Here is a 72,089-nt window from a genome sequence, read left to right as displayed (position 1 = left end):
ATTGGTGTGAGAGGAATAAAGGATAGATTAGCATTAAATGAAGTGACAAGTGTCACTTGAAGATTCATTCTTACCTTTTGACCTTTTGACCACTATTCATGACTTTACCATTTAAACTAAAAATTGACCAAAATTACTTCAATTTTGCAATCTTCTTGGCCGGCTCTTATCAAGCAAAAAGGAAAGAAAAGCTCTCAATTTTCTAGTCCACAATCTTGCCCAATCTTTCAATTCAACCGTTTAATCTTCAAATTTCCCCATAAAACCTCTTAGTTTGGTGATATTAAGGTTGGTTGTGAAGTTGTTTGGAAGGCTAAGGTGGTTGGTTGCTTCCCTTCTTGTATTTTAAGGTGAGTATCTAAGGAACTCCTCTTTTGTTCTTGATGATGTTTAATTAATGGCTTGTGGTAGCCTAAGAGGTGTTTTTGTGGGTTATTTCATGACTTTTAGTTGAGATTGGTGACTTTTATATTTATTCTTGAATTTTTCTGTTTTCATATGTGTAATATGGTGTGGCCATGATTGATGGTTGGTAGTGATCTAGAATGAAACTAGAAGGTGTAAATTGTGGTTAATTGTAGGAAATTTCTGCATTGAAAGGAAATTGTGGAAGTTAGGGTTTCATTTCCCCTCATTCTGCCTGGCACTGTTCCTCATAGTTAGAGGCCGAATTAGCCTTAGGTTAAAACATGAAAGTTGTAGAGAATGCTGTGTTATAGTTTCCTGAAAAAGTTCAGCCAAATCGGAGCAACATAGCCTGTAAAAAGACCGAAATACCTCTGCTGCCCTATTTCTACCCGAACATGCTAATCAGTTTCTGTAATCGGTTGTTTTGACTCGGAATACTACTGATTTGGTTGTTGATGTCTTCTTAAGACTTATAGCCTTGTGTCATATCTTTCAAATGGCTTTGGAATCACCTGAATTGGAGTTGTATATGCTGAGATATGACTGAATGAATCAGGACTGCCACAGTGAATTTCGAACTGGAAAAGCTGGGGTTGTTTTGGTAAATTTGACCTAGATATATTGTAAACTGGACTGAGTGGCATTCTTCAACATTGTAACCCTTTCTTTTAGCTTCTAAATGATGTATATTACACATCCATCCGATAATCGTAACGCCGGTTGTGTCCAATACGCTAAACGACGTCAAAACTATTTTTGGGTTTTAGAGCTTAACTTTCATTTCCGGACTTTTCCGTAGCTTGAATTTGTACTTGTACTACTTGGAGCTTATTGAACGGCTATTGAATGAAATTATTTGGTGTGTGACTTTGGGGATTGATTGAGGAAAAAAGGAAGCCTTGATGGCTGGAAAAGTAAGCAAATTTAGGAGGAATGCTGTCCAATTTTCTAGGTCATTTGGTTCCTTTAAGTTTGAATTGCCTTTTGGTAGAAATGAAGGGCTTTTGGGTTGTTTGAGCCCTAGGTCTTCATGTTACCTTTTCATTCTCAAAAATCATGTTTTGCCTCCTTACATTGGTAATTAGTTGGCGAGGCATACGACTAGTAGTCGAGCCTCACATGTGCATTCTGTTTACTCGATTTTGGAAGTGGAACCTTCAATTGTTTTACTTTGGTTCTTTTAGGGTTTTGTGGCGATTAAAGCCAGTGTGAAGTGAAAACTTTTGAAGTATCCGTACTTGAACCGGTGAGTGTACCACTCCCCTCACTTGTTGTTTAACTCGGTTTCTATACATGCAATCTGTGATATGAACTACTGAACTATCTGTTTATTTTGTGTGAGACAAGGGTGTACTTTATCACACTCGTTCTCTTGTCTGTCCATATGCCAATTTTTGGTGCGAATCTGAATCTGTTATCTGTATCTGTATCTGTATCTGTTCGGACATCGTTTGAAATCTTTTATCCAACGACCTTTCTGTGACCTCTGAGCTCAACACCTGTGGCTAGTTACTCGAGTTGGGCCGACAAGGGCCCGGTTGATTAGATAACGAACCACGGTAGTCTGTTTTGGGATCTTTGGGTATTGAGACCCTTGATTCCAGTATTCTCGAGTATTACCATTTCTGAACTGATTGGAGTTCGGGCCCGGTAGGGGTATGTGAGGTGGAAGGAATCGGAGAAAGTGGAGTCTACGGTATTGGTTACTTCTTTAATGTTGACGGAGTGTCAACTATTATTTCGATCAAGTTTCGGTGAAGTAAATGGGAATTTGGCTCCTGAGAGCCACCCGTATCCTTTCTGTCTATGGTGTTTGTTCACTTCTTTATTTGATTCGCATATGTGATTAATTGAATATGAAGTTCCACGTTTCTTACTTGCTATTATTTTGGTACCTCATTGAGCGTAAGCTCACCCCCCTTCCCGTTATCTTTGTTTTCCTTACAGGAAACCACTTTTGGGGCTAAGATGTTTTGAAGCACGAGTCGAGGTAGTTTTAATATATTTTTGTAAAGCTCCTCGATAGTTGGAAAACCCTAAATGTATTTTGATCTAATTATCTTCTTTTGTTCCGTAAATTACAAACGTATGTGTATAAAACTATTTACCCTGTTCATGTATCCTATTTGGATTGGAAATGCTTTCCCGAGTTATATGGCCATATCTGTATTCGTTTGGCTCCTAGTTGGGTGGTGATGTGGCAACCACTATTCATTGTGGTTTTGATTTTCGTTTTGCCATTTGGCGACTTTGAATCGTTTGAGCACGCTATTAACTTCCTGAACGTTTTCGATTTCATTTAACTACTCGATAGTCCTGGCGAGAGCTGGGCTGGCAGTCCGCTAACCCCTTTGGTATGCCTTAGGGAAAGGTGGGGCTGTCACACTTTAACATTTTAAAGGTAAGTATAAAAATGTAGGCAAAAATAAAATAATGCCTAGAAAATGTGAAAATTTTCGGGTTTTCACACTCTCTCCCCCTTAAGAAATTTCATCCTCAAAATTTTTACCTTCAGATGACTCAGGAGCTTGTTGGTTGTCTAAGGCATATATCTTTGCCGGTACTTTTGTTCGATTCCCTCTTTCATTCACTTGTTTCGGTTTGGTTCCATCCAGTGGTTGAGCACTATTTCCCTTGGGCTGCTTCATCGGGCAACTACTAAATTGGTGATCGCTACTCCCACAAATCAAATATTTTCGCCCTTTCCTCTAACACTCATTCTTAGTATGATTCGCTTTTCCACAATATCCGCAGGCCAGGTGAGAAGCCACTTTTTAGCTTTCTTGAGAAATTTTCCCATGACCTATTTGACTTTTTTTGGTAGATCTTTCATCTAGTGCTCTTAATGTCCATGGTGGGAGAGGTGAAGGGTTCACTTTTTGTACTTTAGAAGGCGCTATCTTTTCGCTAGATTTCTCAGATACATTACCAGATGCACCCTTTTTCCGTGTTTAGAAGGCTTTTACTTGTGCCTTTGCATCCTCAATCCTTTGGGCTTTCTCAAGGGCTTCCATAAAGGTATTAACCTGAATCGCCGCTAAAGCATCCTGGATTTCCAGATTCAATCCTTGTATGAACCGTCTCACTCTTCTCTGCTCCGTGGCTACCAATTCAAAAGCAAACTTGGACAGTTTAGTAAATTTGGTCTTATATTTTGTCACACTCTGGGTTCCCTGACGTAACCTAATAAACTCATGCTCTCTCATTTCTTGGACCAAAGGTGGGAGATACTTCTCGTTAAATTTCCTTATCAAGTTCGTCCATGTCCATGCAGTCTGTTCTTTTTTCCATTTTACCTTAATAACATTCCACCATACTCGGACCGGTCCTTCGAATTGAAATATAGCAAAGTTCACTTGTCTTTGCTCCGTGTAGTTTAAAGCTGCGAAGATGTTAATCATTGCCTCCAACCACTGTTCAGCTATATCCGGATCAGGCCCTCCATGAAATTTCGAAGGTAGAAACTTTTGGAATCTCTCAAGAGCTCTATCCTCTCCTATCTCAGGATTCCGGGGTTGATTCACTGGCATTTGGCCTTGTTAATCTACTAGTCGTATTAAGATATTTGTTATTTGTTGTATCGCCATCGCCATTTGATCTCCGGTCTCAACTCTCGGTCCATGTTCTTGCTCGGCCACTATTTCTCTTTCTTCTCTCGGTTCTTGAGCTCGCTTAGTCCCACGACCACGACCACGTCCGTGACTACGTCTCCCTTCCATACCCTTTTGCTCTTTTTTTTTTCAAAAGGTGATTTAGTATATAACGAAATAAATTGACTAAAACAACAAGATATCTCACACCAAATACACAAGGAGACACACCATATACACAAAGAGACATCTCAAGTTAGACAAATAGTCAAAGGCAGCAAGTACTACACAAGTAGGTATTAACATACCACAGGCAAAAGACGTGTAGGAACAATGCAAGGGCAAAACGAAAGAAAACGCGACTTGTTGTCCCACACTCAGTTCAAATCACCCCCGTTCGGTCTCTTACTTCACTTTCTATCTGAACTATGCGCCCGTTGATCTCTTGTACTCTGTGAGAACCCTAAAATTTTCACATTTTCTCAGCATTTTGTTTAGTCTCACTTTCCTTTTTAAAAATGAAAAGAATTTGCTATCCATTTCTAAGGAGAGTTTTCATTGCATGTATGTGAACGTGTGATGTGAGATATGTATATATGTCTATGAGTTGAAAGAGTGGATGAACGCGGCATTTGAACTAAGAAAAGAAGGAAAACATTTTGTGAAAAGGAAGGGTCAAATCCGGCCAGTCTTGGCCAGATTGCTGGCCGGATTGTTGTTGGTTTTTGAAAAAAAATTATTTCTCTTCTAGCTGGAATCCGGCCGGATTGTGATGTGGCACAGGCGGCCATCAACTTTGACCGCCTGTTTCCTTCCTTTTTATTCAATTTTTAGCCCAAAATATCTTCATTTCTTCCTTAGCTCAGCCGTGCCCCATAGAGAGAAGAGAGAAAGTTCTTATTTTCCTAGTTTCAATCTTTGCTCAAATCTTGAGATTTCACCGTTGGATTTTCAATCTACTCCATACAAGTGTGTACCAAGTGGGTTTAAAGCTGTTGACGGAGTGATTTTTGGAAGGAAAGCTTTAAGTTCCTACCTTTCTTGAGCTCATAAGGTGAGTTTTAAGAATTCCCCTTTTGTTCTAAAATTGGTTAATTGGTGGTTTATAGTGGTTAAATATGTTGTATTCTGGATGATTTCATGATTTTAAGTAGAGTTAGACCAATTTTTGATTTATTGGGGATTTTTCTGATTTTATATGATTATGGTTCATTGGACTTGGATTGATAGATCTAAATGGTGTAAAAATGGAGCTTGTATACGTTGGATACGATTGTTACGGAAAATTTCTGGTTTGTACGGAAATTTCTGGTTTTAGGGTGGTTGGCTCTTAAGCTTCTAATTGGCTTTGATTGAAGGGTATTGTGGCCTAATTGGATATGTTTTATTGCTTATGAACCGTATGTGTGATTGTGGTCAATTGCTATGAGAATGGGTATTTGATTATAGGGTGAAAGTGAAGAATTTAGGGGAAAATGCCGTCCGTTTATTCTCTTGTAATGTGAGTGAGTTAAAGTGGATTTGGAAATGTGATTTTTGTGTTAAGTTGAACGTATTTCATTTAAAACTACATCAGTTCTCTTGAAGGGTGTTCGAGAAGCTACTTTCTATTTGAACTCATATATTTCCGCTTGGTGAATACCATGACCGTTTTACCATTTTAAAACATGATACCTCTTCAGTTTGAAACTCCACATGTTTACTTATTCTTTACTAAAATAAAGAGGTATGAATTAGGATTTTTCTCGGCCACGAGAAAACTACTTTCAAGTGAGGTTTTAAGTGTGGGAGTTAAGGTATTTTATCCTTCTTTCCACATGATTTTCAGCAAGACCTTTGTTATAGAATATCTACTTGAATATATGTTGATTTTGAGCCACATAAACAATTCAAAAAAATATTTCTTTAGCTTATCTAGTTGGATTTTGATTTGTCTTTGGTCCAAGTGTTTTCCGTTGGAAATTTTATAACACTTTTGAGTTTAGTTTTGCGTTTGGTTTATGAAACCCTAGTTACTCCCATCCTCAGGTCCAAATGCCCTCTTTTCACCTTTAAAGTCATCATTATACGTTCTACTCGTCATTAGTCGGATTTTCTTCAATTTCACTTACTTGTTTTGCTAGATGAACTGTAATATTCTCTCTCGTTTAATCTTAGGTTTCATCGGTGACTGAGAGTAATATCCGGAAAGATATTTTGGACGTTATTTTGCGTAAATAGGTGAGTGTTCCTTGTTTGTTATGTTTCTTGATTATATGGCTTGTATGAATGATTGATAACATGTTATATTTTCCTTGACTTCCTAGCTTGTTGTTATTGTTTGATAATGTGTTAAGTGCTCTCAATGATTGCCAAAACGAGTTTTCTGGGCGAGTGTGTACTTTATCGCACTCGACCTAAATGAACGTGAAATTTTCAATGATTCAATGATTGAAACATTACGTGTGCATGAATGTAAGCCTTTGACTGAACTGGGTCCTGCCCTTCGTTACCGATCGACTCGAGCCAGAAGCAGACTCGGTCGGGTAATTTGGTGACCCTGGGTGACTGTTTGGTATGCTCGAGTATTACCCTAAAATCTGGTGGAGTCCGGCCAATGTCCAGAAGCGGGTGTGTGACAGCCCCACCTTCCCCCTAAGGCGAACCAAAGAGGTTAGTGGACTGCCTGCCCAGTTCTCGCCAGGACTAACGGTGCAGGCAAACACGATTTAAGACGTTTCAGGAAAATAACACGCGCTCACACAAGCCGAAATCGCAAAATAGCCAAACGCAAACTAAACTGTCAGTGAACAGTGGGTGCCATGTCATATCACTCGGAAAAACATTTCCAAACTAAATAGGACACCTAAACGGGGTTAAACAGTGTTATATACATACGTTTGTAAATTTACAAAACAAAAGGGAGATAATTAGATCAAAATACATTTAGGGTTTTGCCCAAAAGGAGCTATTCAAATTACATTCACATAAGCTCAACTTGGCAACCAACATTCATAGCCTTTCCAAAAGTATTCAAATTCCTGTAAGGAAAACAAAAGGAATAGAGTGAGGTTACGCCCAGTGAGATACTACCACTCAAGCAACGAAGATCATATAAGCAGATAGCATTTCATTCCAATTCATCTAATAAAAGTAAGCCAAGAGTACACATCAATAAAGTTGGTAAAAGGATACAGACGACTCTCAAGAGCCCCTTTCCTTGCTTGTATACTTGATCGGACTTCATTGCTCCGTCAATGTTTACGAGTAACCAATCGTAGGCTCCACTTTACTTCCATTCCTTCCACCCAACATACCCCTACCGGGCCCGAACTCCATACAGTAAAAATTTGGTAATACTCGAGTATACCGGAATCGAGAGTCTCATACTACAAGATTCCATATAACAGTCCCCATGGCTCGTCAATTTTCACGACCAAACCCTTGCCGGCTCGATTCAATTGACCACCAATAGGGTTGATGTGACAGCCCCACCTCTCCCTAAGGCGAACCAGAGGGTTCGGCGGGCCGCCTGCCCAGCTCTCGCCGGGACTCAGTTGATCACTTCAAGTAACTACCGGAATAACCATAAGAATAACATAATAACGATCCAAAACCTAAACAAAACTTATCTACATTACTATCTCAAGAGGAAGTACAACCGTCGAATATACACAGGTTCCCAATTCACCATACAACCAACCCGTGCCAAGCACTAGGGTGAGAACCATTACAAAAATCAAAAACTAGACCAAGCTAGTATGCCAAGATCCCGTCCTTGCGCGTCTTCCCCTGCTAAGGAAAACAAAACTAAAGGGGTAAGTTATATGCTTAGTAAGTAAACAGGGGCAAAAGCGTAAATTTCACGTAACAACAGTGACATAGTAAGAGTAAAGCAAAAGCAGAAAAATAACATCACATAATAAGGATATAGGTGGCTCCAAAGCCAATTCATATGCCATGCGTGATCTCCTGCTGACACTCCGTCGACCACACTTAATGGTCCGTAGAACTTCACTTGTACACCCACCGACACCTTATCACCCTCACTGGCCAGTCACCTCACAAACTTGCCCGGGCGAACGAAATCACAAACTTGAGCTTGAGTCACAAGCTCGGGTCACAAACTTGGTCCACATACTCGGTGAACCGGATTCACAAACTTGGTGACCTCCAACCAGGTTGGACTGACTTCGACCAAGCCCTAACCGGCTCGAATAGTCCATCTAGGTCAAGAGCTCGCCCCAAACTCACAAACTTCACAAAATTATTCAAAATCACCCCGAGCCACAAGCTCAAGGGTTTTAGTTCCAAAATGATTCACATACATATGTCATGTACAAATATGAGCGTAAATTCGGGTTTAGAGCGAGTGCGATAAAGTACACCCTCGCCTAAGTACCCTCTTCATACATGTCGAAACACATAAGCAACTAACACATAAAAGCAGTCTGAATACTTACACAACGAACAAAAGGGCAAAATACGAAATTCGTGCCGCGAGGAGTAGCTAGTAGGCCCCACCGGCTCCACCTAGCTCACCAACGTCTGAAATAGAAGATTGTGTCACAATATATCACAAACGGCTACTAACATACTTAAAACAAGCAAAACGGTAAAATCGGCACACGCAAGTGCGGAAACGGCAAAAAGGGGCACGCGCGCGCGCGCGGACGGCGAACGGGACGGCCAAATCTGCCATCTCAAACCGTTTTGGTCAAACGTTAGGCTAGGAGTGTCGGATCCAGGTGGGTGAGACACCGTTTCGAAGCTAAGAGGAAGAGCTACAACTTTAATTTAGACATCTCAACCCAGATCTCAATCAGTATAGGTCAAAAATGCACGAAATAGTGCCAGCTGTTTCATTACGGGTTACCAAACAGGCCCTGTTTGCAAGGCCGTAACTCACGGCTCAGAAATCGAAATCAAGAAATTCCAGAGGCGTTAGAAAGCTGAGACATAAGGCTAAAACTTTGATATTTTGTCCAAGACCTGAATCCACTCAAAACAGAACGAAAATCGAGTGCCAAAGTACCCGTCAGAACTGTCCAGATACAAGGCAGTTCTGACGATCGCTTTTATTTCGGTCATAACAGGAGCTACGGAACTTGGATTTTGACGTACTTTATACTGTTTCGAAGCTGAGACCAAGATCTAAATTTCATATGAAGGAATCAGCACCCAGTTCGTACATGATCAACACGGAAAAACCCACGATCAGAAACTAAAATTCAAAACGTACACAAACTAATGTCTAAAACAGGCCTGAGGGTTTGGTCCATAACTCAGGATACTCTAATCCGTTTGACCTGAGATTTTACAGGTAGATTCAGGACTTAAGAGGCTACAATGTTGAAGAAGTCCACTCAACCCAATTTCGAGTGTAACTACGTCAAAAATGTAACATATTATACCAGAATCTCATAACAGGTTCACAAACCGTATTCTAGTACAAACATCATAAAACAGCCTATATAAGTCCAAATCCAGAAATTCCAAAGCCACATGAAAGCTTAGAAACAGGGCTACATTTCATCAGAAGACCTCAATAGCCAGTTCGGAAGCATTCCTAACCAAAATCACTAATTACAGGTGCAGTTCTTACATTCGGATAAAACCAGGACAGCAAGGGTAATTTCGGCTTTTCTCACTCTACGCTACTCCGATTGACCTGAAATTTTGTAGACACCTCTAAAATAACATTTCCTACAACTTTCATGTTTTAAGCCAAGGCCAATTCGGCCTCTATCTAGGACCAAAATTTTCGGACAGAATGAAGAACCAAGGAACCCTAATTTTCCAGATTTCTTCCAAAACAGAAATTACTTGCGATCTTCCATTTTTCCACCCTCTAGAATCATTATATACCATTTCCAATCATCATATATAGCCACACCATCATGTTCATATTAAAACAGAAAAAATCCCCAAAAATAATAAAACTTCATCATTTCAACCACAAATCAAGAAATAACCCATAAATTTGCATCTCATACAACCACTAAGCATGATTTAAGCATCAAGTAAGGGAGGAGGGTGGTTCTTCATGACTTACCTTTAAAACAAGAGAGAGAGAGCTATAGGTCCTCCTAGCTTTTCCAATCACTCCACCAATCAACTTACTAACACTAATTGAAGAGGTTTTATGGAGTAAGTTCAAGTTTCAATGGTTGGTTTTGATGATTTGGAGCAAAATGGAAGCAAAACTTGAAGAGTTTCTTCCTTTCTTTTTGAGAGAGAGAGCAGGCCAAGCTTGAAGAAAAATGGAAGATATTTGGTAAATTTTTGGTTTTATTTAGTAATTGGTAAAAGGTTGAATAGTGGTCTTATGTAAGAAACAATACTATGGTGACACTTGTCACCTCATTTAATGACTTGCCTAACTTTTTTCTCTCTCTTCCACCTATCCACTTGATACCTCTAAATATCTCATAACACTCGGTAAATTAAACCCAGTATCCGAAACTTAACCTAATCGGCCGAATTTTACCGAACTTTCCGTACTAGTGGGTCCCACATCCGATATACGTTCTTAATTTCTCAAAAACTAACCGATACTATAAAAATCATCTAAAAACTATATTTACTCAATAAAAATTATCTGGGGGAATTTTCTAATAAAGAAAATGTAGAAAAAAATGGGCGATTAAATAGAATAAACCCTAGAAAATTAAAAAAATTCTTGGGTTCTCGCACTCATTCTTTCGGGGCGTCACAGTTGAGCTCAGTGATAACAGTAAGGCCGTTGGATACTCGTCCATATGACACCAATTCAAGTATTTGCATGTATCATTCAATTTCACGGTAAACAGTCATATATAATACAAAAGGGGTGAGAGCGGTCAAGTACACCCTCACTTTAATCAGTTTCAACAGTGCAAATAAGCATTCAAGGCATCAAGTTTAAATATAACAAAGCCATACAGTAACAAACAAGTGAGTAGTACACTCACCAAGCAAGCAAGTGGAATTTCGTAAACTTCCGGCCAAAGAGCGTCTTTAATCACCGTCACTCACGCCCTAAAATATTCAAATAAACACAATAAGACTCGATTACAAGTCATAAACCAATTCCGCATACTACCAAAAATAAGGCTTCATTAGAATGTATAAGTACTAAAGTAAGCTAGGGAAAGTCCGGAAATGAGAGTTAAGCTCTAAGACCTCAAAACAGTTTTGACGTCATTAAGTGTATTGGACACAACCGGCACTACGATTATCGGATGATGTACAAGATACACCATTTCGAAGCTAACAGAAAGGGATACAATATTGAAGAAGACCACTCAGTCCAGTTTACAATGTTTCTAGGTCAAATTTACCAAAACAACCCCAGATTTTCCAATTCAAAGTTTACTGTGGCAGTCCTGATTCATTCAGTCATATCTCAGCATATACAACTCCAATTCAAGTAATTCCAAAGCCATTTGAAAGCTAAGACAAATTATATAAGTCTTAAGAAGACATAAACAACCAAATCAGTAGCATTCCTGGTCAAAACAACCAATTACAGAAGCTGATTAGCATGTTCGGGAAAAAACAGGATAGCAAGGGTATTTTGGTATTTTCACAGGCTACGTTGCTCCGATTGGCCTGAAATTTTGCAGGCAACTATAAAATATCATTCCTTACAACTTTAATGTTTTAATGCAAGGCTAATTCGGCCTCTAACTAGGTCCAACAGTGCCGGGCAGAATGGTGAAAAATTGGAACCCTAATCCGGAAATTTCGGTTCAAAGCGGAAATTTTCCGAAAATAGCTACAATTTACACACCAAGGCTTTATTCTAAACCATTCCCAATCATCATCCATGGCCACACAATATTAATCATATGAAAATAGAAAAATCCCAAATAAATATAAAACTTCACCAATTTCAACCAAAAGTCACAAAATAACACCAAAAATTATCTCTTTAACTCACATAAGGTACCAATTGGACATTATTAGGATTAGGGAAAGGTTCCTTGGTCACATGCCTTGCAAACCCAAGAAAAGACCCAATTTAGCACCTTGCTCCTCCAAACCACTTCACAACCAAGCTTAATACCACTAAACTAAGAGGTTTTATGGAGTAATTTGAAGATTAACCGGTTGGAATGAAAGATTGAGCAAGATTAGAAGTAAGAAATTGAAGAGGTTTTTCTTCTTTTCTCTCTAGAGAGAGCCTGCCATGAGCTTGAATTTTTGAGGGATTTTTGGGTCAATTTTTTATTTATTTGGTAAAGTAATGAATAGTGGTCAAAAAGTAAGACTAGTTCTCCAAGTGACACTTGTCACTCTAATTAATACATGGTTATCCTTTTGTCTCTCCACTCTCATCCATATACCAACCTCTAATTATCTCTTAGTACCTAGTAAATTAATCCCAGTATCCCAAACTTAACCTAATTGGCCGAATTTTACCGAACTTTCCGCACTAGCGGGTCCCACGTCCGATATACGTTCTTAATTTCTCAAAATCTAACCGATACTAGAAAAATCATCTAAAAACTATATTTACTCATAAAAATTATTTAGAAAATTTTTTCTAATAAAGAAAATGCATAAAAGCCGTGTAAATAAATAAAATAAGGCCTAGAAATTGAGAAATTTACGGGTTCTCACAGGGTGAATAAAATGAATGAACGATTGATATTGTAAATAGGGGGTTTTACTTACAAAAATGTATTTTCAAATGATTGGAGGAATAAGGGAATGAAAGGAGAATGAATGAATGAATGGGGAAAACGAGCAAGGACGAGAGCTCTGTATAGACTAGTTGGGTCTAGTTCTTTGAATTTTGTAATGGTTCTCGCCCTAGTTCTTGGCACGGGCTGGATGTATAAAGAATTGAGAACCTTTGTATATTTGAGTTTGTACTCCCATTGGAGATAGAAATGTGTACAAGTTTTGCTTTAAGTTTTGGGAATGTTATTACATTTGATATTGTGGGTTTATTCCAATTTTGATTGAGGAATGACTAAGTCCTGGTGAGAACTGGGCAGGCGGTCCGCCGAATCCTTTGGTTCGCCTTAAGGAAAGGTGGGGCTATCACATACTCACTCTAGCCGAACACGAACCTGTTCATGTTCCCCGGAATGAAATTCTCAAGTACTTAGTAGTGCCCTCATGTGATGGCCCCATCTCCCCCTAGGGCATACCCCAGGGTTCGGCGGGTCGCCTGTCCAACTTTCACCAGGACTCACTCACTCATAACTCAATAAAAGTAACGTACATCCACAGAAAATAAATAACACATCCATTTCAACTTAATATATACATTGATGCTCAAATCCAGATACAAAGCTTCTACATACCAAAATACTTCAAAGTATTTACAATTCGAGTACAATTAACCCTGGTCGGGTGCTAGCATGAGTATAAATTCAAAATTCAAAACAACTAGACTACGCTAGTCTATACATGTCTCACGCCTCGTTCGTACCTCTTGTAAGGAAAACAAATGACGTGGAATGAGCTAAAAGCCCAGTGAGGTTCCAAATAGCAAATCGATCATTGTTTACAAGTACAAGTTTCAATGTAGAGCATGAAAAGTTCATAGAAGTAGGCAATAACACTTCAATTAGCAAATCTCAAAATGAGCGAGTGTAAAGTTTTCTTTTAAAACGAAACAATAACACGATAAGTACTAATCATTCCAAATTATAAGGATACGGATGGCTCTCAGGAGCCAAATTCCCATTGCCTCACCAGAGCTTGATCAAGTAATAGTTGACACTCCGTCAACTTTCAAGTAAGTAACCAATCCAGTAGAGCACCACTTAAACTACTCTCTGTCCACCATCCAAACCCCCTACTGGGCCCAAAATCCTCAATAAACACTGGTGGTAATACTGGAGTATACCAATTAGTCGAGGAGATATCACTCCACTCGACAAAACAAAAGACCCAGGGTTCGTTACCCAATCGACCAAGCCCTTCCAGGAAATGCGCACCATATACACAAAGATATCAAATCCATTGTAACAATAAACAAGTATATCTCATATTAGGGCAAGTGCGATAAAGTACACTCTTGCCCGATCAAACAAATGACATATTATTAAATCACACTGGCCAAGTATTGAAAACAAGTGTCCAGTTCAATCAAGTATTTGGAAGCACTCACAAAAGGTCTAGTGCCTCTCAAAAGTCATGTTCAGGTCCAACTCCTTGGTTGGAGTCCAAATTTGCGATAAAATATCATTTGCGAATGTAAAACTCTCTAGAGCTCAAAACATAGGAGTTTCGCTTCAAGAAAATCAAGTAAATGCAACTCATTTAAGTAGTATTCAAGATACTTATCAAATTCCGAACAATTCATGCTCGCTCTTAAAACTTTGAAACTTTGAAGGAATTATACTTGAAATACCCTTTGAGTCGAAGAAATGGAGAAAACGTATTTCTTTTAGTCGTAAATTTCATTTTTCCAAGGGTACAAGTTTCGGCCGAATTCTAACTGATAAACCTCTACTAAAGAAAACTTGAATACCTTAAATGATCCAAGTTAGTTTCATCCTCAACCCTTACTCAAGTCGCAAGTATATCGACCTAGCCCTCGAGTGTAAATTTGGGCAGCACACCCTTTGTATTTACTTATTTTTCAGCCATTTATGGCTTCATTCTTTTCCTCAACTAGTCCCAAAGTCACATACAAAATAATCTCATTTCAATAACTGTTCAATAGGCTCAATGCCTTACAAGTACAAAATCAAGCTAGGAAAATGTCTGGAAATGAAGTTTAAGTCATAAAACAAAAGACAGATTTAACGTCGCTTAGCGTATCGGACACAACCGAAGCTATGCTTATCGAATTGGAGTGCAATTTATACCGTTTCTAAGCTAAGATAAAGGGATACAACTTTTATGAAGACCACTCAGTCCAGTTCGTAGTGTATCCAGGTCAAAATTTCAAATTACAAAACCAGAATCTCACAATCAGGCTAGTTAACCGCACTATACGTGAACAACAATAACTCAGGTTACTGAAATCTGATTGAGGTATTTTCAAGGCCGTTGGAAAGCTAAGACATAACACTACAACTTCTATGTTTTGGCCAAAGGCTAATTTAGTACGTATCAGGGTGAACAGACGCGGTCGGATTGGTAAAATGTCAACACTGTCCACAAAGCTCTACCTATGGCAGTCAGAGGTATTTTTGTGTTTGCATGTGCTACAATGCTCGCATTGTGCTGATATTTTACAGGAAGCTATAATACATCATTCCCTATAACTTTCATGCTTTGTGCTAAGTCTTATTCGGCCTCCCTCATGGTCAAACAGAACCGGTCAGAACAGGGGAAATACAAAATTGAAAACTGGAATTCATGAATACAAATGCTAATCTTCACAATTCTAGCTTGAAACACCATTTCACCTCCTTGTCTACACTTATTCACAGCATATTCCATCTAAACAAGAAGAAATATGGCTGAACAATACAAAACCCTAACTTACCCATTCTTCAAAAATCAACACAAGTACTTGCATAGCTATCAATCAACCAAAAATATGAATTGTATAGCAACTTAAGCAAGAATAAAGCAACTAAAGATGATGGACAGCCAATATACCTCGATAATAGGCTTACAAGGCATATCCTTCACCTCTCCTTGCAAAGTTTAGCTCCCCAAGCTTCCTAAGCCCTTAAAGAACGATTTAATCAGTTTAGAATCGTGTTTTTCACTCACAAAAACTAAGCTACAAGATGATAATGGAGTTTCCTTTCCTTGTGTTTTCTCTCTCAAGGTTTCGGCCACAAGCTGAAAAAAATGAAGAAGAATGAAGCTTCAAGATGTTTTTAAGGCTTAGTCATATTTTGGGTCAAAGGTTCTTGGATGGTCTCCACTTGTCCACACAAGATCACATCCCAATTTTTTTCTTTTCCTTTGGTGTTTTGAGGTCAAATATTACAGCCCCCTTGATCAGCTTTAGAGCTGATATTTTGGCTCTAATAACAATGAGATTAACTTGCTAAAAATGTTGGTCAAATGGTATGTTCAATCGGTAGTGAACAATACCCGTCGGTTCGAGCCGATTTTCCTTAAATCGCGTATACTAGGGTTTTATCTTATAATTCACTAACTAATTATTATCACTTCTAATCCCACACTTAATATCATCTAAAACTCACTCTTAATCACCAAATTTGATACACACTCCGTACCGAATGGTCACACTACGAAAAGGCGTAAAAACCCTAATTTGCGATAACTTGAAAACGAAAGGGAAAACCCTTAATTCTATGTTCATTTGCACTTATTGTGGGGTGATGGGGTAGTACGGCTAGTCTAAAGTAATAATTTCCAAATAAAAGGGGATTTTAAGAAAAATATAAAGGATTATACAAGTCCTCACACCTCAACTCTGGAGTACTCGGGTACAAGAATCCGAAATAAGATAATTCACAATTCGAGCTGGCCAGTTCCAAGAGTAAATTATCTACAGTCAAGATTCCTACCTGACGTCCCTATCTATTGTCCTCAAATACCATGATAACGATTTAAGGCCTATAACAATTCATGATTGATAACTTATGCTCAAAAGAGCACTTAGTCCTTCACACTTATTCACCACTTGGCCCAAGCTCACTCCGCGCAGAGACCACGCGAAGCAAGCTCTGATACCACCTGTGACAGCTCTACCTTCCCCTAAGGCGAACTAAAGGGTTCGGCGGACCGTCTGCCCAACTCTCGTTGGGACTCACTCATACACCTCAAGTAAAAATGAAAATAAGACCACCAGAACAAGTGTAATAATAATTCCCAACTTAAAACATATACTTATATACATTTCTATCTCAAAAGGGATACAACTCAAATATACAAAGGTTCTCAATTCTTCATACATCCAACCCTTACCAAGCGCTAGGGCGAGAACCATTACAAAAATTCAAAAGAACTAGACTATGCTAGTCTGTACAAATCTCTCGTCCTTGCTCGCATATCCTATTAAGGAAAACAAAACTAATGGAATGAGCTAAAAGTTCAGTGAGGTTCTAGACACATAATCAACTTAAACAAGGAAATGAATCATGTAATAACAAGTAATCCAGGAAACACTAACAATATGAAGCAATGATAACACATTCATTAAAAGGATACATGCTCACATGAAGCCTTTTGTTCTTTCCTCCTCCTTTCATTTCCTTATTCCTCCAATATTTAAAATTTTATTTGTAATTGAAAACCTCCTTTCGTTCATTCATTTCATTTCTCTCCCTTCTGGATATTGGCCAGACTCCACCTGACAACGTGGTAATACTCGAGTATATCAAACTTTCACCCAGGGACACCAAATCGCCCGACTAATTCCGCTTCTGGCTCGAGTCGACCGGCAACGAAGGGTAAGGGCCCAGTTCAGCCAAAAAGCTTACATTCATGCACAACTAACATTTAATCACTTAAACATTGAAAATTTCACATTTCATTTAGGTCGAGTGCGATAAAGTACACACTCGCCTAGAAAAATTCATTTTTAACAAATATTTATCATTTAATCAAATATCCACAACAAATCATATAGTTAATGGAAACCTAACAAACAAAGAACACTTACCTATTTAAACAAAGAACGTCCAAAGTATTTGTAATATAAATATGTAATATACGAGGGTACAATCTCTGGAATTTTCTCGGACATATAAAGAGCTTCCTTCGATCTTCGTCTTGAACGCCAATCCAAGGGCTTCGCAGCTTGTTCTTGGATCAACCACCGACTTCTTCAAATCTTGATATGGAAGATTTGAAAAACTTAAAAATATTTGAAGGCTCAAGCCTTGATATATGGAAGACTTGAAGAGCTTGAAGACCCAGACCTTTGTAGCTTGGAGTTTCAATACTTGAGCGTATGAGATGCCTCTGAATGACTTTGTGTGTCCTTAATTTGGTTGAGCGACCCCTATTTATAGCTGTAGCAAGAGGTAGAGGCTGAAGACCTGTGTACCACTTTACTTGTCTTGCAAGACGTGCAGTCATATTAGGACTGTGTTAGTCAAATATTATCTCTTCATTTTATATAATAAAGAGATAAGTAATTCATCGATTGGCCAAACTCGTGGGGACACGTGACGTGGTGCCGTTTGACTGGCCAAGCTATTGCAGTACATAAGAAATATACTTGGATTAAACAACTCTAAATATTATCTCTTTAATAAGAAATAAATATTTAGATATTTATCCAATAGACATGTGACATGATATGATTTGGTTGGTGGAGACATCCCTGCAATTTGAATTGATTTGGAACACCTCAACTTGACACATGACGAAATATAATTGGCCATTTAATAACCATTCTTTCCAGGTGTACATGACATATGGCAATATCCAATTGGATAAAAATAAGCCATAAAAATACTTTATAGACCAATGGTAATTTTTGGAATTTAATTAAAATTTCATTGTCTACAAATGCCCCCTCAAAACTTGTGTGCCAAGAGTACAACTTGAACGGACAAGTTTTGACTTTCTTTAATTCGCTTAAGTTCCTTTCTTGCCAAATTGGACTTCGAAACTTTGTGAATCAAGTCACCTAAGTAGGAAGCCAGCCGCACAAAGACTTCAATGACCAAATAGGCACATAAGTGATTGATCAAACTTCATGGAATTCAATCTCGTAAGTGATTGATCAAGCACTAGTGTACTAGTGCACCTTACATGCAAAACACCTTTTCATTGGCCTAGGAAGTTTCCAACTCCGATTATAAGACAAGTGCATTGTTCCTTGATCAATCCTGAATTCCACCGCTTCACAAGATTCAAGGTCCGAACCAATCAGCTTCTTGTCGAAATCCTAGGATTTGTATCCTTGATGAACTTAAACATTTAAGTTCGCTTTTTTTTCCTTCTTTTTTGTGATAAAGCCGAAGCTTGAAGAGTAACCCAACACAATTCTTCAAGGAATTAATCAGCCTATAGAAGTTGGTTGTGAAAATAATTCCTTCCAAGGCCAACATGAATTGAAGCTTTGTCCTTTATAATCATATAGAAAAGAAAAAAAACAGCAAGCTCCCAAGGCCATATTCCAAGTAGTATTTGATGTTGATGATTACTAGGAAAGTCCTGCGGCCAAATTCCATGTAGTATTTCTTTTGTTAGTCTATCATACACACAAGACTCCTTGTCCTTTATGAATTCAATCAAATTCAGCCTTTGAGGACTTGGGGAAATATTTCGATGATGACTCATACAGGTAAGAGGTCAACTTCCAATTGTAAAAGAAGATCAATCCCCCAAGCCTATTAACTAAATTTCCGTGGGAAAGGAGATCCACTTGGACTCAAATTAGACCATTATTCAAACCTGAACTCTCCTTGAATGTGCGGCGCGCATCTATTATAAATACTTAGGACCAAGAGCTTGCTTTCAATAAAAAACAAGAGCCAACCCTCTCTTCTTTTTTTTCCTTCATACTGGTACTATCAAGCGACTGCCGCTTGAACTTTGTAGACCGCTCCCCTTGTGTAGTCTTCAAATTGCTATGCCATCGGACGTGAGTTGTTGTAGAGTTTAGCTGTTGCTACCACTGCAGTTTGGCGAACAAGAGTTACTGCTACTTTGTTTGTTCACTGTTGCTATTTTTTCGCTGCTCATAACTTGAAAACTGCTGTCCGGAATCGTTACGGTCACTAGAGCTAGCGTTTATCGCTACTAGTGTAGAATTCTCGTTGCTGATATCACGTCGATTTAGGTGATTATCCCCAACCTTCGTTCTTTCACCTTTCATACATATTTATACTTTTAATGTAGTAGTCACTTTGCATGTAAGATATGGAAGCTTTTGTACCTTTGATTTGCATGCATGTTTTAATTTATTTCGGCACTTGCATGTGACTACTACTTGCAGTTTTGCATATCAATCTGCCATAGCTTGAACTTGGAAAATTGAACAAGCAACTTATTATAAAATGACATGATTGCCTCGTCTCGTAGCTAGTGCGAAATTAATATATGAATCCTTGCATGTTTCAATTACAAATATCTCCACCAAGTTGTATCCATATCTCGGCACTTCATGATCGTTTAACATAACGAAGTGGCCTTTAAAGTTTTACCATGAAACTGATTAATATATTAGCCAACATAATTACACATATGACTCCCTACAATTGAGACCCCGCCGATTCATACTGCTGACCTTCTTGACATCTGAAACCTATTACTCGAACATAACTTGATACTTGATTGACTTGCCGGCATTGTAACCTCTTTATCAATTATTTGTGGACACCGCATCTCATTTTTTAATTACTTGCCTTTTATTGTTAGGTCCAACTTTGGTAGGAAGTTAGCATCCTGCTCAAGGAATTAGAGACTTGACCACGAGGTGACTTGACTGCCCATGTTTCGTAGGAAAAAAAAAGGTCTCTTGTTCCTTTTTTTTTCTTTTTAACCAGCTCGACCTTTTCCCTTTTTTTCAAGTTTCCAGCAATCATGCAAATCAAGGACTACGCCACACCATTGCCACATATTTCACTGACAGATGAGAGGGGAGGATCTCAATCAAAGAGCTTGTCACTATATGTTCATAAACTCGCTATCGGCACGTTCGCTGAATCTTTTATACCACTTGAAGGATGCTTTCATCTTGAAGATTGGACTAGTAAATGGACTAAGGAAGTGGTGGCACCCTTAACTCTCTCCACTACATTGAGGGAAGAAGAAGTGGCCGTATTAAACTTGTCACTTCACAATGGAGATCCAGAAATAGCCAAATTCACGCTTCCGTTCGTAGGATTCAATATTAACAAAACTACATGGAAGATCCCTTTGTCCTTCTTTGGCGAGGCGTGCTTCACTTCTCATTATTGGGAATGGGTCAAGGACATCATCGGAAGGTATAAAGAGGTACTCACACGTACCGACATATTTGAAGCTATCTACACATCGAGATACTCCTACGACTGCTGTGAAAATATCTTGCAAGCCTTCTTCAAATATTGGTGTCCCTCGACAAATACACTTCATGCGCCCATTAGGGAGTTGTCCATCACGCTTTGGGACCTTTATCGACTTGGTGGCCTTTCGATCGATAGTTCGTTCTTTGATGAAGTTATTCGTTCGGCATAGGAGCTTCTCACTCGTGACAAAGAAGGGAAGCCACTTCTCCCTGAGAATTGCAGGCACCTCTTTTCCGCCTACTACTACCTTTGGACAAATGATCAAGGGGAATGGATGAAAGACTGGATTCGCTTCTGGTTCAAAGGAAAGGCTAGGTATAGGGCTCCTCCGAGTAGGGCGAATAGAAGAAAGACCACATCTAAATCAAAAATGACTTACAACCCTTCTGGAAGCGTAAAGCCACACGACCTTGCTAATACAAAGGACTTCAATGTCCCTTTCGACACACTGGATATCCCAGGGTCTTTAAGAAAAGAAACCTATATTGCGGCATTCATAGCATATTGGATTTGCAAGTTCCTTTTGCCAAGCAAAAAAGTCGATTGTATTCACCCAAGTGTCTTCAAGGTTGCATGCTTAATGGCCACAGGGAAAAGATTTTGCCTTGCAATTCCCGTTCTTGTGAGCATATATCATGGGTTGAGGGAGATCATCCACGCCCCTAACCTTAGAGAATATGGGTAACCTTTCCAATCCATTATGTCTATGCTTGGATTGGCCAATATTTCGATGTATATTATGAAAACAATCAAGTGAGGAACCGCCACGCGCTCATGACAAGATTTAGTGGGGAAAAAATGGCAATATTTTATAGCCAATTAGAAGCTGCGGAAATCTTCAAAGAAGTGAATCTTTTGATGCTTCTCAAATTGTGTTGGACTGAGAATGAAGAAAAGGTGTTGATCGACGATGGATCCTTATCATCAAGACTTACGAGCTACTTCATTAGTCAACGCTCTTGCCATTTAACTCTATGGAAGGACAATACTTTCATTATTAAAAAATATAATCCTTGCAGGTTTAGCAGACAATTCGGCTTCTGCCAGGACATTCCTAACAACTTGAAAGAGATCACTCATACTTATACTTTGGGTGAGGCTATTTAACTAGGAGATTCCTCAGTTCACACGCAGACGCGATCTCGGATGACTATACCCAAGCACAGGAAGCATCCATTGATCACAAAAGACTATGATGCCTGCTGGTTGGCTCGGTCAAATAGTGTCTCTTCAACTTCCTTTAAATTCACCGTTAAGATCCCTCAGCAATCATCGAAGAAGGGTAAGGTTACCTCCGCCAACGAGTCAGTGCATCATAATGGAGATATAGAGATTGTAATAGGTCTTACCTCATCCACCTTGCGGAAGAACAAAATTATTAGCAGTCCCTCAAAAAACATTGTCACAAAAAATAAGTCTTTCAAGGACTCTCGACAAGCTATCAAAGTGGCGCAACCAGTGATTCCAGCAAAGAAAACGCCGCCCGAAGTTTCAAAATCCTTATCGGTGACTCGCACAGAAGAAGATGTCGAAATTGAAACGGTGGACGATCGTGATTCTATCGAAACTATAGAAAAGGAAGGGACTCAAGTTTAGGGCATTAGATCTACCCAAGGAGGAGCCCATTTGTTGGCGAGCGGTAGTAGTTGTCAAGACTGTCACTGGAACCGATCAAAGAAGAGGACATCTTCTAATTTGGAGGAGGTTTCCTTTACACCACCATCGGTTGGAGTGTTGCCACTTAAGATAATCATCTTTCAATTTTTTTTCCTTTTTTTTTTGTAATTTTTTTTTCTTTTCAGCCCCCGTTTCTTGAATTCCGTCAAGAAAATATTGGTAACAATTCACCACCCGAACTCAAAGCTGGTGATATAATTTCAAACAACAAAAGTGACAAAGTAGCTATCAGTACTCCAAAACAATTTGCCCCCAGTGGAGGTACCTCGTCAATGCATTAGAAGGAGTTAACTAGTTTGCACAAGATCCGAAAGAGACCTAAACCAGCACTGGTTTCAGAATTTCACAAACAAAAATTAATCCAAGCGCATCGAAGGAGATACTTGCAGTGTTTGTGGATGGATTTTCACGGACAGATTCTTGACACTCCTATTGAGCAGATCTCTTCTTTAAAAGAGTGCGCAGAGGAAATCATTGCGAAAATCACAAGAACGGATCCTACTAATGGTCTCTCCTTAAAGGACTTCTTGATAGAATTGTTTGCCAGGGCGGAGATATATGATGTTTTGGCATCTTCGCCATGGGAAAAGATGAGTAAAGAAACACATGCAATACTCCTTTTCAAAGTGACCGCCCAACTTGGGAGAGCTAAGGTGAATGAAGAAGAACTAACTCGTCATCTGCAAAGTCTTGAAGAAAAGTTGCAGTCTATTGAAGACAGGAAGGAAGTTCTGCAGCAGGAACTTATCAATTTGGAGAAACAAGGTCTGGAAATCAGCTCAACTATCGGTCAAAAGTATGAAACTTTCAAAGAGATCCAGACTGAAATAACCCGGACACATAATGAGCTCTCTTCTATTGAAAGTACCAGCATCTTGACTGATGACGCAGTGAAAGAACTTGAAAACATGAAGTCTACACTTGAATCATACAAAATAGCTGTAGTGGATTACAAATTTGACATTTAGTTTTTTCACCATGTCTTTTTCTAATTTTTTTTTCTTGTAATGAAATTTTTTTTATGAATAATAAAATGTTTTTCATTTCTTATCTCTTATTTATTTTTTTCTAAGAGAAAAGAACTCTTAAATTTAGCATTTTATTTCAAAGAAAAAGAGACGATTTTTTTTTATAAAGAAAGAGGGTTTGGTTTAGGAGGTGTAACTGAACTTAGAAGTTGCCCTCCAAGCTGTCTACGTATCCCAACAAGGGAATCAAGTTACACGTAGTTCCTGTCATTCACATTTTAACCTCATGCGGGCCAGGAGTATCTATTTGTTTACCACCTTTGACTTGGTGGAGTGTTTTAGCAGTTTAACCACATACTACACTATTGGTTGTTGCCATTCACAGTTTTAGCTCATGCGGGCCAGGAGTCTCGCGTAGTTCCGATTACGCATAGTACCTTTTAGGTACTTGCCATTGATGGGGCCAACCCTTAATCCATCCTTAGCAACCAACTTGTATAACCATTTGTATACACTTCTCGAATAACATATGGACCATCCCATTTAGGAGTAAACTTTCTTTGTCCGCCATGAGTGAGAATGATTAGTCTCCGAACAGCGAGCAATAACTCTCCAATTTGGAAAGAGCGAGGTCGAACGTGCTTATTGAATGCTTTTGAAAGGCGAGCCTGATAGCACTCAATCCGTTGCTGAGCTTCCAATCTCTTTTCGTCGAGTGCTTCTAACTCCTCAATGCGAAGACGAACCTTATCTTCTTCATTGAGTGTGACGCCCCCACTTCTCCCAAGGGCGAACCCTAGGGTATCGGCGGGACGCCTGCCTAGCTCACGCTAGGACTCAATACTTAAAATAAGAAAATAGATTCCACGCTAAAAGAAAGCTCTATTTACACTATTACAGCTTCAAAAGTTGCATAGACTAGTTCATCAAGTCATACATACCACGAGTACCAGAAGATAAACTCTAGAAAAGCTGATAACTACAACTACCATGACAACTATATACATCTTGCTAGTCAACTTATAAAAAGTACAAATTCAACTCATTTATAATCAAAACACTAAATATCTTCCCGAGCGATCCCCGCGTCAGCCCCCTGCTAAGGAAAACAAATAGAATGGGGTAAGTTATATGCTTAGTGAGTAACCAGGGGTAAAAATGTAAACTCACATAATTAAACAAGTAAATCAGGATATTTCACATCAATAGCAGAAAAGTAACATCACAATGGTAGGATACGGGTGGCTCCAAAGTGATGCGGATACGGGTGTGCAACAACTTCAACCTTGGGTCAAGGACCCTTTGATCAGCATTGGTGGTCCGATGACAAGATCAAGATCCAAGAAGGTGAAGGAAGCTTTACGAGCCTTGATCATTCACCATACAAGCAAGGAGCAAGCTAAGTTTAAAGATTTGATGGACCATGAAGTTACCTTGTTCACTTGTACGTTTGAAGTCAAAGAATGATCTCATACTTGTTAGTTTAGTTGGTAGTTGTTTTAAGACAGTCTAGTTTAGAAGTTGTTAGTCGTTGAGTATTTTATTACTTATTGGGCCTTATCGGGAAGGCTTAAAGAGCTGGCTCTTTATGCGGACCGAATGCCCATTCCAGGTTTATGTGGGCCGGATTTGTCCTAGTTTTAGCCTATAAAATGTAACTATTGTATGAGTGAAAGGACAGATTGTTACAACCAGAAATCGTGAGGAATTTTCCTTCAATTTCTTATTCGAACTTACTCTTGAATTCTTGAGTTCATAGTTTAGGATTTAAATCAAACTTTATCGATTAGTTTGTTCCCTAATCGTGGTGTCTCTTCATCCATCATATTTGCTTAAGGTTGCTGATTACCTTTGTATGTCAAAGGTCTTGAGTTCATGAGAACAATCGAGTTCAATTTTCATTGGGAGAAAAGATCCCATTCTGATAATTACAAGGTTGGGAGGGTCTAGGAGGGTCTTCCCCTAGGGTTGCTTATTAGTTGGTATTAGAGTATTAGGTTAAATCTCTTTTAATTGAAGTCGTTCATATCTTGTTAGTTTGTGTCTTTTGTCAAAATATATATACTGTAGCGATACTGTTCAGCGTACTGTAGTGATTACTGTTCATCGCACTGTACAGAATACTGTTCATCATACTGTAGCGTACTGTTCACGTTACTGTTCATTCGAGTAAAAAAAAATCTGTTTGGGTGTTGTCTTTTTTGTGTTTTCTGTCCAAGTTCTTGGGTCTGTTATACTAGTGCTTGGGTTGTTAGGGTTTAAAGACAAAAAAAAAAAAAAAAAAGAGTCATGTACCTTATGTTGTTTTATTGTCCAAGTTGCTAGAGTATTGTTGGAATTTTCTTTTGAGTGTTGCTGAAAATTTGTTTTGCCTATTTCTTGAGTATTGGTTATTGTTCTTGCAAACCCTAAATACCACAACGTAATTTGGGAAAGTTATTGAGCTTCTTGAACAAATTCTTGAAGTTCTTGGACCACCAAGTCTTGTTTTGAAAGTTCTTGAACAATAAATCAAGAACTAGGGTCTTCTTGAAATTTGCATAACCTTTCATCCATTTTCTTGAACTTGTTGGTGTGACCTGAATTTGTATTCCTTGAAGAGCCGAAGCAAAAAAAAAAAAAAAAGGAGAACGAAAAAAAAGGAAGAAGAGAAGGAATCGGCTCTCACACAAAGGAAATCAAGTTTTCCAAATCTTGAGTTTCCAATTCTTGATTGGTTTCCAAATCTTGATTGGTTTCCAAATCTTGATTGGTTTCCCAAAACTTGAGTCTCTAAATCTTGATTGGTTTCCAATTCTTGAGTCTCCAATCTTAATTGAATTCCAACGACCCCAAATGACCTAACCAGCCCCAAACACCCCCAAATCAGTTTCCAAAACCAAACCTAAACCCCCACAAACACCTTAGCCAAATTGCCTTTAAATTATTGGGTTTCTAAAATCGGTTGAACTAGTCTTTGCGAGCCGATTTGACTGAAATTTGATGATTGGTTCGTACATTATTTGAGCACCCCAAAAGCACCACTTATCCTCCAAAATACTGACCAGAAACTTAGCAAAAACAGCAGGTCAAAAAAAAAAAGGTTCTAGCTTCGGGTAGAGTTTTTCTAAGATTTACAAAATTCTGCTTTGTGTCTTGTTACTTGCTTATAGGGTAATTAATTCTGGAATTTTTGAGGGTTTGAGTTGTTTTAAGAATTTTGAGAAGGAAAATTGAAAGTGAGTGTGTTTCCTTGAGTGATACACGAGTGCTTTCAAGGTAGACTAGGATACACTTGTTTTGCAGGTTGGACAATATGTCTCAAGAGGGGAACATGCCTGAGCCGTCTGAGACTAACATGTCACTCAAACTGGTGCTCCAAGCTCTTCAAAAACAAGTGGAGAGACAGGAAGTTGTGATGACACAAATATCCGATAGGTTGGCTGCCATTGAGATGCGAGGTACCGAAGATACATACAATAGGGTTTCGAGTGTTCAGAGTGCTGATCATGATGCGGATGATGAGGGATATCATTCTAACACCTCCTTTCGATCAAGGAAAAGCCAAAGGGGAGCGAGGGAAGGTCGAGACCGACCTAGGAGAATCGATGACAATCTTGGTTCCATCAAGACCAAGATGCTTGCCTTCCATGGGAAAAATGATCCTGAAGCTTACTTGGATTGGGTTAGGCGAGTTGAGCAAGTGTTTGAAGTCCACAATTACTCTGAAGAGAAAAAGGTGAAACTTGCAGCTATTGAATTTCAAGATTATGCATCTATTTGGTAGGAGCAAGTATGTGCCACAAGGAGGAGAAATAGGGAACAACCGATTAACACTTGGACTGAAATGAAACAAGTGATGAGGAAACGATTTGTACCCTTCCATTATACTACGGACTTGTACAATCAGTTCCAACGACTCACTCAAGGTTCGAAATAACCTGCTCCTTGAAAGTATTCCCGAACATGACAACGGCCTCTCTCCTCTTTGGGCCTTCAAATGTTCAAGGGACTGTTATCACAAGAGCAGTTTATAACAAAGTTATGACATTCTAAGCACCACGCAGCTATGAGGATCTAGGCCTTCCCAGGGAAGAAAACTAAAAGTTTTAGCCGATCATATTGGAAAACACTCAAAAGTTTATTGAAAGATTTCTGATACAAGACTCAATGATCCTTCCAACTGACAAGGCTCATCCTTTTATAGATTACAAAATGACTCTTCAAGTAGTTGGAGGGACAAACAACCCTTTCGAACTCCAAAAAACAACTTGACTCTTCGGTTCCTTAAAAGGTACTTTTTACAAACTTCAAAGGGCAAACGACCCTTGATTATTTGAATAGCTAATTGACTCTTAGGGCCAATGTACAAGAGGATCCGGAAGCAACCATGGCAAGGTTCCTTAATGGATTAAATCCCGAAATTAGGAAGAAGGTTGAGCTTCAAGACCACTTTGAGCTTCAACAAATGGTGTCTTATGCAGAGAAGGTGGAAAAGCAAGCCTTACCTCTAAAGACACCTAGTGGCCGAACCACTACATCCTCTTTCACTCCTTGGAGAAGGAATCAATTGCCAACATCCAATGTTTGGCCAAGGCAAGGTAATCGAAAGAGGGAAAACAAGCGGATAGAACAACCGTCCCCTCCGAGTGCAACTTCTTCTAAACCAACCCCGCGGCCGACTCTTCCAGGGGCAAATACATCTACCAATCAGCCAAAGGCATGCTTCAAATGCAAGGGAATTGGTCACCTCATGGCTCAATGCCCTAACCGAAGCATCATGTACATGAATAAAGAGGGAGTGTGGCAAAGCGAAGGAGAGGAGGAATATACGGACATGCCACGGCTGGAAGAAGAAGGGAAGGATGATGACATGGTTGAGATAGAAGAGGACCCCATAACTCGAACTATGGTGACCATGAGAGTGCTCAATACACAAGCTCAAGAAGATGATCTCCAATGAACCAATATCTTTCATACGAGATGCAAAATTGGAGATGAGGTATGTCTTATGATCATTGATAGTGGCTCTTGTACTAATTGTGTAGCCGCTGATTTTGTTGAGCAAAAACACATTCCTTGGACTTACCACCCTAAACCATATAGATTGTCTTGGTTAAATGATGGGGGAGAAGTCAAGGTGACCAAATAGGGTTTAATTGCTTTTTCTATTGGTCGATATAAGGATCAAGTTTTATATGATGTAATTCCTATGCATGCTAGTCATATCTTGTTGGGGCGTCCTTGGGAATATGATAGATAGGATGATCATATTGGACTCACCAATAAGTATAGGTTCATAATGGACAACCTCAAAATCACTCTTTCACCCTTGACACCTACACAAGTATATGAAGAACAATTGCATTTAAGAAAAGAGAGAGAGAAAAAGCAACCGAGAGAGGCAAAGGAAAAGCCGAATATGAGAGAGAATGAGGGGAAAAAGAAAGTAGAGGCCGAGTTGAGTGAAAAAGAAAATTCGAGTGGAAAAAAACTCAGTGAGGCCGAGAGCTTGAAAGTGAAAAAAAAATAGCTTCTATGCAAGTGTGTGTAAGGTAGATAGGGCTTTGAATGCACAAAGTCTCTCATAGTACTTCTGTACAGGGAAGCTGGTATTCTTCTTTTTACACACTAGGCCTAACCGATTCTCTTCCTAGTGCAATCTACTCTCTTTTGCAGGAATTCAAGGATATGTTTCCAGAGGAACTACCGAAAGGATTACCTCTAATTCGAGGTATTGAACATCAAATTGACTTTGTTCCTGGAGCAATTCTACCAAATCCACCAGCCTATAGAGCAAATCCGGAGGAAACAAAGGAAATTCAAAGGTAAGTAGATTCCCCCTTGAAAAAGAACAGGTTCATGAATCTCTTAGTCCTTGTGCAGCTCTAGTTATTCTAGTGCCTAAGAAAGAAGGGACTTGTAGAATGTGTATAGATTGTCGTGCAATTAATAAAATTACTGTTAAGTATCATCATCTTATTCCTAGGTTAGATGATATGTTAGAAGAATTGCATGGAGCAATCATTTTCACTAAAATTGATTTAAGATCTAGTTATCATCAAATAAGGATAAAGGAAGGAGACGAATGGAAACTGCTTTTAAAACAAAGTATGGTCTTTATGAGTGGCTTGTAATGCCTTTTGGCTTAACAAACGCTCCAAGTACTTTCATGAGATTAATGAACCATGTTTTAAGACATTTTCTTGGGAAGTTTGTTGTCATTTATTTTGATGATATATTGATCTTTAGCAAGTCTTTAGATGAGCATGTTGAGCATTTGCGACTTGTTTTAAGTGCCTTGCGTGAAAATAAGCTATTTGCTAACATGGAAAAATGTGTCTTTTGTACTCCTGAAGTTAACTTTCTTGGATATATTGTTGATGCAAATGGCATAAGTGTTGATCCCGCCAAAGTAAAGGCCATCTTGGAGTGGCCGACTCCAACCAATGTATCTCAGGTAAGTTCTTTTCATGGTCTTGCAAGTTTCTATAGGAGATTTATTAAAGACTTTAGTACTATTGCAGCACCTTTGAATGAGATAATTAAAAAGAATGTGGGATTTCAATGGGGAAAAGAGCAAGAAGAGTCATTTCATAAGCTTAAGCATTTGTTAACTTCAGCACCTATTCTTGCTTTACCAAATTTTGATTTGATATTTGAAGTTGAATGTGATGCTAATGGAATCGGCATAGGGGCTGTCTTACATCAAAATAATAGACCATTGGCATATTTCAGTGAGAAGTTGAGTGGGGGAGCTCTTAATTACCCTATTTATGATAAAGAATTGTACGCTGTTGTGCGTGCTCTTGAAGTGTGGCAACATTATCTTATGCCTAAGAAATTTGTGATACATACTGATCATGAATCAATTAAATTCCTTAAGGGTCAGGGTAAGTTGCATGAAAGACATGCGAAATGGATTGTATTTATTGATTCCTTTCCATATATCATTAAGTATAAGAAGGGGAAAGATAATGTCGTTGCGGATGCATTGTCTAAGAGATATATTTTGATTACTAACATGAGCACTAAGTTACTTGGTTTTGAGTACATTAAAGACTTGTATGCACATGATGACGATTTTTCTAATGTGTTTCAAGCTTGTGAACATGCTGCATTTCAAAAGTTCTATAGGCATGAAGGCTTCTTGTTCAAAGAAAATCGCCTATGTATTCCCAACTGTCCACTTAGGGAATTACTTGTTAGAGAAGCCCATGGCGGAGGGTTGATGGGACATTTCGATATTGATAAAACTCTTGACATTTTGCATGAAACACTTCTATTGGCCTAAAATGAGACGTGACATTGCTAACATTTGTGACAAGTGTTTAAAGTGTAAGCAGGCAAAGTCAAGGAGTAACCCTCATGGATTGTATACTCCTCTACCCGTACCTCATGCCCCTTGGACAGACTTATCCATGGTTTTTGTGTTTGGTTTACCAAGATCTTCTAGAAGTATGGATAGTATCTTTGTTGTAGTGGATAGATTTTCTAAAATAGCTCACTTAATCCCTTGTAGGAAAACAAATGATGCGCGCCATGTTGCTAATTTGTTCTTCAAGGACGTGGTTAGATTGCATGGGGTACCGCATACTACTGTAAGTGATCGGGATGTGAAATTCTTAAGCTATTTCTGGAAATCACTTTGGGGAAAGTTGGGAACTAAGTTGCTATTTTCTACTTCTAGTCATCCTCAAACGGATGGTCGAACTGAGGTAACCAATTGAACCCTTGGTGCTTTACTTCAAGTCATTGTTCAAAAGAATTTGAAGAAGTGGGAAGAATATTTACCTATTGTTGAATTTGCATATAACTGAACCACTCATTCCACTACTAATAATTCTCCTTTTGAAATTGTTTATGGGATTCAGCCGCTAACTCCTCTAGATTTATTACCTATTCCTGTTGGTGAGTGTTTAAACACAGATGGTGTCAAAAAGGCAAAGGCTGTTCAGACCTTGCATGAAAGAATTCAAGCTCAAATTGAGAAGAAAAATGAGCAATATGCACAACATGCGAATAAGGGTAGAAGGCATGTTGTATTCGAACCTGGTGATTGGGTTTGGGTGCACATGAGAAAGGAAAGGTTTCCAGCATCTCGACGGACCAAGTTACATCCAAGAGGGGATGGACCTTTTCGTGTCCTGGAGAGAATAAATGACAATGCCTACAAATTGGGACTTCCAAACTTTGAAGATTCGAGGATGAATCCTTTCGAGGAGAGAGGGAATGATGCGGATACGGGTTTTCAACAACTTCAACCTTGGGTCAAGGACCCTTTGATCAACATTGGTGGTCCGATGACAAGATCAAGATCCAAGAAGGTGAAGGAAGCTTTACGAGCCTTGATCATTTACCATACAAGCAAGGAGCAAGCTAAGTTTGAAGATTTGATGGACCATGAAGTTACCTTGTTCACTTGTACGTTTGAAGTGAAAGAATGATCTCATACTTGTTAGCTTAGTTGGTAGTTGTTTTAAGACTGCCTAGTTTAATAGTTGTTAATCGTTGAGTATTTTATTACTTCTTGGGCCTTATCGGGAAGCCTTAAAGAATTGGCTCTTTATGCAGATTAAATGCCCATTCTAGGTTTATGTGGGCTGGATTTGCCCTAGTTTTAGCCTATAAAAGGCACCTATTGTATGAGTGAAAGGACAGATTGTTACAACCAGAAATCGTGAGGAATTTTCCTTCAAGTTCTTATTCGAACTTACTTAGGATTCAAATCAGACTTTATCGATTAGTTTGTTCCCTAATCGTGGTGTCTCTTCATCCATCATATTTGCTTAAGATTGCTAATTACCTTTGTGTGACAGAGGTCTTGAGTTCATGAGAACAATCGAGTTCAATTTCCATTGAGAGAAAAGATCCCACTCTGATAATTACAAGGTTGGGAGGGTCTTCCCCTAGGGTTGCTCATCACAAAGCCAGTTCAATTCCTGAGCTTGAACGCCTATTGACACTCCGTCAACCAAAGTACTCATGGTCCGTATACTCCACTTAATGTTCCCTATTCACCTTATCAACCCCCGCTGGCCAGTCAACAGCACACAGTAGCTCGAGCGAAACAAAATAACTTAGCTTTCATCAAAGCTTTAACAAGGAACTAAATCCCAAGTTTAGCATGGAACTATCTTCGATCAAGCCCCAACTGGCTCGAATAGTTCGTCTAACCCTTGGAACCGGGTTGGAACCAAGCCCTGAGATATCCGATCTCTCAATAGATGGTATCTCTCAACAAAGTATACAACAAAGTACTTAACCCAAACAGCACACGGCAAATGGGGTTCAATTTAAGTTATGCAATCACCCCAATCAGCACACAGCAAAAGGATGATATTCGAGTCATGTAATCACCCTCATCAGCACACAGCAAAATGGTGATACTCAACATAAGGCATGTATTCTCACATAGGAAATCAAAACAAAGGATGGGCTTAGGTCGAGTGAGATAAAGTACACCCTCGCCTAAATACCCATTTAACATAGACAAAGCACTTTAACAATTCCACATCAATAACAACCCAATTACTCACTTGATAAAGTTTGGCATGAAAACGATACAATTCACTGAATTTGACCGTCACCGTCAAAAGCCTCACAATCTGTATTGACAAATTATATACACACATAAGTGAAACGGCCATACAATAGCAGTTTATAACTTAAACGATCGAATACGGTTAAAAATAATAAAAAACGGTCAAAAATGACGTTAAGGCCAAAAGAATGTCGAAATTGGCCGAAATGGCCGGAATGGTAACAAAATAACAAAAGTAGACCTAAACGGTCCAAAACAGCAAAAACGGTTGAGAAATGCACGTGCACGTGCATGGAAATGAAAATGGTACAAAACGGGTTGCACGATTTTGCCCATAACTGGAGCTGTGGTTATTGGATCAAAATGTACTAGGTAGTGTCTTGAAACTTAAACAAAAGGTTACAACTTCCATGAAAACACCTCAACCCAGTTTTTAGTGTCTCCTGTGAGGACTCGCAAAATTTTCTTATTTAAATTCTTATTTCGAGCTCATTTAATTATTTATTTGGCCAATTGCCTCGAATATTATTTTCTAACCTTATTAGACTTAAATACATGGAATTATGGCTTCATTATGTTTTTAAAGTGACTCGTTTCAAAAATTAAATTTTGGAAGCTCAATTAATGAAAATAGTGAAAACGTGCTTGAGAAATTTTAGTCAATTGAAAGTACATTAAACTCGAAAAATTGGAGACATGTACAATGGTCTTAAAATAGGTAAATTTAGGTTTAAGTACTCAGGTGATAGTTAGTTGTACGATCTTTATAAGAATTTCTCGGAGATTTCACTCTATCGCGCTTAAAGTGGAGATACGCGTTTTCACGCGCGCGATTAATTGAGGAACTTTAGACCCTTATTTTGGGGTAAACAAAAGTGAATAATATTTATATGAATATAAGTGCATTAGAGGTTTAGTGCAATAGTGAAATAAACTCGAGAGAAATCGAGCACAAAACGTGCGCGTATGCGCACTATTCCTAGTTGACTTTTGAAACAAACTTTGGCCCAATCTTAAAGCTTCTCACGGAAGCTTATCATCAGCAATTCCTCTTCTTTTTCTGCTCTCATCAGTCGGCCATCAAGCTGCAACAACAACCCAAGACTTCTCAATTTCTCCATCTCCAAATCTTGCACAAATCTTCATAGATTCACACCAAACTTCACATACACTTAGCTCTACACTTGGACACCACTTTGAGCTTCAAAAGGGAGGAGCTTTCATGATTTCATGGAGCTTCAAGGAGGGCCGAAATTCTGGTCTTAAGCACACCAAGGAGGTATATAGTGATCTAACACTCTAAACTTGGTTTATAAGAGTTGATTTACACTTGTAGGCTTGGATATTCATGTGGATGACTTGGTTATGGTGTAAAATGAAATATGTGACGCCTCGAAAAAAAATGAGTTTGAGAACCCGGAAATTTTCTAATTTTCTAGGGTTTATTTTTTTTATCGCCCGCCTTTTCTACATTTTCTTGATTAGAAAAATTTCCCAGATAAAGTTTATGAGCAAAGATAGTTTTAAAATGATTTTTCTAGTATTGATTAGTTTTTGAGAAATTAAGAGCGTATTTTGAACGTGGGACCCGCAAGTGCGGTAAATGCATTATATTTTTGACAACTTGTTAGAATTTTGTATTAAGTGATATTATTTTACAAAGTGTTAAGATATTTGTATTGGAGAGACAAAAAGATAAGTTTTGAACCAAAAGGTGACAAGTGTCACCATCTAATTTACTCTTGACTTTGACCATTTGACTTTACCTTTACCTTTACCAAATAAATACAAAAAAATTGACCAAAAACAAGCCATTTCTTCCTTCTCATGGCTGAAACTTGGAGAGCAAGAGAGAGAGAAAAACCTTCATCTTTCACTCCAATTTCTTACTTCAATCTTGAGTTTTAACCAATGGAATTGCAAATCACTCCATAAAACTTGCTAGCTAAGGAAGATTGAAGCTCTTGGTGGAGTTGTTTTGGAAGAAAAATCCCTAAGTCATCACCTTTCTTGATATTTGAAGGTATCATGTCTAGCCATCCTTTCTTTGTTCTTGATTATGCTAAATTAGAGACTTGAGATGGCTAAAGAGATGGTTTTATGGATTATATCTTGATTTTGGTTGAATTGGTGAAGTTTTATAATTATTGGGGATTTTTCTGTTTTCATATGGATATGATTATGGGGTCATGTATGATGATTGTAAATGATGTTTAATGACTCTAGGAGGTGGAAAAAGTGATTAATTGCAACCAATTTCTGTTTTGGACCAAAAATTGAAAAGTGAGGGTTTTGTGATGAACATTCTGTCCGAATTTTTAGGTCCTAGATAGAGGCCGAATTGGCCTTGGCTTAAACATGAAAGTTGTAGGGAATGATATTTTAGAGGTGCCTACAAAATTTCAGGTCAATCGGAGTAGCGTAGAGTGAGAAAAATCGAAATTACTATTGCTATTCTGGTTTACCCGAAATTGGGATTTGCGACTGTAATTGGTTGTTTTGGCTGGAATTGCTTCCGAATTGGATGTTGAGGCCTTCTGATGAAATTTAGCCCTATTTCTTAGCTTTCAGCTGCTTTTGGAATTTCTGGATTTGGACTTGGAGAGCCTGAGTTATGATGTTTCCGCTAGAATGCATTATGTGAATCTGTTTTTGTGATTCTGGTGTAGTATCTTGCATTTTTGACCTGGTTACACTCAAAACTGGGTTGAGTGACCTTCTTCAATATTGTAGCCCTATCTCTTAGATTCGAAACGGTGTATCTCGTACCTTCATCCGATAATCGTAGTGCCTTTGGTACCATTACCGCAAAATGACGTCAAAACTATTTTTCTGGTTTTGAGCTTAACTTTCATTTCCAAACTTTTCCCCAGTTTGACTTGTACTAGTACTACTTGGAGTTTGCTGAATGGCTATTGGATGAACTTGTTGTTGTGTGTGTACCTTTGGGTTGGAATGAGGAAATCATGAAGCCATGACGGCTGGAAAAGTAAGCAAATTTAGGGGAAGTGCTGTCCGAACTTTTAAAGGATTTGTTTGCATTGAGTTTGTGATCTAAGACTTGGGTTTGAGCAAGGCAATGATACATGATGGATGATTTCTGAGCCATTGAGGTGAGTGACCTCAAACTATTTCTAAAGTTATTTATGAACCGTTTTTTTTCATTATTTACCTTTAAACTGTTTCCAGTGTTACTTTTGAACTGTTTTTTGCATATCATGCGTGCTTGCATATGAGTGTTCCTTGTTTGCTATATCACTTGATTTATTGGCTTGATATTATTGATTGATAATATATTAAGTGCTTTGAATGATTTCCAAAACGAGTTTTCTAGGCGAGTGTGTACTTTATCGCACTCGACCTAAATAAATATGAAATTTTCAATGATTAATGATTAAATGCTAGTTGCGCATGAATGTAAGCCGTTTGGCTGAATTGGACCCTGCCCTTCGTTACCGATCGACTCGAGCCAGAAGCGGACTCGGTCGGGCGATATGGTGACCCTGGGTGAATTTGGTATATTCGAGTATTACCTTGTAGTCCGGCTACGTCCGGATGGGTGGAGTCCGGCTACGTCCGGATGGGTGGAGACCGGCCAACGTCCGGAAAAAAAAAAGATGAGATGAACGAATAAAAAGATGAACGAGGGATTATTTATAAAAAAATGAACGTATCCTTTTCATGAATGTTACTATCGCTTTCCATTGTACATGTTTCTTGAATTATTGATACTCCATATTTAATATTTTTGTAAATGTTGTAATTGTTTCTGGACTTATCATTTGATTTATGACATCATTGAAATGAAATATTGTTAAACCGATTTGATTACTGATTTTCTAGTTACTCGCTGAGCTTTTAGCTCACCCCAAAAATGTTTTATTTCCCCCCCCACAGGGCTCAAGGCGAAGAAAAGCTTGGAGTGCTTATTCACGTGACTGGATGGCTTATATCGTGTACAGTTTAAGTTTGGATCTATTTTATGTACGAGTTGGTCTTGTATAAATATTTGAAATTGATATGGATGTATAGTTGGGAATTAGTTTCCGCTGCATTTGTGACATGTAATTATTGGAGACTTGGATGTATATTTGTGGAGAATTTGATGTAATTTTGTGATTTATATTGTAATCTGTTTGAGGAATGTAGTGAACGACTGAGTCCCGGCGAGAGCCGGGCAGGCTGCCCGCCGAACCCTCTGGTTCGCCTTAGAGGGAGGTGGGGTCGTCACAGTTGGTATCAGAGCTTAGGCTTTCGATCCCTGTAGTGTATCCTAGGCTTGAAGTTTAGGATGCCGTACTGTGGGTTTGGTTTGAAATATTAGTGATTCTTGTAGGACTGAAAGGCGGACAAATAGGTGTTATTTGACTCTTAGTGTTTGCTTGGGATGCTTGAGTGACTCTTGCGGGATGTCTTGACTTGATTGGTACAAGATGGAATGTCGAGGACGACATTCTTTTAAGGAGGGGAGATTGTGACGCCCCGAAAAAAAATGAGTTTGAGAACCCGGAAATTTTCTAATTTTCTAGGGTTTATTTTTTTTATCGCCCGCCTTTTCTACATTTTCTTGATTAGAAAAATTCCCCAGATAAAGTTTATGAGCAAAGATAGTTTTAAAATGATTTTTCTAGTATTGATTAGTTTTTGAGAAATTAAGAGCGTATTTTGAACGTGGGACCCGCAAGTGCGGTAAATGCATTATATTTTTGACAACTTGTTAGAATTTTGTATTAAGTGATATTATTTTACAAAGTGTTAAGATATTTGTATTGGAGAGACAAAAAGATAAGTTTTGAACCAAAAGGTGACAAGTGTCACCATCTAATTTACTCTTGACTTTGACCATTTGATTTTACCTTTACCTTTACCAAATAAATACAAAAAAATTGACCAAAAATCAAGCCATTTCTTCCTTCTCATGGCTGAAACTTGGAGAGCAAGAGAGAGAGAAAAACCTTCATCTTTCACTCCAATTTCTTACTTCAATCTTGAGTTTTAACCGATGGAATTGCAAATCACTCCATAAAACTTGCTAGCTAAGGAAGATTGAAGCTCTTGGTGGAGTTGTTTTGGAAGAAAAATCCCTAAGTCATCACCTTTCTTGATATTTGAAGGTATCATGTCTAGCCATCCTTTCTTTGTTCTTGATTATGCTAAATTAGAGACTTGAGATGGCTAAAGAGATGGTTTTATGGATTATATCTTGATTTTGGTTGAATTGGTGAAGTTTTATAATTATTGGGGATTTTTCTGTTTTCATATGGATATGATTATGGGGTCATGTATGATGATTGTAAATGATGTTTAATGACTCTAGGAGGTGGAAAAAGTGATTAATTGCAACCAATTTCTGTTTTGGACCAAAAATTGAAAAGTGAGGGTTTTGTGATGAACATTCTGTCCGAATTTTTAGGTCCTAGATAGAGGCCGAATTGGCCTTGGCTTAAACATGAAAGTTGTAGGGAATGATATTTTAGAGGTGCCTACAAAATTTCAGGTCAATCGGAGTAGCGTAGAGTGAGAAAAATCGAAATTACTATTGCAATTCTGGTTTACCCGAAATTGGGATTTGCGACTGTAATTGTTTTGGCTGGAATTGCTTCCGAATTGGATGTTGAGGCCTTCTGATGAAATTTAGCCCTATTTCTTAGCTTTCAGCTGCTTTTGGAATTTCTGGATTTGGACTTGGAGAGCCTGAGTTATGATGTTTCCGCTAGAATGCATTCTGTGAATCTGTTTTTGTGATTCTGGTGTAGTATCTTGCATTTTTGACCTGGTTACACTCAAAACTGGGTTGAGTGACCTTCTTCAATATTGTAGCCCTATCTCTTAGATTTGAAACGGTGTATCTCGTACCTTCATCCGATAATCGTAGTGCCTTTGGTACCATTACCGCAAAATGACGTCAAAACTATTTTTCTGGTTTTGAGCTTAACTTTCATTTCCAAACTTTTCCCTAGTTTGACTTGTACTGGTACTACTTGGAGTTTGCTGAATGGCTATTGGATGAACTTGTTGTTGTGTGTGTACCTTTGGGTTGGAATGAGGAAATCATGAAGCCATGACGGCTGGAAAAGTAAGCAAATTTAGGGGAAGTGCTGTCCGAACTTTTAAAGGATTTGTTTGCATTGAGTTTGTGATCTAAGACTTGGGTTTGAGCAAGGCAATGATACATGATGGATGATTTCTGAGCCATTGAGGTGAGTGACCTCAAACTATTTCTAAAGTTATTTATGAACCGTTTTTTTTCATTATTTACCTTTAAACTGTTTCCAATGTTACTTTTGAACTGTTTTCTTGCATATCATGCGTGCTTGCATATGAGTGTTCCTTGTTTGCTATATCACTTGATTTATTGGCTTGATATTATTGATTGATAATATATTAAGTGCTTTGAATGATTTCCAAAACGAGTTTTCTAGGCGAGTGTGTACTTTATCGCACTCGACCTAAATAAATATGAAATTTTCAATGATTAATGATTAAATGCTAGTTGCGCATGAATGTAAGCCGTTTGGCTGAATTGGACCCTGCCCTTCGTTACCGATCGACTCGAGCCAGAAGCGGACTCGGTCGGGCGATATGGTGACCCTGGGTGAATTTGGTATATTCGAGTATTACCTTGTAGTCCGGCTACGTCCGGATGGGTGGAGTCCGGCTACGTCCGGATGGGTGGAGACCGGCCAACGTCCGGAAAAAAAAAAGATGAGATGAACGAATAAAAAGATGAACGAGGGATTATTTATAAAAAAATGAACGTATCCTTTTCATGAATGTTACTATCGCTTTCCATTGTACATGTTTCTTGAATTATTGATACTCCATATTTAATATTTTTGTAAATGTTGTAATTGTTTCTGGACTTATCATTTGATTTATGACATCATTGAAATGAAATATTGTTAAACCGATTTGATTACTGATTTTCTAGTTACTCGCTGAGCTTTTAGCTCACCCCAAAAATGTTTTATTTCCCCCCCCACAGGGCTCAAGGCGAAGAAAAGCTTGGAGTGCTTATTCACGTGACTGGATGGCTTATATCGTGTACAGTTTAAGTTTGGATCTATTTTATGTACGAGTTGGTCTTGTATAAATATTTGAAATTGATATGGATGTATAGTTGGGAATTAGTTTCCGCTGCATTTGTGACATGTAATTATTGGAGACTTGGATGTATATTTGTGGAGAATTTGATGTAATTTTGTGATTTATATTGTAATCTGTTTGAGGAATGTAGTGAACGACTGAGTCCCGGCGAGAGCCGGGCAGGCTGCCCGCCGAACCCTCTGGTTCGCCTTAGAGGGAGGTGGGGTCGTCACAGTTGGTATCAGAGCTTAGGCTTTCGATCCCTGTAGTGTATCCTAGGCTTGAAGTTTAGGATGCCGTACTGTGGGTTTGGTTTGAAATATTAGTGATTCTTGTAGGACTGAAAGGCGGACAAATAGGTGTTATTTGACTCTTAGTGTTTGCTTGGGATGCTTGAGTGACTCTTGCGGGATGTCTTGACTTGATTGGTACAAGATGGAATGTCGAGGACGACATTCTTTTAAGGAGGGGAGATTGTGACGCCCCGAAAAAAAATGAGTTTGAGAACCCGGAAATTTTCTAATTTTCTAGGGTTTATTTTTTTTATCGCCCGCCTTTTCTACATTTTCTTGATTAGAAAAATTCCCCAGATAAAGTTTATGAGCAAAGATAGTTTTAAAATGATTTTTCTAGTATTGATTAGTTTTTGAGAAATTAAGAGCGTATTTTGAACGTGGGACCCGCAAGTGCGGTAAATGCATTATATTTTTGACAACTTGTTAGAATTTTGTATTAAGTGATATTATTTTACAAAGTGTTAAGATATTTGTATTGGAGAGACAAAAAGATAAGTTTTGAACCAAAAGGTGACAAGTGTCACCATCTAATTTACTCTTGACTTTGACCATTTGATTTTACCTTTACCTTTACCAAATAAATACAAAAAAATTGACCAAAAATCAAGCCATTTCTTCCTTCTCATGGCTGAAACTTGGAGAGCAAGAGAGAGAGAAAAACCTTCATCTTTCACTCCAATTTCTTACTTCAATCTTGAGTTTTAACCGATGGAATTGCAAATCACTCCATAAAACTTGCTAGCTAAGGAAGATTGAAGCTCTTGGTGGAGTTGTTTTGGAAGAAAAATCCCTAAGTCATCACCTTTCTTGATATTTGAAGGTATCATGTCTAGCCATCCTTTCTTTGTTCTTGATTATGCTAAATTAGAGACTTGAGATGGCTAAAGAGATGGTTTTATGGATTATATCTTGATTTTGGTTGAATTGGTGAAGTTTTATAATTATTGGGGATTTTTCTGTTTTCATATGGATATGATTATGGGGTCATGTATGATGATTGTAAATGATGTTTAATGACTCTAGGAGGTGGAAAAAGTGATTAATTGCAACCAATTTCTGTTTTGGACCAAAAATTGAAAAGTGAGGGTTTTGTGATGAACATTCTGTCCGAATTTTTAGGTCCTAGATAGAGGCCGAATTGGCCTTGGCTTAAACATGAAAGTTGTAGGGAATGATATTTTAGAGGTGCCTACAAAATTTCAGGTCAATCGGAGTAGCGTAGAGTGAGAAAAATCGAAATTACTATTGCTATTCTGGTTTACCCGAAATTGGGATTTGCGACTGTAATTGTTTTGGCTGGAATTGCTTCCGAATTGGATGTTGAGGCCTTCTGATGAAATTTAGCCCTATTTCTTAGCTTTCAGCTGGTTTTGGAATTTCTAGATTTGGACTTGGAGAGCCTGAGTTATGATGTTTCCGCTTGAATGCGTTCTGTGAATCTGTTTTTGTGATTCTGGTGTAGTATCTTGCATTTTTGACCTGGTTACACTCAAAACTGGGTTGAGTGACCTTCTTCAATATTGTAGCCCTATCTCTTAGATTCGAAACGGTGTATCTCGTACCTTCATCCGATAATCGTAGTGCCTTTGGTACCATTACCGCAAAATGACGTCAAAACTATTTTTCTGGTTTTGAGCTTAACTTTCATTTCCAAACTTTTCCCTAGTTTGACTTGTACTGGTACTACTTGGAGTTTGCTGAATGGCTATTGGATGAACTTGTTGTTGTGTGTGTACCTTTGGGTTGGAATGAGGAAATCATGAAGCCATGACGGCTGGAAAAGTAAGCAAATTTAGGGGAAGTGCTGTCCGAACTTTTAAAGGATTTGTTTGCATTGAGTTTGTGATCTAAGACTTGGGTTTGAGCAAGGCAATGATACATGATGGATGATTTCTGAGCCATTGAGGTGAGTGACCTCAAACTATTTCTAAAGTTATTTATGAACCGTTTTTTTTCATTATTTACCTTTAAACTGTTTCCAATGTTACTTTTGAACTGTTTTCTTGCATATCATGCGTGCTTGCATATGAGTGTTCCTTGTTTGCTATATCACTTGATTTATTGGCTTGATATTATTGATTGATAATATATTAAGTGCTTTGAATGATTTCCAAAACGAGTTTTCTAGGCGAGTGTGTACTTTATCGCACTCGACCTAAATAAATATGAAATTTTCAATGATTAATGATTAAATGCTAGTTGCGCATGAATGTAAGCCGTTTGGCTGAATTGGACCCTGCCCTTCGTTACCGATCGACTCGAGCCAGAAGCGGACTCGGTCGGGCGATATGGTGACCCTGGGTGAATTTGGTATATTCGAGTATTACCTTGTAGTCCGGCTACGTCCGGATGGGTGGAGTCCGGCTACGTCCGGATGGGTGGAGACCGGCCAACGTCCGGAAAAAAAAAAGATGAGATGAACGAATAAAAAGATGAACGAGGGATTATTTATAAAAAAATGAACGTATCCTTTTCATGAATGTTACTATCGCTTTCCATTGTACATGTTTCTTGAATTATTGATACTCCATATTTAATATTTTTGTAAATGTTGTAATTGTTTCTGGACTTATCATTTGATTTATGACATCATTGAAATGAAATATTGTTAAACCGATTTGATTACTGATTTTCTAGTTACTCGCTGAGCTTTTAGCTCACCCCAAAAATGTTTTATTTCCCCCCCCACAGGGCTCAAGGCGAAGAAAAGCTTGGAGTGCTTATTCACGTGACTGGATGGCTTATATCGTGTACAGTTTAAGTTTGGATCTATTTTATGTACGAGTTGGTCTTGTATAAATATTTGAAATTGATATGGATGTATAGTTGGGAATTAGTTTCCGCTGCATTTGTGACATGTAATTATTGGAGACTTGGATGTATATTTGTGGAGAATTTGATGTAATTTTGTGATTTATATTGTAATCTGTTTGAGGAATGTAGTGAACGACTGAGTCCCGGCGAGAGCCGGGCAGGCTGCCCGCCGAACCCTCTGGTTCGCCTTAGAGGGAGGTGGGGTCGTCACAGTTGGTATCAGAGCTTAGGCTTTCGATCCCTGTAGTGTATCCTAGGCTTGAAGTTTAGGATGCCGTACTGTGGGTTTGGTTTGAAATATTAGTGATTCTTGTAGGACTGAAAGGCGGACAAATAGGTGTTATTTGACTCTTAGTGTTTGCTTGGGATGCTTGAGTGACTCTTGCGGGATGTCTTGACTTGATTGGTACAAGATGGAATGTCGAGGACGACATTCTTTTAAGGAGGGGAGATTGTGACGCCCCGAAAAAAAATGAGTTTGAGAACCCGGAAATTTTCTAATTTTCTAGGGTTTATTTTTTTTATCGCCCGCCTTTTCTACATTTTCTTGATTAGAAAAATTCCACAGATAAAGTTTATGAGCAAAGATAGTTTTAAAATGATTTTTCTAGTATTGATTAGTTTTTGAGAAATTAAGAGCGTATTTTGAACGTGGGACCCGCAAGTGCGGTAAATGCATTATATTTTTGACAACTTGTTAGAATTTTGTATTAAGTGATATTATTTTACAAAGTGTTAAGATATTTGTATTGGAGAGACAAAAAGATAAGTTTTGAACCAAAAGGTGACAAGTGTCACCATCTAATTTACTCTTGACTTTGACCATTTGACTTTACCTTTACCTTTACCAAATAAATACAAAAAAATTGACCAAAAATCAAGCCATTTCTTCCTTCTCATGGCTGAAACTTGGAGAGCAAGAGAGAGAGAAAAACCTTCATCTTTCACTCCAATTTCTTACTTCAATCTTGAGTTTTAACCGATGGAATTGCAAATCACTCCATAAAACTTGCTAGCTAAGGAAGATTGAAGCTCTTGGTGGAGTTGTTTTGGAAGAAAAATCCCTAAGTCATCACCTTTCTTGATATTTGAAGGTATCATGTCTAGCCATCCTTTCTTTGTTCTTGATTATGCTAAATTAGAGACTTGTGATGGCTAAAGAGATGGTTTTATGGATTATATCTTGATTTTGGTTGAATTGGTGAAGTTTTATAATTATTGGGGATTTTTCTGTTTTCATATGGATATGATTATGGGGTCATGTATGATGATTGTAAATGGTGTTTAATGACTCTAGGAGGTGGAAAAAGTGATTAATTGCAACCAATTTCTGTTTTGGACCAAAAATTGAAAAGTGAGGGTTTTGTGATGAACATTCTGTCCGAATTTTTAGGTCCTAGATAGAGGCCGAATTGGCCTTTTCTAAAAACATGAAAGTTGTAGGGAATGACATTTTAGAGGTGCCTACAAAATTTCAGGTCAATCGGAGTAGCGTAGAGTGAGAAAAGTCGAAATTACTATTGCTGTTCTGGTTTACCCGAAATTGGGATTTGCGACTGTAATTGGTTGTTTTGGCTGGAATTGCTTCCGAATTGGATGTTGAGGCCTTCTGATGAAATTTAGCCCTATTTCTTAGCTTTCAGCTGGTTTTGGAATTTCTAGATTTGGACTTGGAGAGCCTGAGTTATGATGTTTCCGCTTGAATGCGTTCTGTGAATCTGTTTTTGTGATTCTGGTGTAGTATCTTGCATTTTTGACCTGGTTACACTCAAAACTGGGTTGAGTGACCTTCTTCAATATTGTAGCCCTATCTCTTAGATTCGAAACGGTGTATCTCGTACCTTCATCCGATAATCGTAGTGCCTTTGGTACCATTACCGCAAAATGACGTCAAAACTATTTTTCTGGTTTTGAGCTTAACTTTCATTTCCAAACTTTTCCCTAGTTTGACTTGTACTGGTACTACTTGGAGTTTGCTGAATGGCTATTGGATGAACTTGTTGTTGTGTGTGTACCTTTGGGTTGGAATGAGGAAATCATGAAGCCATGACGGCTGGAAAAGTAAGCAAATTTAGGGGAAGTGCTGTCCGAACTTTTAAAGGATTTGTTTGCATTGAGTTTGTGATCTAAGACTTGGGTTTGAGCAAGGCAATGATACATGATGGATGATTTCTGAGCCATTGAGGTGAGTGACCTCAAACTATTTCTAAAGTTATTTATGAACCGTTTTTTTTCATTATTTACCTTTAAACTGTTTCCAATGTTACTTTTGAACTGTTTTCTTGCATATCATGCGTGCTTGCATATGAGTGTTCCTTGTTTGCTATATCACTTGATTTATTGGCTTGATATTATTGATTGATAATATATTAAGTGCTTTGAATGATTTCCAAAACGAGTTTTCTAGGCGAGTGTGTACTTTATCGCACTCGACCTAAATAAATATGAAATTTTCAATGATTAATGATTAAATGCTAGTTGCGCATGAATGTAAGCCGTTTGGCTGAATTGGACCCTGCCCTTCGTTACCGATCGACTCGAGCCAGAAGCGGACTCGGTCGGGCGATATGGTGACCCTGGGTGAATTTGGTATATTCGAGTATTACCTTGTAGTCCGGCTACGTCCGGATGGGTGGAGTCCGGCTACGTCCGGATGGGTGGAGACCGGCCAACGTCCGGAAAAAAAAAAGATGAGATGAACGAATAAAAAGATGAACGAGGGATTATTTATAAAAAAATGAACGTATCCTTTTCATGAATGTTACTATCGCTTTCCATTGTACATGTTTCTTGAATTATTGATACTCCATATTTAATATTTTTGTAAATGTTGTAATTGTTTCTGGACTTATCATTTGATTTATGACATCATTGAAATGAAATATTGTTAAACCGATTTGATTACTGATTTTCTAGTTACTCGCTGAGCTTTTAGCTCACCCCAAAAATGTTTTATTTCCCCCCCCACAGGGCTCAAGGCGAAGAAAAGCTTGGAGTGCTTATTCACGTGACTGGATGGCTTATATCGTGTACAGTTTAAGTTTGGATCTATTTTATGTACGAGTTGGTCTTGTATAAATATTTGAAATTGATATGGATGTATAGTTGGGAATTAGTTTCCGCTGCATTTGTGACATGTAATTATTGGAGACTTGGATGTATATTTGTGGAGAATTTGATGTAATTTTGTGATTTATATTGTAATCTGTTTGAGGAATGTAGTGAACGACTGAGTCCCGGCGAGAGCCGGGCAGGCGGCCCGCCGAACCCTCTGGTTCGCCTTAGAGGGAGGTGGGGTCGTCACAGTTGGTATCAGAGCTTAGGCTTTCGATCCCTGTAGTGTATCCTAGGCTTGAAGTTTAGGATGCCGTACTGTGGGTTTGGTTTGAAATATTAGTGATTCTTGTAGGACTGAAAGGCGGACAAATAGGTGTTATTTGACTCTTAGTGTTTGCTTGGGATGCTTGAGTGACTCTTGCGGGATGTCTTGACTTGATTGGTACAAGATGGAATGTCGAGGACGACATTCTTTTAAGGAGGGGAGATTGTGACGCCCCGAAAAAAAATGAGTTTGAGAACCCGGAAATTTTCTAATTTTCTAGGGTTTATTTTTTTTATCGCCCGCCTTTTCTACATTTTCTTGATTAGAAAAATTCCACAGATAAAGTTTATGAGCAAAGATAGTTTTAAAATGATTTTTCTAGTATTGATTAGTTTTTGAGAAATTAAGAGCGTATTTTGAACGTGGGACCCGCAAGTGCGGTAAATGCATTATATTTTTGACAACTTGTTAGAATTTTGTATTAAGTGATATTATTTTACAAAGTGTTAAGATATTTGTATTGGAGAGACAAAAAGATAAGTTTTGAACCAAAAGGTGACAAGTGTCACCATCTAATTTACTCTTGACTTTGACCATTTGACTTTACCTTTACCTTTACCAAATAAATACAAAAAAATTGACCAAAAATCAAGCCATTTCTTCCTTCTCATGGCTGAAACTTGGAGAGCAAGAGAGAGAGAAAAACCTTCATCTTTCACTCCAATTTCTTACTTCAATCTTGAGTTTTAACCGATGGAATTGCAAATCACTCCATAAAACTTGCTAGCTAAGGAAGATTGAAGCTCTTGGTGGAGTTGTTTTGGAAGAAAAATCCCTAAGTCATCACCTTTCTTGATATTTGAAGGTATCATGTCTAGCCATCCTTTCTTTGTTCTTGATTATGCTAAATTAGAGACTTGTGATGGCTAAAGAGATGGTTTTATGGATTATATCTTGATTTTGGTTGAATTGGTGAAGTTTTATAATTATTGGGGATTTTTCTGTTTTCATATGGATATGATTATGGGGTCATGTATGATGATTGTAAATGGTGTTTAATGACTCTAGGAGGTGGAAAAAGTGATTAATTGCAACCAATTTCTGTTTTGGACCAAAAATTGAAAAGTGAGGGTTTTGTGATGAACATTCTGTCCGAATTTTTAGGTCCTAGATAGAGGCCGAATTGGCCTTTTCTAAAAACATGAAAGTTGTAGGGAATGACATTTTAGAGGTGCCTACAAAATTTCAGGTCAATCGGAGTAGCGTAGAGTGAGAAAAGTCGAAATTACTATTGCTGTTCTGGTTTACCCGAAATTGGGATTTGCGACTGTAATTGGTTGTTTTGGCTGGAATTGCTTCCGAATTGGATGTTGAGGCCTTCTGATGAAATTTAGCCCTATTTCTTAGCTTTCAGCTGGTTTTGGAATTTCTAGATTTGGACTTGGAGAGCCTGAGTTATGATGTTTCCGCTTGAATGCGTTCTGTGAATCTATTTTTGTGATTCTGGTGTAGTATCTTGCATTTTTGACCTGGTTACACTCAAAACTGGGTTGAGTGACCTTCTTCAATATTGTAGCCCTATCTCTTAGATTCGAAACGGTGTATCTCGTACCTTCATCCGATAATCGTAGTGCCTTTGGTACCATTACCGCAAAATGACGTCAAAACTATTTTTCTGGTTTTGAGCTTAACTTTCATTTCCAAACTTTTCCCTAGTTTGACTTGTACTGGTACTACTTGGAGTTTGCTGAATGGCTATTGGATGAACTTGTTGTTGTGTGTGTACCTTTGGGTTGGAATGAGGAAATCATGAAGCCATGACGGCTGGAAAAGTAAGCAAATTTAGGGGAAGTGCTGTCCGAACTTTTAAAGGATTTGTTTGCATTGAGTTTGTGATCTAAGACTTGGGTTTGAGCAAGGCAATGATACATGATGGATGATTTCTGAGCCATTGAGGTGAGTGACCTCAAACTATTTCTAAAGTTATTTATGAACCGTTTTTTTTCATTATTTACCTTTAAACTGTTTCCAATGTTACTTTTGAACTGTTTTCTTGCATATCATGCGTGCTTGCATATGAGTGTTCCTTGTTTGCTATATCACTTGATTTATTGGCTTGATATTATTGATTGATAATATATTAAGTGCTTTGAATGATTTCCAAAACGAGTTTTCTAGGCGAGTGTGTACTTTATCGCACTCGACCTAAATAAATATGAAATTTTCAATGATTAATGATTAAATGCTAGTTGCGCATGAATGTAAGCCGTTTGGCTGAATTGGACCCTGCCCTTCGTTACCGATCGACTCGAGCCAGAAGCGGACTCGGTCGGGCGATATGGTGACCCTGGGTGAATTTGGTATATTCGAGTATTACCTTGTAGTCCGGCTACGTCCGGATGGGTGGAGTCCGGCTACGTCCGGATGGGTGGAGACCGGCCAACGTCCGGAAAAAAAAAAGATGAGATGAACGAATAAAAAGATGAACGAGGGATTATTTATAAAAAAATGAACGTATCCTTTTCATGAATGTTACTATCGCTTTCCATTGTACATGTTTCTTGAATTATTGATACTCCATATTTAATATTTTTGTAAATGTTGTAATTGTTTCTGGACTTATCATTTGATTTATGACATCATTGAAATGAAATATTGTTAAACCGATTTGATTACTGATTTTCTAGTTACTCGCTGAGCTTTTAGCTCACCCCAAAAATGTTTTATTTCCCCCCCCACAGGGCTCAAGGCGAAGAAAAGCTTGGAGTGCTTATTCACGTGACTGGATGGCTTATATCGTGTACAGTTTAAGTTTGGATCTATTTTATGTACGAGTTGGTCTTGTATAAATATTTGAAATTGATATGGATGTATAGTTGGGAATTAGTTTCCGCTGCATTTGTGACATGTAATTATTGGAGACTTGGATGTATATTTGTGGAGAATTTGATGTAATTTTGTGATTTATATTGTAATCTGTTTGAGGAATGTAGTGAACGACTGAGTCCCGGCGAGAGCCGGGCAGGCTGCCCGCCGAACCCTCTGGTTCGCCTTAGAGGGAGGTGGGGTCGTCACAGTTGGTATCAGAGCTTAGGCTTTCGATCCCTGTAGTGTATCCTAGGCTTGAAGTTTAGGATGCCGTACTGTGGGTTTGGTTTGAAATATTAGTGATTCTTGTAGGACTGAAAGGCGGACAAATAGGTGTTATTTGACTCTTAGTGTTTGCTTGGGATGCTTGAGTGACTCTTGCGGGATGTCTTGACTTGATTGGTACAAGATGGAATGTCGAGGACGACATTCTTTTAAGGAGGGGAGATTGTGACGCCCCGAAAAAAAATGAGTTTGAGAACCCGGAAATTTTCTAATTTTCTAGGGTTTATTTTTTTTATCGCCCGCCTTTTCTACATTTTCTTGATTAGAAAAATTCCCCAGATAAAGTTTATGAGCAAAGATAGTTTTAAAATGATTTTTCTAGTATTGATTAGTTTTTGAGAAATTAAGAGCGTATTTTGAACGTGGGACCCGCAAGTGCGGTAAATGCATTATATTTTTGACAACTTGTTAGAATTTTGTATTAAGTGATATTATTTTACAAAGTGTTAAGATATTTGTATTGGAGAGACAAAAAGATAAGTTTTGAACCAAAAGGTGACAAGTGTCACCATCTAATTTACTCTTGACTTTGACCATTTGATTTTACCTTTACCTTTACCAAATAAATACAAAAAAATTGACCAAAAATCAAGCCATTTCTTCCTTCTCATGGCTGAAACTTGGAGAGCAAGAGAGAGAGAAAAACCTTCATCTTTCACTCCAATTTCTTACTTCAATCTTGAGTTTTAACCGATGGAATTGCAAATCACTCCATAAAACTTGCTAGCTAAGGAAGATTGAAGCTCTTGGTGGAGTTGTTTTGGAAGAAAAATCCCTAAGTCATCACCTTTCTTGATATTTGAAGGTATCATGTCTAGCCATCCTTTCTTTGTTCTTGATTATGCTAAATTAGAGACTTGAGATGGCTAAAGAGATGGTTTTATGGATTATATCTTGATTTTGGTTGAATTGGTGAAGTTTTATAATTATTGGGGATTTTTCTGTTTTCATATGGATATGATTATGGGGTCATGTATGATGATTGTAAATGATGTTTAATGACTCTAGGAGGTGGAAAAAGTGATTAATTGCAACCAATTTCTGTTTTGGACCAAAAATTGAAAAGTGAGGGTTTTGTGATGAACATTCTGTCCGAATTTTTAGGTCCTAGATAGAGGCCGAATTGGCCTTGGCTTAAACATGAAAGTTGTAGGGAATGATATTTTAGAGGTGCCTACAAAATTTCAGGTCAATCGGAGTAGCGTAGAGTGAGAAAAATCGAAATTACTATTGCTGTTCTGGTTTACCCGAAATTGGGATTTGCGACTGTAATTGTTTTGGCTGGAATTGCTTCCGAATTGGATGTTGAGGCCTTCTGATGAAATTTAGCCCTATTTCTTAGCTTTCAGCTGGTTTTGGAATTTCTAGATTTGGACTTGGAGAGCCTGAGTTATGATGTTTCCGCTTGAATGCGTTCTGTGAATCTGTTTTTGTGATTCTGGTGTAGTATCTTGCATTTTTGACCTGGTTACACTCAAAACTGGGTTGAGTGACCTTCTTCAATATTGTAGCCCTATCTCTTAGATTCGAAACGGTGTATCTCGTACCTTCATCCGATAATCGTAGTGCCTTTGGTACCATTACCGCAAAATGACGTCAAAACTATTTTTCTGGTTTTGAGCTTAACTTTCATTTCCAAACTTTTCCCTAGTTTGACTTGTACTGGTACTACTTGGAGTTTGCTGAATGGCTATTGGATGAACTTGTTGTTGTGTGTGTACCTTTGGGTTGGAATGAGGAAATCATGAAGCCATGACGGCTGGAAAAGTAAGCAAATTTAGGGGAAGTGCTGTCCGAACTTTTAAAGGATTTGTTTGCATTGAGTTTGTGATCTAAGACTTGGGTTTGAGCAAGGCAATGATACATGATGGATGATTTCTGAGCCATTGAGGTGAGTGACCTCAAACTATTTCTAAAGTTATTTATGAACCGTTTTTTTTCATTATTTACCTTTAAACTGTTTCCAATGTTACTTTTGAACTGTTTTCTTGCATATCATGCGTGCTTGCATATGAGTGTTCCTTGTTTGCTATATCACTTGATTTATTGGCTTGATATTATTGATTGATAATATATTAAGTGCTTTGAATGATTTCCAAAACGAGTTTTCTAGGCGAGTGTGTACTTTATCGCACTCGACCTAAATAAATATGAAATTTTCAATGATTAATGATTAAATGCTAGTTGCGCATGAATGTAAGCCGTTTGGCTGAATTGGACCCTGCCCTTCGTTACCGATCGACTCGAGCCAGAAGCGGACTCGGTCGGGCGATATGGTGACCCTGGGTGAATTTGGTATATTCGAGTATTACCTTGTAGTCCGGCTACGTCCGGATGGGTGGAGTCCGGCTACGTCCGGATGGGTGGAGACCGGCCAACGTCCGGAAAAAAAAAAGATGAGATGAACGAATAAAAAGATGAACGAGGGATTATTTATAAAAAAATGAACGTATCCTTTTCATGAATGTTACTATCGCTTTCCATTGTACATGTTTCTTGAATTATTGATACTCCATATTTAATATTTTTGTAAATGTTGTAATTGTTTCTGGACTTATCATTTGATTTATGACATCATTGAAATGAAATATTGTTAAACCGATTTGATTACTGATTTTCTAGTTACTCGCTGAGCTTTTAGCTCACCCCAAAAATGTTTTATTTCCCCCCCCACAGGGCTCAAGGCGAAGAAAAGCTTGGAGTGCTTATTCACGTGACTGGATGGCTTATATCGTGTACAGTTTAAGTTTGGATCTATTTTATGTACGAGTTGGTCTTGTATAAATATTTGAAATTGATATGGATGTATAGTTGGGAATTAGTTTCCGCTGCATTTGTGACATGTAATTATTGGAGACTTGGATGTATATTTGTGGAGAATTTGATGTAATTTTGTGATTTATATTGTAATCTGTTTGAGGAATGTAGTGAACGACTGAGTCCCGGCGAGAGCCGGGCAGGCTGCCCGCCGAACCCTCTGGTTCGCCTTAGAGGGAGGTGGGGTCGTCACAGTTGGTATCAGAGCTTAGGCTTTCGATCCCTGTAGTGTATCCTAGGCTTGAAGTTTAGGATGCCGTACTGTGGGTTTGGTTTGAAATATTAGTGATTCTTGTAGGACTGAAAGGCGGACAAATAGGTGTTATTTGACTCTTAGTGTTTGCTTGGGATGCTTGAGTGACTCTTGCGGGATGTCTTGACTTGATTGGTACAAGATGGAATGTCGAGGACGACATTCTTTTAAGGAGGGGAGATTGTGACGCCCCGAAAAAAAATGAGTTTGAGAACCCGGAAATTTTCTAATTTTCTAGGGTTTATTTTTTTTATCGCCCGCCTTTTCTACATTTTCTTGATTAGAAAAATTCCCCAGATAAAGTTTATGAGCAAAGATAGTTTTAAAATGATTTTTCTAGTATTGATTAGTTTTTGAGAAATTAAGAGCGTATTTTGAACGTGGGACCCGCAAGTGCGGTAAATGCATTATATTTTTGACAACTTGTTAGAATTTTGTATTAAGTGATATTATTTTACAAAGTGTTAAGATATTTGTATTGGAGAGACAAAAAGATAAGTTTTGAACCAAAAGGTGACAAGTGTCACCATCTAATTTACTCTTGACTTTGACCATTTGATTTTACCTTTACCTTTACCAAATAAATACAAAAAAATTGACCAAAAATCAAGCCATTTCTTCCTTCTCATGGCTGAAACTTGGAGAGCAAGAGAGAGAGAAAAACCTTCATCTTTCACTCCAATTTCTTACTTCAATCTTGAGTTTTAACCGATGGAATTGCAAATCACTCCATAAAACTTGCTAGCTAAGGAAGATTGAAGCTCTTGGTGGAGTTGTTTTGGAAGAAAAATCCCTAAGTCATCACCTTTCTTGATATTTGAAGGTATCATGTCTAGCCATCCTTTCTTTGTTCTTGATTATGCTAAATTAGAGACTTGAGATGGCTAAAGAGATGGTTTTATGGATTATATCTTGATTTTGGTTGAATTGGTGAAGTTTTATAATTATTGGGGATTTTTCTGTTTTCATATGGATATGATTATGGGGTCATGTATGATGATTGTAAATGATGTTTAATGACTCTAGGAGGTGGAAAAAGTGATTAATTGCAACCAATTTCTGTTTTGGACCAAAAATTGAAAAGTGAGGGTTTTGTGATGAACATTCTGTCCGAATTTTTAGGTCCTAGATAGAGGCCGAATTGGCCTTGGCTTAAACATGAAAGTTGTAGGGAATGATATTTTAGAGGTGCCTACAAAATTTCAGGTCAATCGGAGTAGCGTAGAGTGAGAAAAATCGAAATTACTATTGCTATTCTGGTTTACCCGAAATTGGGATTTGCGACTGTAATTGTTTTGGCTGGAATTGCTTCCGAATTGGATGTTGAGGCCTTCTGATGAAATTTAGCCCTATTTCTTAGCTTTCAGCTGCTTTTGGAATTTCTGGATTTGGACTTGGAGAGCCTGAGTTATGATGTTTCCGCTAGAATGCATTCTGTGAATCTGTTTTTGTGATTCTGGTGTAGTATCTTGCATTTTTGACCTGGTTACACTCAAAACTGGGTTGAGTGACCTTCTTCAATATTGTAGCCCTATCTCTTAGATTCGAAACGGTGTATCTCGTACCTTCATCCGATAATCGTAGTGCCTTTGGTACCATTACCGCAAAATGACGTCAAAACTATTTTTCTGGTTTTGAGCTTAACTTTCATTTCCAAACTTTTCCCTAGTTTGACTTGTACTGGTACTACTTGGAGTTTGCTGAATGGCTATTGGATGAACTTGTTGTTGTGTGTGTACCTTTGGGTTGGAATGAGGAAATCATGAAGCCATGACGGCTGGAAAAGTAAGCAAATTTAGGGGAAGTGCTGTCCGAACTTTTAAAGGATTTGTTTGCATTGAGTTTGTGATCTAAGACTTGGGTTTGAGCAAGGCAATGATACATGATGGATGATTTCTGAGCCATTGAGGTGAGTGACCTCAAACTATTTCTAAAGTTATTTATGAACCGTTTTTTTTCATTATTTACCTTTAAACTGTTTCCAATGTTACTTTTGAACTGTTTTCTTGCATATCATGCGTGCTTGCATATGAGTGTTCCTTGTTTGCTATATCACTTGATTTATTGGCTTGATATTATTGATTGATAATATATTAAGTGCTTTGAATGATTTCCAAAACGAGTTTTCTAGGCGAGTGTGTACTTTATCGCACTCGACCTAAATAAATATGAAATTTTCAATGATTAATGATTAAATGCTAGTTGCGCATGAATGTAAGCCGTTTGGCTGAATTGGACCCTGCCCTTCGTTACCGATCGACTCGAGCCAGAAGCGGACTCGGTCGGGCGATATGGTGACCCTGGGTGAATTTGGTATATTCGAGTATTACCTTGTAGTCCGGCTACGTCCGGATGGGTGGAGTCCGGCTACGTCCGGATGGGTGGAGACCGGCCAACGTCCGGAAAAAAAAAAGATGAGATGAACGAATAAAAAGATGAACGAGGGATTATTTATAAAAAAATGAACGTATCCTTTTCATGAATGTTACTATCGCTTTCCATTGTACATGTTTCTTGAATTATTGATACTCCATATTTAATATTTTTGTAAATGTTGTAATTGTTTCTGGACTTATCATTTGATTTATGACATCATTGAAATGAAATATTGTTAAACCGATTTGATTACTGATTTTCTAGTTACTCGCTGAGCTTTTAGCTCACCCCAAAAATGTTTTATTTCCCCCCCCACAGGGCTCAAGGCGAAGAAAAGCTTGGAGTGCTTATTCACGTGACTGGATGGCTTATATCGTGTACAGTTTAAGTTTGGATCTATTTTATGTACGAGTTGGTCTTGTATAAATATTTGAAATTGATATGGATGTATAGTTGGGAATTAGTTTCCGCTGCATTTGTGACATGTAATTATTGGAGACTTGGATGTATATTTGTGGAGAATTTGATGTAATTTTGTGATTTATATTGTAATCTGTTTGAGGAATGTAGTGAACGACTGAGTCCCGGCGAGAGCCGGGCAGGCGGCCCGCCGAACCCTCTGGTTCGCCTTAGAGGGAGGTGGGGTCGTCACAGTTGGTATCAGAGCTTAGGCTTTCGATCCCTGTAGTGTATCCTAGGCTTGAAGTTTAGGATGCCGTACTGTGGGTTTGGTTTGAAATATTAGTGATTCTTGTAGGACTGAAAGGCGGACAAATAGGTGTTATTTGACTCTTAGTGTTTGCTTGGGATGCTTGAGTGACTCTTGCGGGATGTCTTGACTTGATTGGTACAAGATGGAATGTCGAGGACGACATTCTTTTAAGGAGGGGAGATTGTGACGCCCCGAAAAAAAATGAGTTTGAGAACCCGGAAATTTTCTAATTTTCTAGGGTTTATTTTTTTTATCGCCCGCCTTTTCTACATTTTCTTGATTAGAAAAATTCCACAGATAAAGTTTATGAGCAAAGATAGTTTTAAAATGATTTTTCTAGTATTGATTAGTTTTTGAGAAATTAAGAGCGTATTTTGAACGTGGGACCCGCAAGTGCGGTAAATGCATTATATTTTTGACAACTTGTTAGAATTTTGTATTAAGTGATATTATTTTACAAAGTGTTAAGATATTTGTATTGGAGAGACAAAAAGATAAGTTTTGAACCAAAAGGTGACAAGTGTCACCATCTAATTTACTCTTGACTTTGACCATTTGACTTTACCTTTACCTTTACCAAATAAATACAAAAAAATTGACCAAAAATCAAGCCATTTCTTCCTTCTCATGGCTGAAACTTGGAGAGCAAGAGAGAGAGAAAAACCTTCATCTTTCACTCCAATTTCTTACTTCAATCTTGAGTTTTAACCGATGGAATTGCAAATCACTCCATAAAACTTGCTAGCTAAGGAAGATTGAAGCTCTTGGTGGAGTTGTTTTGGAAGAAAAATCCCTAAGTCATCACCTTTCTTGATATTTGAAGGTATCATGTCTAGCCATCCTTTCTTTGTTCTTGATTATGCTAAATTAGAGACTTGTGATGGCTAAAGAGATGGTTTTATGGATTATATCTTGATTTTGGTTGAATTGGTGAAGTTTTATAATTATTGGGGATTTTTCTGTTTTCATATGGATATGATTATGGGGTCATGTATGATGATTGTAAATGGTGTTTAATGACTCTAGGAGGTGGAAAAAGTGATTAATTGCAACCAATTTCTGTTTTGGACCAAAAATTGAAAAGTGAGGGTTTTGTGATGAACATTCTGTCCGAATTTTTAGGTCCTAGATAGAGGCCGAATTGGCCTTTTCTAAAAACATGAAAGTTGTAGGGAATGACATTTTAGAGGTGCCTACAAAATTTCAGGTCAATCGGAGTAGCGTAGAGTGAGAAAAGTCGAAATTACTATTGCTGTTCTGGTTTACCCGAAATTGGGATTTGCGACTGTAATTGGTTGTTTTGGCTGGAATTGCTTCCGAATTGGATGTTGAGGCCTTCTGATGAAATTTAGCCCTATTTCTTAGCTTTCAGCTGGTTTTGGAATTTCTAGATTTGGACTTGGAGAGCCTGAGTTATGATGTTTCCGCTTGAATGCGTTCTGTGAATCTGTTTTTGTGATTCTGGTGTAGTATCTTGCATTTTTGACCTGGTTACACTCAAAACTGGGTTGAGTGACCTTCTTCAATATTGTAGCCCTATCTCTTAGATTCGAAACGGTGTATCTCGTACCTTCATCCGATAATCGTAGTGCCTTTGGTACCATTACCGCAAAATGACGTCAAAACTATTTTTTTGGTTTTGAGCTTAACTTTCATTTCCAAACTTTTCCCTAGTTTGACTTGTACTGGTACTACTTGGAGTTTGCTGAATGGCTATTGGATGAACTTGTTGTTGTGTGTGTACCTTTGGGTTGGAATGAGGAAATCATGAAGCCATGACGGCTGGAAAAGTAAGCAAATTTAGGGGAAGTGCTGTCCGAACTTTTAAAGGATTTGTTTGCATTGAGTTTGTGATCTAAGACTTGGGTTTGAGCAAGGCAATGATACATGATGGATGATTTCTGAGCCATTGAGGTGAGTGACCTCAAACTATTTCTAAAGTTATTTATGAACCGTTTTTTTTCATTATTTACCTTTAAACTGTTTCCAATGTTACTTTTGAACTGTTTTCTTGCATATCATGCGTGCTTGCATATGAGTGTTCCTTGTTTGCTATATCACTTGATTTATTGGCTTGATATTATTGATTGATAATATATTAAGTGCTTTGAATGATTTCCAAAACGAGTTTTCTAGGCGAGTGTGTACTTTATCGCACTCGACCTAAATAAATATGAAATTTTCAATGATTAATGATTAAATGCTAGTTGCGCATGAATGTAAGCCGTTTGGCTGAATTGGACCCTGCCCTTCGTTACCGATCGACTCGAGCCAGAAGCGGACTCGGTCGGGCGATATGGTGACCCTGGGTGAATTTGGTATATTCGAGTATTACCTTGTAGTCCGGCTACGTCCGGATGGGTGGAGTCCGGCTACGTCCGGATGGGTGGAGACCGGCCAACGTCCGGAAAAAAAAAAGATGAGATGAACGAATAAAAAGATGAACGAGGGATTATTTATAAAAAAATGAACGTATCCTTTTCATGAATGTTACTATCGCTTTCCATTGTACATGTTTCTTGAATTATTGATACTCCATATTTAATATTTTTGTAAATGTTGTAATTGTTTCTGGACTTATCATTTGATTTATGACATCATTGAAATGAAATATTGTTAAACCGATTTGATTACTGATTTTCTAGTTACTCGCTGAGCTTTTAGCTCACCCCAAAAATGTTTTATTTCCCCCCCCACAGGGCTCAAGGCGAAGAAAAGCTTGGAGTGCTTATTCACGTGACTGGATGGCTTATATCGTGTACAGTTTAAGTTTGGATCTATTTTATGTACGAGTTGGTCTTGTATAAATATTTGAAATTGATATGGATGTATAGTTGGGAATTAGTTTCCGCTGCATTTGTGACATGTAATTATTGGAGACTTGGATGTATATTTGTGGAGAATTTGATGTAATTTTGTGATTTATATTGTAATCTGTTTGAGGAATGTAGTGAACGACTGAGTCCCGGCGAGAGCCGGGCAGGCTGCCCGCCGAACCCTCTGGTTCGCCTTAGAGGGAGGTGGGGTCGTCACAGTTGGTATCAGAGCTTAGGCTTTCGATCCCTGTAGTGTATCCTAGGCTTGAAGTTTAGGATGCCGTACTGTGGGTTTGGTTTGAAATATTAGTGATTCTTGTAGGACTGAAAGGCGGACAAATAGGTGTTATTTGACTCTTAGTGTTTGCTTGGGATGCTTGAGTGACTCTTGCGGGATGTCTTGACTTGATTGGTACAAGATGGAATGTCGAGGACGACATTCTTTTAAGGAGGGGAGATTGTGACGCCCCGAAAAAAAATGAGTTTGAGAACCCGGAAATTTTCTAATTTTCTAGGGTTTATTTTTTTTATCGCCCGCCTTTTCTACATTTTCTTGATTAGAAAAATTCCACAGATAAAGTTTATGAGCAAAGATAGTTTTAAAATGATTTTTCTAGTATTGATTAGTTTTTGAGAAATTAAGAGCGTATTTTGAACGTGGGACCCGCAAGTGCGGTAAATGCATTATATTTTTGACAACTTGTTAGAATTTTGTATTAAGTGATATTATTTTACAAAGTGTTAAGATATTTGTATTGGAGAGACAAAAAGATAAGTTTTGAACCAAAAGGTGACAAGTGTCACCATCTAATTTACTCTTGACTTTGACCATTTGACTTTACCTTTACCTTTACCAAATAAATACAAAAAAATTGACCAAAAATCAAGCCATTTCTTCCTTCTCATGGCTGAAACTTGGAGAGCAAGAGAGAGAGAAAAACCTTCATCTTTCACTCCAATTTCTTACTTCAATCTTGAGTTTTAACCGATGGAATTGCAAATCACTCCATAAAACTTGCTAGCTAAGGAAGATTGAAGCTCTTGGTGGAGTTGTTTTGGAAGAAAAATCCCTAAGTCATCACCTTTCTTGATATTTGAAGGTATCATGTCTAGCCATCCTTTCTTTGTTCTTGATTATGCTAAATTAGAGACTTGTGATGGCTAAAGAGATGGTTTTATGGATTATATCTTGATTTTGGTTGAATTGGTGAAGTTTTATAATTATTGGGGATTTTTCTGTTTTCATATGGATATGATTATGGGGTCATGTATGATGATTGTAAATGGTGTTTAATGACTCTAGGAGGTGGAAAAAGTGATTAATTGCAACCAATTTCTGTTTTGGACCAAAAATTGAAAAGTGAGGGTTTTGTGATGAACATTCTGTCCGAATTTTTAGGTCCTAGATAGAGGCCGAATTGGCCTTTTCTAAAAACATGAAAGTTGTAGGGAATGACATTTTAGAGGTGCCTACAAAATTTCAGGTCAATCGGAGTAGCGTAGAGTGAGAAAAGTCGAAATTACTATTGCTGTTCTGGTTTACCCGAAATTGGGATTTGCGACTGTAATTGGTTGTTTTGGCTGGAATTGCTTCCGAATTGGATGTTGAGGCCTTCTGATGAAATTTAGCCCTATTTCTTAGCTTTCAGCTGGTTTTGGAATTTCTAGATTTGGACTTGGAGAGCCTGAGTTATGATGTTTCCGCTTGAATGCGTTCTGTGAATCTGTTTTTGTGATTCTGGTGTAGTATCTTGCATTTTTGACCTGGTTACACTCAAAACTGGGTTGAGTGACCTTCTTCAATATTGTAGCCCTATCTCTTAGATTCGAAACGGTGTATCTCGTACCTTCATCCGATAATCGTAGTGCCTTTGGTACCATTACCGCAAAATGACGTCAAAACTATTTTTCTGGTTTTGAGCTTAACTTTCATTTCCAAACTTTTCCCTAGTTTGACTTGTACTGGTACTACTTGGAGTTTGCTGAATGGCTATTGGATGAACTTGTTGTTGTGTGTGTACCTTTGGGTTGGAATGAGGAAATCATGAAGCCATGACGGCTGGAAAAGTAAGCAAATTTAGGGGAAGTGCTGTCCGAACTTTTAAAGGATTTGTTTGCATTGAGTTTGTGATCTAAGACTTGGGTTTGAGCAAGGCAATGATACATGATGGATGATTTCTGAGCCATTGAGGTGAGTGACCTCAAACTATTTCTAAAGTTATTTATGAACCGTTTTTTTTCATTATTTACCTTTAAACTGTTTCCAATGTTACTTTTGAACTGTTTTCTTGCATATCATGCGTGCTTGCATATGAGTGTTCCTTGTTTGCTATATCACTTGATTTATTGGCTTGATATTATTGATTGATAATATATTAAGTGCTTTGAATGATTTCCAAAACGAGTTTTCTAGGCGAGTGTGTACTTTATCGCACTCGACCTAAATAAATATGAAATTTTCAATGATTAATGATTAAATGCTAGTTGCGCATGAATGTAAGCCGTTTGGCTGAATTGGACCCTGCCCTTCGTTACCGATCGACTCGAGCCAGAAGCGGACTCGGTCGGGCGATATGGTGACCCTGGGTGAATTTGGTATATTCGAGTATTACCTTGTAGTCCGGCTACGTCCGGATGGGTGGAGTCCGGCTACGTCCGGATGGGTGGAGACCGGCCAACGTCCGGAAAAAAAAAAGATGAGATGAACGAATAAAAAGATGAACGAGGGATTATTTATAAAAAAATGAACGTATCCTTTTCATGAATGTTACTATCGCTTTCCATTGTACATGTTTCTTGAATTATTGATACTCCATATTTAATATTTTTGTAAATGTTGTAATTGTTTCTGGACTTATCATTTGATTTATGACATCATTGAAATGAAATATTGTTAAACCGATTTGATTACTGATTTTCTAGTTACTCGCTGAGCTTTTAGCTCACCCCAAAAATGTTTTATTTCCCCCCCCACAGGGCTCAAGGCGAAGAAAAGCTTGGAGTGCTTATTCACGTGACTGGATGGCTTATATCGTGTACAGTTTAAGTTTGGATCTATTTTATGTACGAGTTGGTCTTGTATAAATATTTGAAATTGATATGGATGTATAGTTGGGAATTAGTTTCCGCTGCATTTGTGACATGTAATTATTGGAGACTTGGATGTATATTTGTGGAGAATTTGATGTAATTTTGTGATTTATATTGTAATCTGTTTGAGGAATGTAGTGAACGACTGAGTCCCGGCGAGAGCCGGGCAGGCTGCCCGCCGAACCCTCTGGTTCGCCTTAGAGGGAGGTGGGGTCGTCACAGTTGGTATCAGAGCTTAGGCTTTCGATCCCTGTAGTGTATCCTAGGCTTGAAGTTTAGGATGCCGTACTGTGGGTTTGGTTTGAAATATTAGTGATTCTTGTAGGACTGAAAGGCGGACAAATAGGTGTTATTTGACTCTTAGTGTTTGCTTGGGATGCTTGAGTGACTCTTGCGGGATGTCTTGACTTGATTGGTACAAGATGGAATGTCGAGGACGACATTCTTTTAAGGAGGGGAGATTGTGACGCCCCGAAAAAAAATGAGTTTGAGAACCCGGAAATTTTCTAATTTTCTAGGGTTTATTTTTTTTATCGCCCGCCTTTTCTACATTTTCTTGATTAGAAAAATTCCCCAGATAAAGTTTATGAGCAAAGATAGTTTTAAAATGATTTTTCTAGTATTGATTAGTTTTTGAGAAATTAAGAGCGTATTTTGAACGTGGGACCCGCAAGTGCGGTAAATGCATTATATTTTTGACAACTTGTTAGAATTTTGTATTAAGTGATATTATTTTACAAAGTGTTAAGATATTTGTATTGGAGAGACAAAAAGATAAGTTTTGAACCAAAAGGTGACAAGTGTCACCATCTAATTTACTCTTGACTTTGACCATTTGATTTTACCTTTACCTTTACCAAATAAATACAAAAAAATTGACCAAAAATCAAGCCATTTCTTCCTTCTCATGGCTGAAACTTGGAGAGCAAGAGAGAGAGAAAAACCTTCATCTTTCACTCCAATTTCTTACTTCAATCTTGAGTTTTAACCGATGGAATTGCAAATCACTCCATAAAACTTGCTAGCTAAGGAAGATTGAAGCTCTTGGTGGAGTTGTTTTGGAAGAAAAATCCCTAAGTCATCACCTTTCTTGATATTTGAAGGTATCATGTCTAGCCATCCTTTCTTTGTTCTTGATTATGCTAAATTAGAGACTTGAGATGGCTAAAGAGATGGTTTTATGGATTATATCTTGATTTTGGTTGAATTGGTGAAGTTTTATAATTATTGGGGATTTTTCTGTTTTCATATGGATATGATTATGGGGTCATGTATGATGATTGTAAATGATGTTTAATGACTCTAGGAGGTGGAAAAAGTGATTAATTGCAACCAATTTCTGTTTTGGACCAAAAATTGAAAAGTGAGGGTTTTGTGATGAACATTCTGTCCGAATTTTTAGGTCCTAGATAGAGGCCGAATTGGCCTTGGCTTAAACATGAAAGTTGTAGGGAATGATATTTTAGAGGTGCCTACAAAATTTCAGGTCAATCGGAGTAGCGTAGAGTGAGAAAAATCGAAATTACTATTGCAATTCTGGTTTACCCGAAATTGGGATTTGCGACTGTAATTGTTTTGGCTGGAATTGCTTCCGAATTGGATGTTGAGGCCTTCTGATGAAATTTAGCCCTATTTCTTAGCTTTCAGCTGGTTTTGGAATTTCTAGATTTGGACTTGGAGAGCCTGAGTTATGATGTTTCCGCTTGAATGCGTTCTGTGAATCTGTTTTTGTGATTCTGGTGTAGTATCTTGCATTTTTGACCTGGTTACACTCAAAACTGGGTTGAGTGACCTTCTTCAATATTGTAGCCCTATCTCTTAGATTTGAAACGGTGTATCTCGTACCTTCATCCGATAATCGTAGTGCCTTTGGTACCATTACCGCAAAATGACGTCAAAACTATTTTTCTGGTTTTGAGCTTAACTTTCATTTCCAAACTTTTCCCTAGTTTGACTTGTACTGGTACTACTTGGAGTTTGCTGAATGGCTATTGGATGAACTTGTTGTTGTGTGTGTACCTTTGGGTTGGAATGAGGAAATCATGAAGCCATGACGGCTGGAAAAGTAAGCAAATTTAGGGGAAGTGCTGTCCGAACTTTTAAAGGATTTGTTTGCATTGAGTTTGTGATCTAAGACTTGGGTTTGAGCAAGGCAATGATACATGATGGATGATTTCTGAGCCATTGAGGTGAGTGACCTCAAACTATTTCTAAAGTTATTTATGAACCGTTTTTTTTCATTATTTACCTTTAAACTGTTTCCAATGTTACTTTTGAACTGTTTTCTTGCATATCATGCGTGCTTGCATATGAGTGTTCCTTGTTTGCTATATCACTTGATTTATTGGCTTGATATTATTGATTGATAATATATTAAGTGCTTTGAATGATTTCCAAAACGAGTTTTCTAGGCGAGTGTGTACTTTATCGCACTCGACCTAAATAAATATGAAATTTTCAATGATTAATGATTAAATGCTAGTTGCGCATGAATGTAAGCCGTTTGGCTGAATTGGGCCCTGCCCTTCGTTACCGATCGACTCGAGCCAGAAGCGGACTCGGTCGGGCGATATGGTGACCCTGGGTGAATTTGGTATATTCGAGTATTACCTTGTAGTCCGGCTACGTCCGGATGGGTGGAGACCGGCCAACGTCCGGAAAAAAAAAAGATGAGATGAACGAATAAAAAGATGAACGAGGGATTATTTATAAAAAAATGAACGTATCCTTTTCATGAATGTTACTATCGCTTTCCATTGTACATGTTTCTTGAATTATTGATACTCCATATTTAATATTTTTGTAAATGTTGTAATTGTTTCTGGACTTATCATTTGATTTATGACATCATTGAAATGAAATATTGTTAAACCGATTTGATTACTGATTTTCTAGTTACTCGCTGAGCTTTTAGCTCACCCCAAAAATATTTTATTTCCCCCCCCCACAGGGATCAAGGCGAAGAAAAGCTTGGAGTGCTTATTCACGTGACTGGATGGCTTATATCGTGTACAGTTTAAGTTTGGATCTATTTTATGTACGAGTTGGTCTTGTATAAATATTTGAAATTGATATGGATATATAGTTGGGAATTAGTTTCCGCTGCATTTGTGACATGTAATTATTGGAGACTTGGATGTATATTTGTGGAGAATTTGATGTAATTTTGAGATTTATATTGTAATCTGTTTGAGGAATGTAGTGAACGACTGAGTCCCGGCGAGAGCCGGGCAGGCGGCCCGCCGAACCCTCTGGTTCGCCTTAGAGGGAGGTGGGGTCGTCACAGTTGGTATCAGAGCTTAGGCTTTCGATCCCTGTAGTGTATCCTAGGCTTGAAGTTTAGGATGCCGTACTGTGGGTTTGGTTTGAAATATTAGTGATTCTTGTAGGACTGAAAGGCGGACAAATAGGTGTTATTTGACTCTTAGTGTTTGCTTGGGATGCTTGAGTGACTCTTGCGGGATGTCTTGACTTGATTGGTACAAGAAGGAATGTCGAGGACGACATTCTTTTAAGGAGGGGAGATTGTGACGCCCCGAAAAAAAATGAGTTTGAGAACCCGGAAATTTTCTAATTTTCTAGGGTTTATTTTTTTTATCGCCCGCCTTTTCTACATTTTCTTGATTAGAAAAATTCCCCAGATAAAGTTTATGAGAAAAGATAGTTTTAAAATGATTTTTCTAGTATTGATTAGTTTTTGAGAAATTAAGAGCGTATTTTGAACGTGGGACCCGCAAGTGCGGTAAATGCATTATATTTTTGACAACTTGTTAGAATTTTGTATTAAGTGATATTATTGTGACACCCCGAAAAAAAAAATGAGTTTGAGAACCCGGAAATTTTGTAATTTTCTAGGGTTTATTTTTTTTTAATCGCCCGCCTTTTCTACATTTTCTTGATTAGAGAAATTCCCCAGATAAAGTTTATGAGCAAAAATAGTTTTAAAATGAATTTCCTAATATTGGAGAGTTTTTAGAAAATTAAGAATATATAACGGACGTGGGACCCACAAGTGCGAAAAGTTCGGAAAAATTCGGCCAATTAGGTCAAATTCCGGATACTGTGTAAAATTTATCGGGTGTTAAGGGATAAGTAGAGGATGTGAATTGATTGATGTGAGAGGAAAAAGAAAAGATAAGATTGCATTTATGGAGGTGACAAGTGTCACCATTGTATTGGAAATAGCTTATGACTTACTATTCATTTTCTTGACTTTTTGACCAATTGCTTAAATATCTCAAAAATCACACAAAATTCATTCTTGTCTTCAACCTCTTGGCTGATTCTCTCTCTAGAAAAGAAGGAAGAAAAACCTCTTCAAAGTTTGGCAATTATCTAGCTCAAATCCTCCAAAACACTTGCTTGATCTAGTTTCTACTCCATAAAACCTCTTCTTTTAGTGATAGTGAGTTGTTTGGTGAAGTTGTTTGGAAGCTTAAGGTGACAAGTAGCTCTCCCTCTTGTTTTGCTAAGGTAAGTGGTGGATGAACACCTCTCCTTCCTCTAATGATGTTCAATTCATGATTAGTGGTGTTATAAGATGCAATTTCATCGATTATTTCTTGAGTTTGGTTGAATTGGTGAAGTTTTATTATTTTTGGAGATTTTTCTGTTTTCATAGGGATATGATTGGGTGGTCATGTATGATGATTGGAAATGATGTTTAATGACTCTAGGAGGTGGAAAAAGTGATTAAGTGCAATCAATTTCTGTTTTGGAAGAAATTTCAGAAAATTAGGTTTTGTGAAGCTACATTCTGTCCGGTTTTATAGCTCCTAGTTAGAGGCCGAATTGGCCTTGGCTTAAAACATGAAAGTTGTAGGGAATGATATTTTAAAGGTGCCTACAAAATTTCAGGTCAATCGGAGTAGTGTGGAATGAGAAAAGTCGAAATTACTATTGCTGTTCTGGTTTACCCGAAATTGGGATTTGCGACTGTAATTGGTTGTTTTGACTGGAATTTCTTTTGATTTAGGTGTTGGTGTCTTCTGATGAAATGTAGCTGGATGTCTTAGCTACCATATGCCTTTGGAATTTTGGCATTTGGACCTGTATAGACTGAGTTATAGTAATTACAGCATTATGTGATTTGTAAACCTGTTTTTGGTGTTTCCGGTTGAGTATTTGGCACATTTGACCTAGTTGTGCTAGGATTTGGACTGAGTGGCCTTCTACATTGTTGTAGACCTATCTCTTATCTTCGAAATGGTGGGTCTTGTACCTTCTTCCGACAATCATAACGCCTTTGGTACCATTACCGCAAAATGACGTCAAAACTGTTTTTCTGGTTTTGAGCTTAAGTTTCATTTCCGGATTTTTTTCCCCCTAGCTTGACTTGCACTAGTATTACTTGGAACTTGCTGAATGGCTATGGATGAACTTGTTGTTGTGTGTGTACCTTTGGGACTGGCTGAGGAAATAATGAATCCATGATGGCTGGAAAAGTTAGCAAATGTAGGGGAAGTGCTGTCCGAACTTTTAAAGGATTTGTTTGCATTGAGTTTGTGATCTAAGACTTCGGTTTGAGCAAGGCAATGATACATGATGGATGATTTCTGAGCCATTGAGGTGAGTGACCTCAAACTATTTCTGAAGTTCTTTATGAACCGTTTCCTGCATTATTTACTTTTAAACTGTTTCCAAAAGTTACTTTTGAACTGTTTTCTTGCATATCATGCGTACTTGCATATGAGTGTCCCTTGGTTGCTGTAATTCTTGACTTATTGGCTTGTCATTATTAATTGAAAATGTGTTAAGTACTTTCGATGATTGTTAAAACGAGTTTTCTAGGCGAGTGTGTACTTTATCGCACTCGACCTAAATAAATATGAATTTTCAATGATTAATGATTACATGCTAGTTGCGCATGATGTAAGCCTTTTGGCTGAACTGGCCATTGCCCTTCGTTACCGATCGACTCGAGCCAGAAGCGGACTCGGTCGGGCGATATGGTGACCCTGGGTGAATTTGGTATACTCGAGTATTACCTTGTAGTCCGGCTACGTCCGGATGGGTGGAGTCCGGCCAACGTCGGATGGGTGGAGTCCGGTCAACGTCCGGAAAAGGGGATGAACGAATAAAAAGATGAACGAGGGTGTATTTATAAAAATGAAATTTTCAAATAATTGGAGGAATAAGGGGAAATGTCAGGGGAACGAACAAATGAATAGCTCCATGTGAGAGGTATCCTTTTAATGAATATGTTACTATCGCTTTCCATTGTAATTGTTTCTTGAATTATTGATTATTGATGGTTAATGTGTTGGCTTTGTTATGAAATTTCATGTTCGGAACCTTATTGAGATTTTAGCTCATTGAGCTTTGTGGAATTACCATGTGGTGTCATTTTCTGCTTTTGTTTTACTCTCACTGTGCAAATGTTGACCTGTAACAAAATTACATTTTTACCCCCGGTTACTTATTGAACTTCTAAAACATTACAATGATTTCACGGGCTCACGAGAGCAAAAATACGTACATCTGATTTCTGAACCATGACATCAATGAAATGAATTTTTGTGAAAACTATTTGATTACTGATTTTCTGGTTACTCGCTGAGCTTCTAGCTCACCCCAAAAATATTTTATTCCCCTCCACAGGGCTCAAGGCAAAGGCAGGACTTGTTGTGCTTATTCACGTGAATGGATGGCCTATATCTTGTACAGTTTCGGATTTGGAATCATTTGATGTATAGTTGGGAATTAGTTTCCGCTGCATTTGTGACATGTAATTATTGGAGACTTGGATGTATATTTGTGGACCATGTGATGTATATTTGAGGTTTATTCTTGTAATTCATTTGAGGACTTTAGTGAACGACTGAGTCCCGGCGAGAGCCGGGCAGGCGGCCCGCCGAACCCTCTGGTTCGCCTTAGGGGGAGGTGGGGCCGTCACAATTATTTTACAAAGTGTTAAGATATTTGTATAGGAGAGACAAAAAGATAAGTTTTGAACCAAAAGGTGACAAGTGTCACCATCTAATTTACTCTTGACTTTGACCATTTGACTTTACCTTTACCTTTACCAAATAAATACAAAAAAATTGACCAAAAATCAAGCCATTTCTTCCTTCTCATGGCTGAAACTTGGAGAGCAAGAGAGAGAGAAAAACCTTCATCTTTCACTCCAATTTCTTACTTCAATCTTGAGTTTTAACCAATGGAATTGCAAATCACTCCATAAAACTTGCTAGCTAAGGAAGATTGAAGCTCTTGGTGGAGTTGTTTTGGAAGAAAAATCCCTAAGTCATCACCTTTCTTGATATTTGAAGGTATCATGTCTAGCCATCCTTTCTTTGTTCTTGATTATGCTAAATTAGAGACTTGTGATGGCTAAAGAGATGGTTTTATGGATTATATCTTGATTTTGGTTGAATTGGTGAAATTTTATAATTATTGGGGATTTTTCTGTTTTCATATGGATATGATTATGGGGTCATGTATGATGATTGTAAATGATGTTTAATGACTCTAGGAGGTGGAAAAAGTGATTAATTGCAACCAATTTCTGTTTTGGACCAAAAATTGAAAAGTGAGGGTTTTGTGATGAACATTCTGTCTGAATTTTTAGGTCCTAGATAGAGGCCGAATTGGCCTTTTCTTAAAACATGAAAGTTGTAGGGAATGACATTTTAGAGGTGCCTACAAAATTTCAGGGCAATCGGAGTAGCGTGGAGTGAGAAAAGTCGAAATTACTATTGCTGTTCTGGTTTACCCGAAATTGGGATTTGCGACAGTAATTGGTTGTTTTGGCTGGAATTGCTTCCGAATTGGATGTTGAGGCCTTCTGATGAAATTTAGCCCTATTTCTTAGCTTTCAGCTGGTTTTGGAATTTCTAGATTTGGACTTGGAGAGCCTGAGTTATGATGTTTCCGCTAGAATACGTTCTGTGAATCTGTTTTTGTGATTCTGGTGTAGTATCTTGCATTTTTGACCCGGTTACACTCAAAACTGGGTTGAGTGACCTTCTTCAATATTGTAGCCCTATCTCTTAGCTTCGAAACAGTTTATCTTGTACCTTCATCCGACAATCGTAGTGCCTTTGGTACCATTACCGCAAAATGACGTCAAAACTATTTTTCTGGTTTTGAGCTTAACTTTCATTTTCAAACTTTTCCCTAGTTTGACTTGTACTAGTACTACTTGGAGTTTGCTGAATGGCTATTGGATGAACTTGTTGTTGTGTGTGTACCTTTGGGTTGGAATGAGGAAATCATGAAGCCATGACGGCTGGAAAAGTAAGCAAATTTAGGGGAAGTGCTGTCCGAACTTTTAAAGGATTTGTTTGCATTGAGTTTGTGATCTAAGACTTGGGTTTGAGCAAGACAATGATACATGATGGATGATTTCTGAGCCATTGAGGTGAGTGACCTCAAACTATTTCTAAAGTTATTTATGAACCGTTTTTTTTCATTATTTACCTTTAAACTGTTTCCAATGTTACTTTTGAACTGTTTTCTTGCATATCATGCGTGCTTGCATATGAGTGTTCCTTGTTTGCTATATCACTTGATTTATTGGCTTGATATTATTGATTGATAATATATTAAGTGCTTTGAATGATTTCCAAAACGAGTTTTCTAGGCGAGTGTGTACTTTATCGCACTCGACCTAAATAAATATGAAATTTTCAATGATTAATGATTAAATGCTAGTTGCGCATGAATGTAAGCCGTTTGGCTGAATTGGGCCCTGCCCTTCGTTACCGATCGACTCGAGCCAGAAGCGGACTCGGTCGGGCGATATGGTGACCCTGGGTGAATTTGGTATATTCGAGTATTACCTTGTAGTCCGGCTACGTCCGGATGGGTGGAGACCGGCCAACGTCCGGAAAAAAAAAAGATGAGATGAACGAATAAAAAGATGAACGAGGGATTATTTATAAAAAAATGAACGTATCCTTTTCATGAATGTTACTATCGCTTTCCATTGTACATGTTTCTTGAATTATTGATACTCCATATTTAATATTTTTGAAAATGTTGTAATTGTTTGTGGACTTATCATTTGATTTATGACATCATTGAAATGAAATATTGTTAAACCGATTTGATTACTGATTTTCTAGTTACTCGCTGAGCTTTTAACTCACCCCAAAAATGTTTTATTTCCCCCCCCCACAGGGATCAAGGCGAAGAAAAGCTTGGAGTGCTTATTCACGTGACTGGATGGCTTATATCGTGTACAGTTTAAGTTTGGATCTATTTTATGTACGAGTTGGTCTTGTATAAATATTTGAAATTGATATGGATGTATAGTTGGGAATTAGTTTCCGCTGCATTTGTGACATGTAATTATTGGAGACTTGGATGTATATTTGTGGAGAATTTGATGTAATTTTGAGATTTATATTGTAATCTGTTTGAGGAATGTAGTGAACGACTGAGTCCCGGCGAGAGCCGGGCAGGCTGCCCGCCGAACCCTCTGGTTCGCCTTAGAGGGAGGTGGGGTCGTCACAGTTGGTATCAGAGCTTAGGCTTTCGATCCCTGTAGTGTATCCTAGGCTTGAAGTTTAGGATGCCGTACTGTGGGTTTGGTTTGAAATATTAGTGATTCTTGTAGGACTGAAAGGCGGACAAATAGGTGTTATTTGACTCTTAGTGTTTGCTTGGGATGCTTGAGTGACTCTTGCGGGATGTCTTGACTTGATTGGTACAAGATGGAATGTCGAGGACGACATTCTTTTAAGGAGGGGAGATTGTGACGCCCCGAAAAAAAATGAGTTTGAGAACCCGGAAATTTTCTAATTTTCTAGGGTTTATTTTTTTTATCGCCCGCCTTTTCTACATTTTCTTGATTAGAAAAATTCCACAGATAAAGTTTATGAGCAAAGATAGTTTTAAAATGATTTTTCTAGTATTGATTAGTTTTTGAGAAATTAAGAGCGTATTTTGAACGTGGGACCCGCAAGTGCGGTAAATGCATTATATTTTTGACAACTTGTTAGAATTTTGTATTAAGTGATATTATTTTACAAAGTGTTAAGATATTTGTATTGGAGAGACAAAAAGATAAGTTTTGAACCAAAAGGTGACAAGTGTCACCATCTAATTTACTCTTGACTTTGACCATTTGACTTTACCTTTACCTTTACCAAATAAATACAAAAAAATTGACAAAAAATCAAGCCATTTCTTCCTTCTCATGGCTGAAACTTGGAGAGCAAGAGAGAGAGAAAAACCTTCATCTTTCACTCCAATTTCTTACTTCAATCTTGAGTTTTAACCGATGGAATTGCAAATCACTCCATAAAACTTGCTAGCTAAGGAAGATTGAAGCTCTTGGTGGAGTTGTTTTGGAAGAAAAATCCCTAAGTCATCACCTTT

Source organism: Coffea arabica, chromosome 10c, assembly GCF_036785885.1.
Source record: "Coffea arabica cultivar ET-39 chromosome 10c, Coffea Arabica ET-39 HiFi, whole genome shotgun sequence".
NCBI classification, from domain to species: Eukaryota; Viridiplantae; Streptophyta; class Magnoliopsida; order Gentianales; family Rubiaceae; genus Coffea; species Coffea arabica.
This window is presented reverse-complemented; position numbering follows the sequence as displayed.